This window comes from Calonectris borealis, chromosome 2 (assembly GCF_964195595.1).
Source record: "Calonectris borealis chromosome 2, bCalBor7.hap1.2, whole genome shotgun sequence".
Classification (NCBI taxonomy): domain Eukaryota; kingdom Metazoa; phylum Chordata; class Aves; order Procellariiformes; family Procellariidae; genus Calonectris; species Calonectris borealis.
Window position 1 is genome coordinate 166881171 of NC_134313.1, and position 72089 is coordinate 166953259.

Here is a 72089-nt window from a genome sequence, read left to right on the forward strand (position 1 = left end):
TCACTCCCATGGATGTTTGTCTGATTTTTTTCAAAAACCCTCCAAAGATGGAGACTCCACTTTTTCTTCTTTGATTTATGAAAGGCTTTACCAATTTTACTGCCAGAAAGATTTTTCCTGACATCCCATCCACAATTTTCCTCTAGCAGCTTTAGCCAGAATCTTTTTGTCCTATCTGACACGGGCAAAATTATTCCTGTCTCCTTTCCAAAGGTCTTTTTATAATACAAGACATGTCATGCATCCCCTTCCTCTTCTTTTCTGGCAAAACCATTGCTTTCCTTCTGACCTTTCCCCTTACGCTCCAGTTTCCTGGCCTTCCCTCAAACCTTCTGCTTGCCTCTAGATTATTTCCAGCAGATCCAAAGTTTTCTTGAAAAACACTTCAAAAATAGTCCTCATCATAGACCGGTCAAATTGCTCTGGCGATTTGACTGCTTACCATCATGAAGTATTGCTTCATGTAGGAAATAAGTAATACCCTCATTTATACGTCCAATAATTTTGCCTTTCTCCAGTACTATAACATCACTGACATCATTTACTCATCTTGTTAGCCACCTTGACTCTCAGATGCTCTCCTGGAGGCCTGCTCTGTAAAGAGCAGCTTCATAGATCGTGTCCGTGTGCTTGATTTTTTCCAGCCCCGTATTGCTTTTTGCAGCTGTTTCTGTTATACTATATCCTGAAATTATTAATGTAGGAAGTAGATTACTTTCCTTCTCTGATGTAAGGCACTGGTGGAATATGACCAGCAGATAATCATGGATGATGAATGTAAGGACCATTTTTAGATCTTGCAAGGTCTTAATGAGCAACTGCTTAAATGAGAACCAAAAGAGAGACCCATTTTGGACCACACAGCAATCATGTTTCTGTACAGCTGGGAAAAATAATCCATATATTTTGTGTTGACATAAATGTTCTTTTTGGCTAAGACAACCTTTCACTTAAAAAGGAAATAAAATTTCCTCAACTGAAAAATTTCAGAGCCCTTTATACTGATTCCAGATGACAACTAGCTTTGGAAATGAGTGTTTATTGCATTCATTTATTGATGTCAAGCCCAAATAACAGAAATCAAGAGAAACCAGTAAACAATTCCAAACAGAAGATATTTCATGGACGATACCAGAAATTAAAAAATTATCTTCTGTAGAACTCATAAGTTACATGGAGATGCTTCAACAAACATTTTTACTGACCTTTTTGATTAAAAATTAATTTTTATTAAAATTCAAATTAAACTTTTTGATTATTTTTGTGGTATGTTAGACAACCAATGGTGAACATTAAACAATAGTTAATTAATGGACAAGTCAATCAAATGATCATTCAAAACTGTTTCAGAGGAGAATGGTCTTCCCACCTCAAAATCCAAAATAAGCCTATTAAAGCTGAAAAATGTGTTAATTTTTCTTACTTATCATTACAAGAAAACCTCAAGTATTTTTTTATATTTATGCTCAGGGATTTTTTTATTTAAAAAAAATATTTTCATTTTATGTTTAACTTGGGTTTTGTTTATTTTTGTTTGGTTTGGGTTTTTGTTGCTGTTATTGTTCGTTGGTGGTTTTTTTTTCTTTCCATTTTGCTTTTTCTCTGAAATAGAAAACCACCATCCTCCAAAATTTCTGCTGGCCCTATTAAAAAATATAGAATACTTTGTCCAGCTCTGGGTGATTGCAGAAATGTCTGATATAAAAATTTTATGAAATGTGCTTGTACCAGTGAGGACTTTTGTAGACTACCTGGCAGAATAAAAAAGTTCTTGTTACGTTACTATATGTATACTAACAGCCCTACCATTTAATTGCAGCCTCAGCTTTTCGTAACAAGCAGATGGAAGGGAAACCTTTTTACCTGTAAATAAGGAAATCAAGTCAAATATCACTGATGAAACATTTCACAATACCAAAGATGAAGGCAATAAGTGTGCATGAGAATCCACTTCAACCTATAGTTTTTCAGTAATAGTTTGCCATTAAAAAAACTAAGCAGCCTATTTCGATCATTCGTACAGATCACGTGCATGAGTTTATGTTTTCCTATTTCTGCATGCAAAAAATTTCATTTTCTTCCCCCTTAAGACGAGTTTTAAATACAGCACTCAAATGACAAGATGCGTGTCTGAAAACATCACCTGATGTTCCCTAGGTAGCCGCAAGACATGGTTTCAGGTTTGTTCCAGCGGCGCCTGCCCTCTCCTAAAACTGGCCCCAGCTCCTCTACCAGGGGTTGCCTTCTCCGTTACACTGACAGCATTTACGAGACATGGTGAGGTGGACTGGGGAACTGATTCTTCTGGGGGAAAAAAAATGTTTATTTCTAGTCTGGATCAGCTCCTTGCTCCAGTTCCCTGCTATGCCCACAAATAGCTCTGGCAGGGAGTAAGCAGCCCAAAGAAAGTTGAAAGGGGAAAGGAAAGAAGTGCTGAAGCTAGCACTGTGGTCGAGTAACTGTGCCACAGCCTTACTGCCAAGCTAGAAAATTTATCCCAGTGGAAACAAAATCAATCAAGCACACTGATGCAAACCCCTAGTATACAAGTGCTTAAACAGATTTAACTTAATTTGTGATCGAGCAAAATGCTCTACATTTTGCGCTATGTTTAAACAGCTTTAATTAAAATCCATCTGCTCATTTCATACATGGTGTGAGCAAAATGATCACCCTTTTACACTGAGTTACAAAGAAAAATTAATTCCACTGCATAATTATGACTCTGCATAGTTTTGATCTTCAGTATTTAAACGATAATTCAAGGCCCCATTTATAAAACTTTTTGAAGCTCTCGATTGTCTGAAGTTTCCCTGTTTCAAACTTTTTCCTCAGAAACTAAACATTTATCTGTCACGTCTGCACAACAAAATTGCCTATTCTTGGAGCTGTGGTTAAATGACTGAGACCCAGCCTTCCTTCCCCCCTCCCCTCCCACACCTTTCCTCTAAATTTCAATAGTTTTAAAGAATTGTCATGTCAATAAGAGCCTCTGGGAGACAACGGTAGAGCCTGAAATTTCCCTTTATTTCACAGTAGATTTGCCTTCAGTATTACAAACTTCGTCATGACAGTGTGTGCCCGTGGGTTGACCTTGGTAGACCACAGAAGCCGTCCTGACTCCATTTTCACTTTTGACCCTGCTGATTGGATTAAGAAGTTCAAGTCAAAATGCTAACTGTAGCCCTTTTCTCAATGCTGAATTCTAATACCTTTTTCTGGACATGATCCTTGGGAAATATGAAGCTGTGTCAATGTCATCTCAGAAGCCTTGACTGTTTAACTCAATTTGTTTACTTTTAACTTTGGAAGCTCCCCATTTTTAAATTTTTTTTATGTTGTTGTTACTGTCTTTTTTAGGTAAATGATAAGATTGTGAAATATTCATTTATTGTATTGAGGTTTCCTCCAGCTTTCCATCATCATAAGACAACAAGATATTATTAATTGCTGTGGAAATGTTCTTCATAAATTTGGGACTATATTGGCTGATTAATGTTTCATACCATGGGTGAAATTTAGCCCTACCACCAGCACCCAGCACCTTGTGCTCTAGGAGTCAGGCAGTGTCCAGCCGTGCATGTCGGTGGAAGAGACAATTTACTCTCATCTGTTTACATGTAACTGCAGTAGCGTGGTGGGTAAGGTAAAAGGAGATATGAACCTGAGTCTTGCTTAAGGCAAATCAGGATTATGTGAGCACTGAGTTCTCAAGGCTATGAAGAGAGGACAAGGGTAGTCTAAAATAATTACACCCTTGCTCTTGTTGCCTGGGGAAATCCAACTACTCTGTTCAGTGAGACCATCTCGCTTTGGTAGTTTACTTTTATTCTTTTTGTGCTTATTCACTGTATCGTAATGTCCAGCAACCAAATCAGATTAATTGGGTCCAAACAATGCAGATTTCTGTAGACATTTTCAAAAATGGTTTAAATAAAATAAAATAGTCACACTTCAACTGTATAGGATTAATCTCTGTGTAAATGGTCTTGTAGCTACAATAATGGAGGGGATCTTGCAGAGAGAGAAAAAGTGGCAGAAAAAAAACAGTAGTTTTAGATAAGTTTTAGGATGCTGTTCTCTGTGTAGGAAGAAGAGTGCAGAAACAGGGGTGGCAGGACTGGGAGGAGGCAACAAGCTGTTGTGAAAACAGCCAGTATCTTACAAACTACGCGAGTTGGTAGCACAAGCTAAAACCATTCTGCAAAGTACAGCAAGAAAATCCTTGAGAGAGCTGTGAAAATGTCAGACTTTCACCTTTGGAGAGCCCATGGGGAGATGCACGTTTCCTCCGCTGCATATTCAATCTCTCCTCTGCAGCTCTGCTGTCCTAAAGGCAAGCTGCCACCACTAGAAACAACTTGGCAGAGGAGCTGCGTGCAATAGGGAGTGCGTGGATCATGGAGGTGATGAGTGGAGAGAAGATGTAGTAATTACTGATCTATCAAATGCTTGCCTCTGCTCAGGAGAAGTGTGGAAGCGGACTTGCAGGGGTGGTGCTATTCAAGATTGAAAAACTTGGAAAGAACTGGTAGGAAGTGATAACTTTGTCTGTGCCTGTGGAATACTGGTCCTTCAGATGTGCTTTTATGGTGAAACTAAGAAGCTCAACGTTCTGTAAGTTATTGAGGAAACTTTTTTGTTTAAATGAAAAAATAGCCATTTTTAAGGAAAAAAAAAAGACCCATAAGCCCATTACTTTCTTTTAGACATGTCCTTCTCCTTAACCACAAACAGCTGGAAATTTGCACAGAACAGCGACAGTAGGAAGGAACTCATTTTAATGGAATGTCTGTGCTGCAGATTGGCAGAATAAGGCTGAAAATACAGAAAAGCCAGGTTTTCCAAGATGACCCATGATCATCAGAGTTCCTATGTGGTGGATTTCAGCATGAGACCCCTCTATACCAATGCTCACTCTCCCTGAAAAATGAAAGCCTTTTCAAAAGTCTTAGATAGGGCTTTCTATGTGCTCTGGCACATTGAAAAGTGGTAAGCAGTGCCTTCTGCGGTTTTTATAGGCATGACTTCAACAGCACTGAATAAACACATATAATGGTTCAGATGTGGTGGCTGAAATGGAAAATTCTAATAGGCAATTACTCATAGGCGACATATTTTTCTAATACACGGACCAAAAAAGTGCATCCCCATGAAATGTGAGGTGTTACTCATTTGAAACGGGACTGTTTATGATTCTTTTTCAAACACTAGCTGAAATGGCTGTAGGGTGCATGATTTGTAGACCATTTGTGGGATAGTCTAAAGACAATTAACCTCAATAACACTGATACATTACAGGAAACCTGATGGATGCTGAGCCAAAGATTTTTCTTTAATCTGGAATCTTTTTGGGAAGTAAAGGAGAGGGAATGTGTCCAAGTGTTGTAATACAGCCTCTGCTCGCATGAACTTGTGATGACAGCACCAGCCACTATGGTTTTATAAGATTTTCAAGGAATATAACAATATTAAATATTTGTAAGACACCTAAAAATCCCTGTTGTAGTTTTACTACTGAAGGCACTTTGAGTAGTGTAAATATTCAGGTTGTCTACCCCCTCGTATGGTAATATGAGGTTGCCAGACATTATTTTGAAGGCATGCAGCATGGTGAATCAAGAATCTGTAGGTTTAAGTTCTCTTACCAGATTTTTTCATAACTTTACTAGCTGAAAAAGTAAATTTAACATTATGGGCTGAAATTTTTCCAAGCTATACCTCTGCAGGAAATCTTTCAGTTCTCGAGATTCTGTAGCTTCTGAAATGAGGTTAGGAAAAATATGAGAATTTGCCCATGATAAATATAATTATAAATGTTCATTTACAAGGTCTAGAGCTTCATTCTCTGTAATTAGATGATGAAAATTGACAGGAACAGAGCTCTAATTTTGTTTTAGACAGCCGTGTGAAAGTTTGCCTAATTTAGGCAAGCTATAAGGTTTTGGGGAAAAAAGAAATAAATCCTTAAGCACACACTGAAAGGAAAGCTTGCAAACTTCAGCTCTCCAAAGACACGTTCTTGCATTGCACATTGTCAGTTTCCTTGCAGATCCAACCTCCAACCAAGCTCTGAAGACTTCATCCCCACAGATGTTCGAGACAGCCAGCGTGGCTTCACCAAGGGCAAGTCCTGCCTGACCAACCTAGTGGCCTTCTATGATGGAGTGACTACATCACTGGACATGAGAAAGGCTACAGACGTTGTCTATATGGACCTCTGTAAGGCCTTTGACATAGTCCCCCACAACATCCCTCTATCTAAAATGGAGAGGTATGGATTTGATGGGTGGACTGTGCGGTGGGTGAGGAATTGGTTGGATGGTCACATCCAGAGAGTAGTGGTCAATGGCTCAATATCCAGATGGAGATCAGTGACAAGTGGTGTCCCGCAGGGGTCCGTACTGGGATTGGTACAGTTTAATAGCTTCATCAATGATGTAGACAGTGGGATCAAGTGCACCCTCAGCAAGTTTGCAGATAACACCAAGTTGAGTGGTGCGGTCGACACACCTGAAGGACGGGATGGCATCCAGAGGGACTTGGACAAGCTCAAGAAGTGGGCCTATGTGAACCTCATGAGGTTCAACAAGACCAAGTGCAGGGTCCTGCACCTGGGTTGGGGCAACCCTTGGTGTCAGTACAGGCTGGGGATGAAGGGATTGAGAGCAACCCTGCCGAGAAGGACTTGGGGTACTGGTGGATGAAAAGCTGGACATGAGCCGGCAATGTGCACTCGCAGCCCAGAAGGCCAACCGTATCCTGGGTCACATCAAAAGCAGTGTGGCCAGCAGGTCAAGGGAGGTGATTCTACCCCTCTCCTCTGCTCTGGTGAGACCCCACCTGCAGTACTGTGTCCAGCTCTGGGGTCCTCAGCACAAGAAAGACATGGACCTGTTGGAGCGGGTCCAGAGGAGGCTACTAAAATGATCAGGGGGATGGAACACCTCTCCTATGAAGAAAGGCTAGGAGAGTTGGGGTTGTTCAGCCTGGAGAAGAGAAGGCTTCAGGAAGACCTTATTGCAGCCTTTCAGTACTTAAAGGAAGCTAATAAGAAAGACGGTGGCAAACATTTTAGCAGGGCCTGTTGCGACAGGACAAGGGGGAATGGTTTTAAACTAAAAGAGGGGAGATTTAGACTAGCTATAAGGAAGAAATTCTTTATGATGAGGGTGATGAAACATTGGCACAGGTTGCCCAGAGAGGTGGTAGATGCTCCATCCCTGGGGACATTCAAGGTCAGGTTGGACGGGGCTCTGAGCAACCTGATCTAGTTGAAGATATCCCTGCCCATGGCAGGGGGGTTGGACTAGATGACCTTTAAAGGTCCCTTCCAACCCAAACTATTCTATGATTCTATGATTCTATGAACGTAGTCGAGCCCTGCATAAGTACAACTTTAGTTCCTCATAGCCATGGTGACTCTAGGAACTGAGAGGCTCCTTTCCAAAGTCTCAGCATTCCTCTACCCAACCTGTGCAGATATGGAGTAAGACGTCATTTGATATAACTGCAGAAAAATGAACAGGAAAGATGGACAAAAAGCAGTGTCAGAGGTGAAAACAGGGTTGTAGGATGGACCGTTGTGAGAAGATGGGAGCTGGGGTTAAGAAATTATTTTGAGGAATGGCATGACATAAGAATAGAGGAGTGGAGAACAATATTTTAAAGGTATTTCATATCTTGTGTCTCTGATTTTTCAATGTTAACATTTGCTTAATGTTGATATGGAATTTGAAGTCTTTCAAGATAGTATAAATTGATAGACAAGCTTTCATATATACACAGCGTGGCTGGAGTACACCTGACTACAACGTTTAGACATTAGACATTTAGCTCTGAGTGAAACTGAGTATTTCTGGAGTGGGATTCATCTGGCCTGTCTTAAAGCTTAGGATGAGATGAATGAGCTGAGTGTACATATTTCTATACTTTGACAAGAGAAGTTGACTAGTTCGGATTTAGACACTGAACTTTCTGAAGTCTGAAGCAAAATGAGAAGAATCCCTTGTGAATTTTGCCTTCAAATCAATGTCCAACGGGTACTCAGCAGAATTTGTGTTCACATGCTTGTGAGTAGTTTTTGATCCTGTATTTTAAAATATAGTACCATGGTCATTATACTCCATACAAACACACCCACACACAGATACACTGAAGCCACACTATGAAAAGTGTTTTATTAGAATAAATTGACATTAATATTAGCTGTTAGGAGAGGGTTTCTCTTATGCCAGCCATGTTGTTTTAATACAGGATTAGCAACATTTAGCATCCCTCCTAAAATCATTTTGTGTTACAAAGAAAGAAACAGGGGTCTTGCCAGGAGGTACGTGATTCCCATAATCTTGGGATCAGTCACTCAATTCACCCAGTCGAGTCTTTGAGCATGCAGCAAAGTCAAAAAGGTGGGAAGCAGGTTAAATACAGCTTAGAGAGTTGTTAATATTTATTTCCCACTTCACTGTATTGTTACGTCACTGCTGTGCAAAAAGATAAATGCTTCAAATCAGCAACTGACAGGAGACAGGGAAGTCAGAAAGCAGGTGAAAGATGCTAAGAAAGGCTAAAGTGAAGTCTGACTCTTGCTTTGGAACATGAACTCTAGGGCTCTATACCACTGTGCTCTGTACACCCTGAGTCTGGCAGTGCTTGTAAGTAATTGCATGAAAAAAAGCTTTTACTTCATTGTTTTTCAATAATTGTTCATTTTCTTCTTGGAGCAGATGGTCAGATACAGCTTTACTTTTTGCATGAGTCTCTTTTCTCTTTATTTGCTTTGGATTCCAGTTAAACAAGGCAAGACGCTGTGAAAAGTGTGAACAGCGGCAGAAGGGACACATGTTGTAGGATCTATATATCAATGCATTTCACTGCTTTCTTACCGCACACTCACTAAGGAGAAACAACATAATTGGCAGAACCCCTCTTTTTTTGTGTGTAGGCTTTAAAAGACTGTGACAAAGAATAAGAAACTGGAGGAGAGCTGTTACATTAGAGGAGCTGAGTTTTGGTAGAGTTTTCTTAAAATTCAGATTATGCAGTCTTATTAGTTACAATTTCATCTGCCTTATTGGTAGCATTAATGTTATTTAATATGTGAGCAGCTGAGATGCTACAGGTAATAAATGAGTCGAACAAGCAGGGATGTTTATGGCAGACTTAGAAATATCCAAATGCATTTAAAAGCCTAGAGGTCTTGCTGATATTTTGCTTTGGACAATGGTTAGTAAATCAGCATTCAGGATCACACAGATATCGGGAAACGTCTGTGAAAAGTAGGGGAAAGATATTTTCTTTGCTTTTGAGAGGAATTACATTTTCAGCATCTTCCTTTTGTGATCCTTCTGCTATATCCTTTCCTCTTCCTTGGAAATCTCTTCTCTGAAGGAGCATTTCATGAGGGGTGGCACAGCAGCTTGGTTTTTGTAGGTAAAGAGACTTTTTACCGATGTGAACCTATGGTTTCCTTTGTATTACCTGTGTGACAAACTCCGCTTCCCTGTAGTGGGAGCAGATAAGTATGATTGCTCATAAGTAGAATATCAGGATCCACTGCTAATAGTTAAAAATATCACTGAAGGTCTCTGTAAGAACCTGTCCCATTTACCCTTCTTCTATAAAGTTGGATTGGTTATAATACAATTATGCATTGATCAAAAACAAGTTTATGTGTAAGTGTATAGTAAAAACCTCCTAGTGTGTGTTGCATATTTTATTATAATAGAGGATAGGTAAACAACTCTTATTTGAGTAGAAAATGGTAGAAAAACAGCCATCTGTTTTCATTGTTGGTATAACATGATAGTATGCTTTCCCTGGAAGAGCTGAACTCAACTTTTGGAGAGGTTTTAAATGCTTAAGAGGCTGACTCTCAGCTTCCATAAACTGAGATTTTTTTGCTGTCATACAGCTACAGCAGTAGGCTGTATGGTGCCTACTGTAATGTGAAAAGAATGCAAATATTGATCCGTTCTGATGTATATGAGAGAAAACAGAGGAAAAGCATAATTCAAGCAGCCTGATGTTATGAAAACACTAAGAATAATTAAAAAAAGAGAAGTTTACTTTCTTATGTGTGCATTTCATGTCCCTCTTTAGAGCCCGATCTGGAAGAGGGTTTTCTTTTGTTGTTGTGTTTTTTTATTTTTATCACATTAACAAGACTTTCAGCAGGGGCCCTCTGACAAGGGTAAAGATTTGTTTGATTTTCAGTGGTTGTGCTAACCCACAGCTCCATTTAATACATTAATTGATGGATATAGCAACTGCAAATTCATATTCTATTTGGAACATAACAGTGTTTATTTCATTTGTAGTTTAGTTTTCCTCAAGAAGATTTTTGTATAAAGTTATTCAGGAGGACAACCTGAAATATTAGCTACGGTCCTCTCAAAAATATTTTTTATTTTGGGTCCTGTTGCACAGTTCTTTTGCCTTTCTAAAAAGAATATTGGGGAAATACTGGTTTCCTTACCTTAACTCCAAATGGGGTGTAAATATGACCACAATAAAAGCACTTATACTGTTTCTAAGCTATATTTATTCTATAAATGATAACCTGACCAGCAGGGCAGGACCTTGCCAGACAGAGCCCATTCCACCATCTCCAGTGAAGCGGCAGGGCAGACTGGGGGGCATATCAGCCTGTCAGGATCAGTGTCAGGATCAGCCCCGGTGAGGGAACACAGGGTCAGACATAGTCCAGGTTCATCGCACAGGGCCATGGGGACAAGGATGGGCTGAGGCCAGGCTGAGACATCAGCGGGGCCCATCATTGGCTGTGCAGGGCAGGGTTTTGGTGGATCTTGCAACCACCATCCTACAACATTGTTGGGGCAAAGACTGAGCTGAAAAGGGGTCCTGGACCCATGGGTAGAGTAGGGAGAGGCCCCAGGGCAGGCTTAGCAGGGCCACTAAGGCCCCTTAGAACCCTAACAGCAACTCAGTTTGGAGTTAAGCCTTTATTAATTTATTTTGTCTCATGGTAGTGGAAGCAGCTCGAAGGTGTAGCTGACTTCCACATGTCGAAGTCCTTTAAAGGTATCTAGTGTCCAGTGAGTTTGCTATCCAATTTGCTCTGCCTTAGTGAATTGTTCTGGATGTTCTGGGAATGCAAAGCTGTTGGAAAATGAGGGCCCACACGTTACTGTGTTTGTAATGCCAAAGACTAGTTATCATGGAATCAGTTAAAAGACTGATCCAAAATTTATATGTTCAGATTGGCATGGACTTGGGAAGATGCATTCTGAAATTGCCATCCATCTGCTCTTTTCTCCTTCCATTGCCTCTTCTTTGAAGTTCTGCTAACAGTTACCAATATTCATCAGGCACATCACACTTTTTACTTGAAAGTTACATGTGCAGATGCAGAATGGTTTCATGCTGCATGATTACGAACCTTCTCCCTAAACAAGCTTTATTGGGATACCGGTGCCCTCGAAAAAAGGGAAACAAAAACTTGAAACTTCTCAGGTTTGGCAGGGAATTGAATCTAGGTTTGCTGCACTCCACATGAACATTTTAACCAATAGACTCTTAAAAATGTGAGCAATTCAACTGGTAACAACACAGTTTTAAAAGGAGACAGGTATGTTCTGCTCAACTTTGTGAAATGGTTGTAGTTACTCAGCAAGGTCTACGGAACAGGCATGCCTGCAGATCTCACCTGCTATATGTTAAGTGGCTCTCAGGGAAATGGTACTTTACGTCTGTCCACCTTCATGGATGTAAATGACCATGAAAAGTGCTAGAACCTCTGCTTCATGTTTCCTTTACTAATTAGCAGAATTCAGAAAAAGAAACAAGTCAAGTTTGGATTCCTGTTTTGCCTCATCTACCCAACATAAGACACTGCCTGTGGTGGAAAAGCCCACATTCATCCATCATAATATTAAACATTTTTTTGAAGACCCTAAAGTAAGATGGCAGTTATCCAGGACTTTCCTTCTACTCCGTTGAGAGAGGGATCTCTCCTGATGACAGCTCAATTCCTAGGCAATCTGAATGGTCCCCTGGCAGTCGTATGCAATGAAAAGACAAGAGGCAATGGGTACAAACTGAAATACAGAAAATTCCATTTAAACAAAAGAAACAACTTTTTACTGTGAGGGTAGCCCAACACTGGAAGAAGCTGCCCAGAGAGGTTGTGGAGTCCCCATCCTTGTTGATATCCAAAACCCGACTGGACGCAGCCCTGAGCAACCTACTCTACTTGACCCTGTTGAGCAGGGGAAGTTGCATTAGATGATCCCCAGAGGTTCCTGCTAGACTCAACCATTCTGTGATTCTGTGATCTGTGAGCTACAGAGGGAGTTTCTGTAGGGAGGATCCTAAGACAAGTGAATTACCAAAGTGATAAACTAAAAGATTTTATGGAGCTTCATTTCTTTAGAGATCCTACAAACCAGAAACACTAGTCTTATTATCACCTGAGCTACCAAGGAAAATAGCTCTGCTGTAATGATCTATGCACAAGCCTGCATAATTTCAGTAGCTGTAGTAAGTGGTATTCATCTAACCCAGTGCTGAAGCCCAAATTTAGAAAGTAACCATGGATTTAACAGTCAGGGGAATCCTAGTGAATTCAGTCTAACCCATAGCTCATTCCATCCAAAAGCAAATGTATGAAATAATTCAACTGATCTATACATAAAAATGCTCGCTGCTCTCTGTTATCCTCATGAAAGGAACCTGAGATGACTAGATCAGATAATGATGTCTCTGTAGATGTAGACACCAAAGGGAGCTGAATCACGTACACAGACATTTATTGTTGTCTTAAAGAACTGCTCATACCTCTATCCCATTATTTGATGCTTGCAGAAGTGGGCAGAAGGGAAGGAGGTAGAAAATGAGATTAAACAAGTAAGTCTATAGATATTTTCAGAGTAGTTTGGAACCTGATTCTACATCTTGTTTGGGAATAGTATTCAGAGCTGTTAGGAAAGCATAAGGGTCTGCTAGATGTAGTCAGATGCTCTAGGGGGATGAATATATCTAGAACACAGCTTAGGAGTGGTATAAATCTTTTTAGTTTATTTTACCTGACTTTCTGTCATAGCAGATCTTGCTTGTTTATTCAAGCAGTGGTTAGTGCTGACTTGAATATAAACTGTGAGAGCACCTCTTAAGGTCAGGCTTTCTTGAAGGAAGAGGTAATAATTTAAATACCTGGCACTTGATCAGGCTCACCTTTTTATTTGAAATGCATGTGGTAAAGTGTTCTCATGAGTCTGGAGACTTAGAAAGAAAAGGAGAAAAAGTTTCCTGAACTGGTGAATAAGCCGAACAAGCTTTGTTCTTGCCATGAACATTTCAATGAGCAAAGAGAGTTTTCACAGGCAAAATCTAGTCATCTTTTTTGCCAGGAGAAATAATTTAGAACTGTGCAAATGGGTACATTTCCTGCCTACTGAGGTTTTTCTGGGCACAGTTCACTGAACCAAGTGAATGTTGTAAAATAGTTTTTCAGTAAATGGATTGACTGTTTTTTCTGCTGACTAATAAAGTTACTTTTTCCAATAGCTGCTGTACGTGATGAGTAGTAAGCTTTTCAGCATAGATGACTTTCATTGTCCAGGGTGAGTATAAGGGGGGAAGAATATAAGTTGGCGTGAGAAGAGATATCAAGTGAGCAAAGATGTTCAAGACAGATTTTCTGTCATCCTGCCTACCATTGCATACCTTAGTGAAGTGGAGTTGAGAGGCTTCCTAAACTACCTGTTTGTACTGGTGGGGGCTGACATCACTAAGGCATCTTACACATCAGATCTCCACCTCCTGGGGCTAAGGCAATGGCTGGCCTCTGCTCCATCCGTTCATAGTTACCCTCCTCTCACATACACCAGATTTCATTCAGCCTTGAGTATAGGGCCCTCCTTTTCATTGCTGCCTTAAACTGATCCATGGCACTGCTGTCTGTCAGTTTGGCAGGAAAACCACATCCTCCTAAAAGTGCAGTAAATGGGAAGCAGACTATCTCCTTGAAGGGCATACATGTGGATACATGCCATTTTCAACTGCCAGGGTCCAAACCCCAGAAGAGCAAAGGCTGTGCAATTAATCCAGTATTCTCCAGCAGTCTGAGAGCCTCAAGCTGTAGCCAATATGCAGTTTAAATGCTCTGCGGACCAACATGAGATATGGACATTACCATGGAGGGGAAACACCAGCTTATTGGAACGCATATGATCTGCCCTCTGAATGAACTGAAAGCCAGCTATTTATTTTCCAAATTCCCTGAATATTAATCTTCCCTGGGTGGAACAAAACTGAGCCATATGCCAGCCACCTGTTCACTATGCTGCTAAGTCTCATCCTGAGTTTATATTCTGTTCTGTGTATCTGTGTCTTTATATCTATATTCACACATACAGAGCACACTGGCACCAGTGGCCAGGGCGTAGAACTAAGATGAGAGTGTCTCTGATGACAACTGGCCTTCTGGGACTGGGGACAATGGCTATGGTTGGGCAAGGCACATATTGTTTTCTTCATGAAAAATAGACGTGTGTACCTCTGCACAGTGGGTACGCTCACAGCAGTCGTGGTGTGTAACAGCCTGCTGCAGACTGTGTCCTTTGGTGGCCAAGATACTCTGGATCCCTTCTAATTCTCTTGTGGTGTCCATGTAAGCACAAGTCTAAATAAGGACTAAAGCAACTAAAAGGTTCCTGCTGTTAAAACACTGGGTGTCAATTTTTTTCTTTAGACCAGCATACCAAACCAACAAGTACTTCGGTGCAGTTTTTTTCCAAAGAAAGGATTTTTGCCTCCCACCCCGTGTAAAGAAAGGCAGATGGCAGAAGGGAGAGAACAGATTAATTCCTTTTGGAGTGAAGAGCTCATTCAGAAGACAATTTTGCAGTAATTGTGTGTGGTTTCAAGATGTTGTTTCTTTGGAGGTTGGCAGGGGCATGTCTATGCTGAGGAGCAGGTGGGCCCTGCAGCATGTCCTGCAGTGCTGGGTCCTTCAATATTACAAAAAGGAGCCCATCCAAATGCACTCTGTCCCCCTGGGCCCAGATTTAGCAGGGGCTAAAGTCAGGGTGCAAATGAGTCCTGCACTCAAACCCAGGCCCTAGCGAAGAGGTCTTTCATTATGAACATAGCCAGAGAAATCCTATAAACTTTCCAGTACAGAGCTGTAGCGATCATCCTCCGACAGCTATACTGCCTAAGGATTTGCTCTGATGTAAAGTAGAACAGCTCAACTGCCTTTGACAGAGCTCAGCTGGGTTCATCTGCCCAAAGCATTGCAACTTGTGCAAGGACAGTGGCACCCTTTGACTGCTAAACCCTAAGCTAGTGCTCTATGTCCCTAACACAGCCTTGTTAGTTGCAGAAATGGGTCTGGACTTAATGGCTCATGACATCCTACCCAAACCCTTCTTACTACCCAGCTGAAACTCCTCTCCCTCTAGGTTGCTGGGAATGTCCATCCAGAATGTGATTTCATGACAGAGCTGAAGAAAAAGGAGGCTGAATGTCTGGAGGACTCAGAAGAGCGTGGGAATGCGACACCACCAGGTATCCATAGATTCACTATAGAATAAAAATTGAAGCTAAACTATTTTTATAAGATATATAAGGGGTGGAGGGTCAAAGTTTAAAAAAGCGTTTGTTTTTTTTTTTTTTTTTTTTTTTGTTTTATTTGGCTTAAATATAATTATGCTTAAAAATTCATTTCGGTTTCTGTCTGAGGTTGCAAGAGAACTTGGGACAAATTGCTGTGTTGGCCAGAGGCAGATGCTGGAGACACTCTTGCCTTACTATGCCCAAACATCCTCTTTCACTTCATGAAGGAGCCAGGTGATGTGCTATCATGGTTGTACTCCTATTGTGTTGCATGCCTGGCAAGAGCATTTCTAAAAATGGAGGGTGAAGACAGAACATTGCAAGTTCCTGCTCTCTAGCTGGATCAGAGCATTACTCCAAAGATTTCAGTAGGATCTGAGGGAACTTGACCGTTCTTCTCATATTTTAAGCATTATCCATAACTGAATATAATCCCACAGTCTGTGATGAGGTCCTGAGCCACAGAGCAAAGAACACTGAAATAGAGTGATTTCTATTGGGATCAGCTCGTTGGGTGAGTTTTCTACAGAGCTCGTATGGGAGTTGTCTAGGTCACAACTTAAGCATGGGGCTTTATGAGACTTATGCTCTGATTAGTGTGGGATGAAATGAAAGGCAGAGGAACGAATACTGTGATTGTTCTTTAAGATCAAGGTAGGAGATACAAAGCAGAATTTTGTCATTGAAGTAGCATGTGTTGGGTCGAATGCAAGACCATGCAAACCAATGCATGATCTTTGTGACTGCTTACTCTCTGGGTAAATATGGCTAAGAACAAACTGCAAGCCCATAAGGAGGAAACGATCTTCCAGGAAAGACCTAGATTCCACAGTTCCACAAGAAAAAGAAACTGCAAAGCCCAACCTCTGCCTCACCCAACACGTGCTAGTTATAAATGAGGGATAAGGGAAATCCCTTTCATCTGTGCAGATTCATTTCCTGCCCTGGGATTCTTTTACTTACCCCTCATCTGACTCATAAATCTTTTTATGGAAATGTGCTATCCTCATAGAACAAACCGCTTATTCCAGCCTCTGATCTGCAAAGAAAGAATAAGCCCCAAGGAAGGTGGGAGCGAGAAGAGATACATTAGAGGGGTGAGCGCTGAACGAGGCAGAAATGTAATGGAGCAGTGCTTCCCAATCTTCTTCAATGGACTTCCTTGTCCCCGATATGATTTCTTCCTTACTCCTTCCCACCTTTACCTTTGTCACCTCGGTTCTCTCACTTCTTCCCATTGTTTGTCTCCAGGTAAAGTGAAAAGTTTTGTATCTGACTACCTGAATGTACACATGCAAAATGTCCTATCGACTCTGTCAGATGCTAATGGAGATGATCCTCTCCTCCTGGTATAACTTTCGTACCAGCAAGGGATCTTCTCCTGGTTTTTATTTTCTGTATTATGTGGCTCTTCATCAGAATAAAATAAGTGCTTCTGTTTCAGCTGGGATAGTAAAAAGGAACTGCACAAAGAAAGGCTGGTCTGACCCATTCCCTCCCTACCATATTGCTTGTCCAGTAGAAGATGAGATTTCGCTTGAAGAAGTAAGTTTAATTAAATAAATATATGTGAGTGGTGTGCTGACGTTATAGGATTCCTTTCTATTCCTGCAGACCACTGGGGAGGGAAACTCGGCTGAAGCTGAAATTTCTTACCAAGTATGGAATGCAATTCAAATTTTCCTCTAGTCACTTATTTTGGAGAATTACTGAGGATGTTTTATTATTCAGGTATAAGAGTGTAATAAAAATAAAGCCAGCTGCAAATTCTATAGAGTCATGCAGTTCTGTTGAACTTGCTTGCAGATATAACAGCTAGAGATATATCACAAAATGTTCATAAAATATAAATTAAGACATTTCAATAATATCAGTCAGCAAGATGATTTTGTGACATCACAGCACCAGTACAGCAAATGTGCTGTTATAACACCACTATTCCAAACTCGGCAATTTCTAAGGACAAGAGGGCTTTCTGGTTTCTCATCCTGTCTAGCATAAAATATCTAATTCAACAAGGAAGGAAAAAAAGTTTCAAAATCTACATCTCTGTAATGCAGATCAGAATTTGACATATTTCTTCAGCTACATTTGCACAATTGGTGATATTTGGAGGTTATATGTACAGAGAAAATATAGTGCTTCACCTCTAATAAGGATAAAAACGTATTCTACAGATGTGTTTAGCTTCCTGCAACTCCTCTTCCAAAGAAAAGAATCACTTTAAGTGATTAAAGTTAGTTGTCTAGTCTAACGCTAGATCTCTACCCTTCCTCTCTACAGGTTAAACACTACACTTTTGTCTTTATTTGTACAAGTCAGGTGAACACTATCCCTTTTTTTTTTTACACTATAGAGAGAATAGAAATAACATTTATACTGTAGTTGATGAAGTCCATTCAACTTGCTGGAGAGAATTTTGTTTATATCATCATGGGGAGATTTCTCTTGTCTTCCCATTACTTCTTGTACTCACTACTATCACTCTGTTTAACTCAAACTTCCTTAACTCAAACAGCCTCTAAGCCACAGTACCTGCTGCTCTCCATAAATAAACACACTGAAATGCAATTCTTCTCTTTCATTCCTTCTTTTATTGGTTCCTTACATTTCTGGTGTAAAAACAGTCTTAAATGAATCTATGGATTTTTTTAGTAGTAACCTACATTTTACCTCAAGTAAACTCCTCAGCTGTAGGTTTCTCCACTTAAGGATTTGATTATTTTCTGTGTTTTTCATCTCTGATTTGTAAGCGGAGGTTGCCAACGAAGGGCAGCCTAGCACAGCTTTGGTATGTTTCTTATGGAGTGGTGCCTTCCAGACTTACTGGCTAGCTTTGTAGCTCTGAGGGACTTCTCTGGGCTCTGGCTGGAATTGTGCATAGTCAGGTACATGGGTAATCCCAGTTCATCCACCAGACAGAAAAGGCCACCATGTATGGTTTCCACATCATTTAACCTCAACAGTCTCAAAAAATTATTGTGTAAGTCTAAGCTAATCACTACACGGCCAATCTAGATTAGTGTTTTGGTCAGGATCAGGTGGGAGCTTTTCAAATCTTTTGGCTAACCCCACTTAACTGCATTTACACTGAGGGGTGCTCTCAGAAAGGATGATCTGGCTTCCTATGGATGAAAGTAACCTGGAAAACAAATGCAGGGTGCACCTAGTGTGCTCTGACCAATAATAAAAATTCAGCCCATGGGATTAGATTACAGCTAATCAGAAATGCACACAACATGGATTTGGGTCCTCAGCAGCAAAGGTTTCGCTTTACTAAACCAGACCTAACGACCTGCACTTGTTAAGGCAGGTGGAGAGGTAGATACTTTTTCTTGCTGACAGAAAGTGATAAAGTCTCATTTTACAATGAATTGAATTGACTTCTGGGGGTGCTTGTTTCTCTTCATTAACTAGAAAAGAAACAGAATAAGAAGAAACAGGATTGTGTTAACAGTTAACAGTACAGTCCTGTGGCCATGCTCTCACCCTGCTCATTTTACTATAGGCTCAGCTGCTCATACTTAGGCAGCTAATTTTTAAGCACCTAAAATAAATGAAATAAATGCTACCCAATGTCAGCCTTATAATGCCTTAAGTGATACTTAAGGCTCAAAGCAAGCGTCTGCCCTTCCCCACAGTGAACTGTAGCAATGCATTGCATAGCTGTGTAGATTTTAGGATATAAAAACATTGAAATGGGTCCCAAGAGACAGACCATGTTAGATTGAAGGGAAAGATTTGCAGCCTAGAGCTTATTCATTCTATTTTCTGCTTCCATGTGTGTTAGTTGAAGTCAGCTTATCCTCACTCAGAGATCACAGCTGATAAAAGTGCCATTTAAATTGAAATGGATTTTGATTGACATTCTGACTGAGTAATAATTGAGTTTGGAAGCAAGAAGAAAGAGGAAAAAACCAACCCAGGGAAAAAAACCAAGACAACAAAAATGGAAAAGATGGCAAAATTGTAAGTAAGGAAGCAGAACGAAGGAAAGTGGAGAAACATAAAGAAAGGCTGACAGAATTCTGTACTCATCATACAGCCAGCTGCCAGCAGGATTGTCCTACTATTGCTGTGGAGAAAACATGGTATAAAATGCAGTGCTTATGAAAATGCATAAGAGTTTTTACGATGCCTTTGTGGAAAACGGGCTTATTTTTTTATGGGTTTATGAATGAGCTGGAAACCATCCTGATCAATACCTGTTTGTTTATCAAACTGGGCTGTATCGACATAGCTACGGAATGGGTCTTCACAAAAGAAATGAGTGATTTCAGTTGAATTTTGCTGTGGGATTAAAAGAAGGAAAAAAAAGGCAGTCAGGGATGTGAACAGATTGGAAGCACCAAACAAAGCAAAACTGCCAGAATCAGTAAAACAGCTGTCATTTGGCTGCAAGTTATGTGACAAATAATTCTCTTCTTTTATAGCAATCCTACTTTTCTACTATAAAGATCATCTACACTGTAGGATACAGTGTATCTCTCACTTCTCTCATTATTGCCGTGACAGTTCTTATTGCATTCAGGTATGTAAAGTTATCCTTTCACCTCAATTCTTTGAATAGTTCTTAGTGTCTTAGACTGTATGAGATAACATTTGACATAACAAAGAAATATAGATAGAAATTCAGAAGAATAAAAATAAAAATTTCCAGCCATATTGGTTTAATAAAATTAAATTGAGGCTAGAAATGAAAAGTGATCAGAGCGAGTCAGACATAAGAAGAATCAGAACTGGGAAATAAACCCTGACTATCTGTTAGTAAAAGTCAGCAACTGACTTTGATCCTAAAGAACCAATAGATAAATTTCCTTGCTTTAGCTGGAATGAAGATATTTTTTATAAACTATGTGTGCTTGCCTTTTATGGCTTCAGTGAATTTTATATTAATAAGAAGAATATACACAAAGGACTCAATTCTGAATCAATGTTCCTGTGGCACTGTATATATTACTATTGGAACATTTACAACTAAAGACACGTTTTGAAAGTTAGGCTCTGAATTTGGCTATGTTTGGCAAGATTTATTTCCTACTGAACTACCCAGCTATTAGGCATTTTCAGGTATAATTTAGAGTATCTAGAGTAAAACTGATTGTTTGTTTTCTCATTTAATGTAGATTTGATGTTTGCTGCTATGTAGGATTTATTTTATTAAACTTTGTTTATTTTTTGTATTTGTGCAGGACAAAAAAGAGTTTTATTATCATGCTGTGAGAATCAGGTTTCTCTGGGGAAAGTTTCTTGACCTCTGTTGGTTCCTAGCTCATGTCTGGAAGTCAACAGATATGTTTATTGACATCCACTCTGACCTCAGGAAAACAAACCAGCCCAAATAAGGGAAAAGAAAGAAACAATGGACATAAAGAGGCTTAGCAACAGGGAAGAAAAAGTTATAGTTAACAATGCGGTTGGCATTTGAGTTCACTAATAAAATTCTGCACACTTTAAGTGAGCTTTAAGATTAGGTGACCCTGAGATTACTGGATCTGGATGGAATTCAGCTTTTAATGGGGCTCTGTTCTAATTAGCTAACGTTCAGCTCCAAATCAAAACATAAAGTTGAAGCTGTATAACTCCTCCAAAAGTGTGCATTTAATAACAGTCAAAAAAATTAATCTGAATTAACTGAACATGAGAATTTAAAGTAGATGTGCCAAATTGTTTTAAAGCAATTATCTGCATTCCATTAATTTATAAGAGTAACTTTGGTAAATTAAACAAGAATTCTTTAATTCTGGATAAGGCTGTCTGCACAGGGATTTAACACAATTTAACTCACTCACAGAATTTTGCTGTATAGAAAATCTTGCTAAGTAATCGTTACCCTGTTCATTGAGAAAACTGTCTAGTTGGTCCAGGAGATCTCTGCGTACTTGTTCTTGGGAGTGGTTTAGCCACAGTCAGAATTATATCAGTAAAGATCATTCCTCAAATGCAGTTTTCTCTTGGCCCAAAAATAATGCCGACCAAAAGCCTGGCTCAGGTATACTGAACACAAATTAAAACTGAGATTCCTGGAATTTGACAGACCAGAAACATCACCAGAGTACCACCTAACAAGGAAGGAGATTAAGATGTAGACTGGGGGTGAAATGCTTTACATGAGGAAGGTGTCTACCTCTGCCTGCCCGCAGAGACAGCTGAGTGGATGAAAGTGTTCTTTCTATGTGTGCCTGGAAATACCTGAGATGAAACAAGACTTATTGCATATTTGAATTACTGCCAGTACAAGTCAGTTAATTACCTCAGAAGGACTTTTTTTTTTTTCAGGAGGCTTCGTTGTCCCAGAAATTATATCCATGTACAGCTCTTTTTTACTTTTATCTTAAAAGCTATTGCCATTTTCGTTAAGGATGCTGTCCTTTTCCAAGAGGAAGACATTGATCATTGCAGTTTCTCTACAGTAAGCATTTGAAAAGCAGGATGCTGTGCTACTTGATGTTTTTGCATACCATCTATATATGGTTTCACTTCTCATTGCTCTTTTTTTACTACTTAATTTTTTTTTCTTCTAACCTGGTAGTGAAAATTATATAATTCTTTTATTCAGTACATTTTACCTTCTTAAGTGTGCACCTCAGAACTTCTACATTCTGAATGCATCAGTTTGTAGTCCTGTAGTACTTTAAATCAGATACAGACTTTGCCACAGAAAAAAGTTGTATCATTACCACTGTTACGTTTCTATAATCTGAAGCCTAAAATTGAAGACCTCCGAGTGCCTCATAACACAACTTTTAAAAGATGTTTCTTCTGGAAATGTTGGATTTCATATTCTGACTGGAAGCTCTGAATTGTAAACCACAAGATATGCAAGGTACTAGGCAATCAACTTAGCTTTGGTCCAGCCACAAATATTGGCAGCATGGCAATGGTTTTCAAACAGAGGTTTATGGGATGATTCTTTGCATTGCTCATGGCCACACAAAAATTTAAACCTGAGCCTAAGTAGGACAGTGAAATATGATGGGTCCTTGAACATACTTTTGTCTAAGGGCTATGGAGCATTTGACTCTACTTGTATAAGCTACAGTGAAGGCAGTGCATTTGTGGGAGAAATCACATGCTTGGGAGACCAAGCTATATTTCTAGCATGGAGATATATACCGAAATACAGTGGAGATTCCAAGCTATTATGATGGTTAAAGCCTTACTATTCAGAAAGCCATATTACATTTGAAGCTTTCCCTTTAAACATGCATGTAATTGTGAGATCTTCTTTGTAGATCTTAGCCAGAATTTGCTTCTGCAAATCAAACACATGTATGCACAAGTAATGCCAAAACTATGACTTTCCTGTTCCCTAGACTGAATGCAAGATCTCAGTTGTTTTCTGTCACTACTTCATGATGACAAACTTCATGTGGCTGCTAGTAGAGGCTCTTTACCTAAACTGTCTACTACTCTCATCTCTTTCTCATGGACGAAGATATTTTTGGTGGCTTGTTCTCTTTGGCTGGGGTAAGTAAGGCTTTCATATGAAATTAATAAAAAGCAAGATGTTACAAAAGGCTTTATCCATCCCATTAAAAATACGGGATGTGGAATCTAGTTTGCCTAATTGAAGTGCCCAACTTGGGCATTGGTTTGATTTTATTTTTATATGCATACTAGTGAGGAGCAATCAAGTTTTTGAAATATGGCATTAAAGTCCCTATAAAAGAAAAGGAAAATTAAGTACATTTGGGAACCCACAGAGAGACATCCAGTCCACTTAACCTTCTTTTCCCCATTGAAAACACAGATTCCTCTAAGGAGCTATCCCAGTCATGTAAGTAAGGTGTACCTTGCTTCAGTTCATGCAAGAATATAGTTACATAGTCGTCTTCTGAGAATGGGTCCATCTGGAGACATAGCAGGCATTTTTGTAGTCCTGATATTGCTACAGCCCATCTTTTGCATTGGGCAATTTTGTGACTAACAGAGCTCTATTCGCTAAATAACAGTGCAGGCACGAGACAGCAACATCCCCACTCCTTTTTCTTGTAGTTTGCAATAAATCTAATTGTTCCGACCTTTGTGGCGAAATCAGAAATTAAGTGGTTTCCCACATAAAGCTGCTGTGTAAAGGAAAAAACAGAGAACTCCCTCCTGAGGATATATGGCGGGTGAATGCACTTGCCCAGGGGAATTTCTGGTCAGTTCAGGAAGGCAATCCATGCACGTTGCCACCAAAGGTTAAGGTAGGCTTGACAACTAGGCAGACTGAATAATTTTTTGTGTTTTAGGGAGACTTCAAGTGCCTTTTTAGGAAGGTGTGAGGTAGGCTGCATCACATTCTGTGTTTGTAAAGTGGTAGTATTATTATTATTTTAAGATTTGGTAAATTCTATTCCCCGATATTTTGTCATGCTAAAAGCACGCTTACTACAGAAAACTGGGTTTTAATGTGCTATCTGTATGCAGGTGCTAACTTCTCACTGCAGGTGAGATCACAAGTGTGAATTGTGTTCATGCTAGTAAGAGGTTGCAAATTCAGTTCTCTGTGGCAGAACTGTATGATGTGCAAAGTGTGTCCCTTTATCTCTTCGCAATGATGCATGATCACCAAACAGTCAATGCCTTAACTTGTTTCATTCCATCATGGGTATTAGGAGATTTCTTTTTAGGTTTCTACCACGAGTCTAAAGTAATTCCTGTTACATGAACAGGCCACAAAGGGTAATTCCAGTTCTGAAAATGAGTGATCTGTATCATCACAGCAGAGTTTCAGTGGACAAGATTTGGATTAATTGATGAAATTAGACAACCACAGTTTTTGTTTAACTGTCTAACAGGTTTTCCAACGCTTTTCACCCTTATATGGATATTAGCAAAATTCTACTTTGAAGACACAGCGTAAGTAATTGTTTCCTACATTATTCTATATTCCTGGGTTATACTTTTAAAATAATGATAGTGATGAAGGCTTATGTAATTTCAATTGTCTGGGAAAATAATATCAGTATATTACCCACCTTTCTCTACATCACCAGTTAGATTAGTGCCTATGGTGGAGTTCTGCATTTCCATTCTGCTATGGATATAGTGAATGGGGATTACAATCTCCATTAGAGTATATTATGGCAATGATACTCTAATTGCGCAGGGGATCCTTCCCAGGAACTTGAAATATTTATTTGTGCTGCAAGACAAAAAGAGATTCTAATCAAATAAACAAAGTAAGGAAGCAAAATTTTAGGAATTTCTGATACAAAATACCTTTTGATATTTCTGAAGCCTGGTGTGCTCACTATTTTACGCAGACAAAATGTTTCATGCCTTAAATAAGTGTCTTTGAAGAAAAAAGCTATATCTTTGTATCAGTCATGGCATCATCTGTTTAAGCCTTTTGTCAGAGTTGTTGCATCCATGGCTGTCACTTAACACATCGAGATCATTATTTCTTTTTGAAAAGAGCAGGATAATCTGTAACTTGTGCTGTACCTGCACTTCCACAAAAATCTCTCTCTCCAGATTTTCACTGACACTGCTAGGTGGTGTCTTAATTGAAGTGGTTACATACACATCTTTTCTAAAGTTACTGTTATTTTCTCAGATGCTGGGATATTAATCAAGGCTCTCCATACTGGTGGCTAATCAAAGGACCTATTATAATTTCTGTTGGGGTAAGTACTTCTAAGTTTGCCAACATTAATTAGAAGAAAAAAGACTTTTAAATTAAAATCTGGTTACTGTTTGCTGAAATGTTGTTTGAAATAAGGAAGAGGAATGGTAGAATTTCTACCGCAAACTAAAAAGAGACAGAGAACTGCCTCCCTCCTCCCAAGCAAACATCCTTCAAAGAAAGGAAAGATTTCATAAAATTGGAAGTTTGGTTGAAATTAATGGCAGGTGAGAGGTTAAGCCACCCTTACAATATTTGAAAACACAAGTTTTAGCCTAAGAGTCCAGAATCATCCATAAATTTTAGTACAAACTTTCAAGGGCAATAGGTTTCTGTTCATAGGTGATAACAATGATAATAGCTCTTGAGCCTGACGTTTATTGAATAAACTGATGGGCTTTAAATGATTATCGTGTACGATAACTCCCACATGTCATTAAACCCAAGCATGTTTGAGAAAGCAGCCAATGGATGACCTTAAGGCCATCTATTAAAAGCTTAATTTAATTGGAGGACAGATGCATACAAATAAGTCATATATAGGCAAACAATGTGGATGAAAAATCTCAAGTTGATTCTGGTCATAGTTTGCAATGTTTCAATAAAATATTACTTTTCCTTCTACCTCCATTATTTTTCCCCCTACTAGTGCTCATCTGACATCCACATTTGAAGTCAAGATATTCAGGGGTTTGCAGTGATGATTTTTCTGCTGGAATGTACTTAAGGCATCACTGATGGGTAAAATGAGATTGGACTTTCTGGTAAAATGCGGACATTCTTAGGCAAATTTAAGCATTCAGCCTCACCTAAAGAAGAGCTGGTGTGTATGGACACACAAAAATGCATAGGGAGAAACTCTCTGATTGTGGAAAACTGACCAGCTTCACAGACTTTGGAAAAGCTGTGCCAAATTGTAATTGTAGAAAATTTGATTTGCAAGTTAGGATTGACCCTAGCTAGCTTTGGAGCTGATCTAATGGTCCTCAGTTCTCTTCAGAGTCAACAAAGAGAAATATGTACTTTTGGTATGTGATTCATCTGACTTATAATAGACGTCTACATTTGGAGGAGATGACTTGTCCCCAACTTCACCTGAGGCTCTATTGACTGCAAGGGAGAACAGGGTGATCAGTTCAGATGCAGACATGTCATTGTAGTTACCTATATTTAGTCAGATGAATTCTACTAATAATATCTAAAGATATTAGCCAGAATTTAATGCAACAACCATCTCAAGAGAGAATCAAAATTATATGATCTACAAAAAAATAAAAAGAATCACACAAGCTATTAACAAAAATATTTTACTTAACAAAGTCAAATTCTCGAGTTTTCATCTTCAGCTATTTCTTTAAGAAGGAATGCAACCTGTTGAGATGCTTGAATGCTGCCAACAAGAATGACATTAATAATCTTACACTGGTCTCATTGAAGCTGCACAAATTACATAATAACTGAAGTAAAAAAACAGATTTTCATTGCAAAGTTTTACATGCAAAAGTAACCTTTTCTTTTTTCCCCCCAAAAATATTGTGAACAGGTCAATTTTGTCCTATTTATCAACATCATCAGAATTTTGCTGAAAAAACTAGACCCTAGACAAATCAACTTCAATAACTCTTCTCAGTACAGGTAGTGTATGGAATAATAAAAAAAAAAATCAATTATTTTAATCATAAAAAGTTGTGTCATCTTTTCTAAAATGAGAAGCACATGTCCAGTGTCATAGACAGGCTCAGTTTGACTGGTATTAAATTTTAGAAATTCCCAACTTTATCCTGTTCCCAAGGAAACTAGTCAAAGGACGAGACTTGTCTCACCTAATAATGACCATCTAAATATGATGTATTCAGACCAATTCAGATGTCTACCTTCCAATTACAATCAATGGAGAGACTAGGAAACCATTAATTGAATCCACATTAGATTTAGGGTAGGATTAGATTTAGGATAGGATAAATTACTCTCCATAGATGCCTTTTCCTGTACATGAACTATAAAAGGGAGCCTGCATATTGCTTCCTCTCTATTTACGTACAAATACATGTCAAATTTTCAATGGCGTCGATGGGGCAAAATATATTCTAGTCCTTTGAGTTTTCCTGAACTGCAAGCTCATTCAGAAAGACAGAATGTCAAAATACCATAAGAAAAACCATGAACATGGTATTGCCAATACGGCAATAAGCCTCAGAAATCTATTTCCAGCTAGTTTCTCGTTATGGTTTCTGCCCAGCACTGAAGTCCCAAGAGATATGAACTTCACATGTAGATATTTAGATCCTCTTTTTAACTTCTGTTCATTACTGTGGCATACTGCATGCATTAGTCTTTACTCAGGAAAATAATATTAGCTTACTTCTTCTCATGTCCTATGCTAGACGCCTCTCAAGGTCAACTCTGCTTCTAATTCCGTTATTTGGAACCCATTATATTGTCTTCAACTTTCTTCCGGAATATACCAGCCTAGGGGTTCGGCTTTACTTAGAGCTCTGCATTGGATCTTTTCAGGTAAAATCTCCGCAGAGGCTTCAGCTCCTTCTTAGTAGATTTTGTAATTTAATCTAATGTCCACATGACAACTAGTATTGCACAAAAAATCCCTGGAAGCTAGTGTCTCCTCATGGAGTTAACAGTTCTTTGCTGAGATACGGTATCTGAAGATGTGACCTACATCCTATCGGGCTGTAGGCTAGACTGTATATTTGTAAATATTGCAAATACAAGGCCAAGTCTTTCAGACGCATGTGTAAGTTGGATAGTGGGTCAAAGTCAAGGAAAACCTCTTTGCTACCAGTGGTAATCTGCATACCTTCCCTGACTTCACTGGCACAATCAAGCTTGATTTGGGCTGAAGTTAAATTATCCAGGGGCGATCAAAGCTGTAAGTCTAGCCCCCTTTCAAATTCTTTAGCAAAGAATAAATTGATAAGCAAGCAGATAAACACAGAATAGTAACTAATGCACGTATCAGCCCCATACAGACTGCTGCCCTGTGGAATGCTACATGCTTTTCCCTCCTGGGTAAGCAAAATGTTTGATGTACTTTGGATGCCCCCAACTGCTCTGAATTGACACAAAGGATATGGACAGCTTGAGGAGCGTGGTGCCAACTAGAACAGCTACTGGCGCTGCTCTGACGTACCCTCCAGGTGGCTTTGCTACCTCAGTTATGAGCAAGGCAGCACCGAGCTGCTCTTTGCTTTCCTCCGTTTCCCTGTGCTGCACCTCAGAGTCTACAAGAAGCAGCTATGGGCAGTCCTACCAAGCTTTACAAGGGAGCGTATCTCCCTCTGAATGGTTGCATGGCATCATTTGTCAGTGAACAACACTGAAAATCCAGCAGTTGTGCTGGTTTAGTCCATTTGTGTCAGTCCTGTCCAATATACCCTGCACACCTTAATCCTGACCCTCTGTACTTAGAGCTGGCCTTCATTGAGTTAATTAACAATGTAAGGAATAAGTAAACTGAATAAAAGGGTGAGGTGTTTAGCTGGTATCTGATCACATAGGTCCATTGACCTCCTAGGATTTTCCTGGGTTTATCTCAGTTCAGAATCTTAACAAAAGTATTCAATAAGCCAGAATTTGATCTCATCTGATATAATGCAAAGACACAGAAGTTGACTGGAAAGCTGTATAAGCTCCATGCATGGATCTCCTTACAAAGTCTATGTTTCCTTACTGATTTACACTGTGTAAAGAATTAGCTGACAGTGTGTTTGGCTGTAGAATGGACCATACTTTTGTGAGCATAATGTGGGAGAACTTCGGTTGCCATATCATCTGTTCTTGTGAATTCATATCGCCTTACTGAACTTACTTTGGTGAAATGCCACTAACTGGTTGATTATCTGGCTGATCATAAGGATCATACATAAGGAGATACATAAGGAATTTTCTAATTTATAGCAATACTTCAACTTACAATGATACTCATTAATTCACATACACAGTACCATCATGAAGTCAGATAGTGCAAGTGGCTTTTTCAAACTGTGCTAACATTCAACATTTTTTTACTTTTCTTTTCCCAGGGATTTATTGTAGCAGTTCTCTACTGTTTCCTGAACCAAGAGGTAAGGGACCGATACTCTTTACCATATTGCTTTCACTGGCAGATATATAAAGTTAATAATCAGTTTCATACAAGCAGATAATCAAATCTTTTAGTTTCTTAGGATTGTCTGTTAACATGGGAATCAATGAAGTTGAATTTCATTTCAATTATCTTCATGGGAATGAAGCCATCTAGTGGAGAAATGAACTTTTACTACTTTGCTATTCCATCAAGCGTTTTTTATTCTTTCTGCACATTTTTGTACTATAGCAGGGCTTGGGAAACCCATGCTAGGTCTGGACCTGAAAGTACAAGCTGCTGAAGTGATGCAAAGAGATCCCCAGTTACTAAAAGTCTGTGATTAAATTGGAAAGAATTTAAATTTATGCTGATTTTTCCTGTACCAAAATTTTATTTTCTAGTATTTTTAGTATACTCGCGAAGCTTCCCAGTATTTCTTCATGTGGATAAATCTCTTTTTCCATTTAGAATATGTAAGTCAGAATTTTACTCTCGATGGGACAGGAATCATTCCACTTAGCTTAGTAGCCAGGTCCCTTTGTATAGTCTAGATGTTGTGATAAGGATGCATCTTAAATGAATTATATAGGCAACATAACAGTTCACCCTCTTTTCTGACTTCAGGGTAGCTAAGATGGCAAGAGTATGACTGGGATTTGTTTTCAAACTACACTAAGAGTCTACTGGTTTCTACCTGCAGCTCCTAAAAAGGGAGAGCCTCCTGATTCATGTATCCTACCCCACAGGGCATCCCCTCGGGTGTCAAAGGTGTGTTTAGGAGGTGAATCCTGTCCCTAATCACCACGGTCAGTAAAACTTCGAGAGATATTGAAATGACCAAGTACAGTTGTCTGTGTGAGAGACAGCTGATGCACTGTAGATTCCCTGGGCTGTATTGACTAAATCTCCATTTTCCAAGTTTAAAGTCTAGGGCTGATTAAGCTTGCAAACAGTGTGTAAGTGTCTGCATATGCCATGGTCCACACTTACTTGACAATTTTGTCAGAAATTTCTGAAATATTAAAACAAGTGTCTTCAAATATGTTGACATTTCTTAGCCTTTCATTTGAGTTTACGGCTATGAATTGCTGACTGCTCTAATGATGCTTGTGCTCAGTTAACACTCCTGTTCACTAGTCTATTAATAATTCTAATGTCTTTTGATAGTAGACCATAGCTTTACATCCAGCTTGACATCCCAGACATACAACATGCAACACTTCAATTTGGAAATTTCCTTCCTTTTAAACATCTGGGAAGGCACATTTCTAATGAGAATCAGATGTGAAAGCAGGTTTTAGTGGCTGGTATGGACCCACTGTATGTTTCTGTGAACATGCCAATGCATGGTATACATGGCTGTCAACAACAGAAAGCAAATGTCTCCTGATTGCTGGTGGCCTTCACCTCATGGTCTTAAATAGCAAAGTAGTATTATTTCTCAGCCACAAATTGGTGAGTGTTGATTAAGAAATTTGCTGCAGATTTTACTTTTCTAGAAACAGATGGAAACAAGACAACATCCCTTAACAACTGAGGAAAAGTAAACAGTGTGGAGAGAATGTGTTTAATTGTGTAGGCAATGTTGGTGAGACCATTACTGGAATAATCTTCAAAGGGATATTTAAAAAAAAAAATGGGAGAAGATAAAAAAAAAAGCTGATAAAATATGCTAGTGGTGAAGAAAATGTTTTACAGTGCTAGAGTTAGAGACCTCAAGCTCTTTTATTTCTCAGAAGAAGATTGAGGTAACTTGACTATGCATAAAGCTATCAAAGTATAACTACTTTGATGGGAGAAAGTTACTTAGTGCTGACAGACTTTTCAGTTCAGTAAAGGAAGGTGGACTGGGGATCACCAGGTAGAAATAGAAATCAGGAAAGTTAAAAATGAAAGTGGGACTTTTTTCATTTATTTAACTGTGTGACAGCTCTAATGATAAATGTTGATTGTTGGGCCCATAGTCATTAAATAGGAACACAGGACTGGGCAGACTCACATAAAGCATGTCCTTACTTCTTGAAAGGAAGAATGGGAGTCATTTACTCTTTTCAACATGGGAGGCCAACTCTGAGATAGCCACACTGGACATTTTCATCAATGCAGAGGGATGAGCATGCTGAGACAGGCTAGATGAAACATTCTCCGGAGGATCCTACTTTTGTCTATCAGCTAGAAAGGGAGCCCAGAGGACCTAACTTGGACTGAGATGTCTAAATTTTATCCTTCTCTAGCCACCATTTCTGTCCTTACTCTTTCCCACCGGTCTACTCCCAAGCAGTATTTGACCACAAAATAGCATTCTCCTTTCCTTTTGAGGTACAAACGGAAATTGGCCGGAGGTGGCACGGTAAGAGATACGGACTTATGCCAGTGTGGAGGAGGACAAGATGGACTGTGCCGTCTAGTTCTGGAGTAAAAATGACCACATCTGTGTGCTAAAGATGGCCTCAGGATCTGGAGTAATCACATATAAAAGCCTGATCAGGGAAAAAAACCCAAACAATAAACAAACCAAAAGACCCACCAAATGTAATGATTGCAGTTTATATTGGGCAAATTGGAGGAGGATCCGCTTCTGCAGTAGTTCTGCCCATCGGCCTTCTTTTGCAGGACAAGCTGATCAAAATAGCCCTCTCATTGATATACTTTGCACACAGCAAACACAAAAATCACCTATTCTTGGTTCACTACTTGTGCATTTTCACTGATGAATCATATAGCATAATGTGTCTAGGGAGTGGACACCAGTAATACCCTTCAGTGACACCATAGATGACCAGCTCTGGAAACTGGTATTCCATCCTTACGCAGTGGGAAATGGAGTCTATCCAGCTTGTTCAAGCTTTGTTCCTTGTTTTGATGCAGTAGACATGCAAATAAGAAGCCAAATATCTTGTTAAACTGCAACACAATGACTAAAAAGTCCTCTTCTATTGCCTTTTTATATTGTCTCTTTAGAAGCAAAAAAATTCAAAGTTCACAATAAAATCCAATACATTCATGTTCTGGTGTTATTCCAGTACCTACAGGTTAGAAAATTTCTGATCGCCAAGTAGCTGAAAGTGGAGGTGTCAGGAAGGATGAGGCTCTGTAAGATAATCATTAAGGAATAACTGCTCTTTGCAAGTAAATTGGAAAGAAAAGGAAACTTTTGCACAGAAAGAGAGTGAGACCCACGGGAGATGGACTAGCAGACTGCTAGGAATACTGCTAAGTATTTTCTCATGTGTGACTGTTTTCGCTCTCCAGTGTTGTAAAATATTCAGAAGCTTGAAAATAAACTTGCATTCCCAGTGTTTGTACTTGAGGAGTTTTGTTTGTTTGTTTTGGGTTTTTTTTGTTTGTCTGTTTGTTTTTCCCCAATGGTTGTTTTAACCTGGAGAGTTATGAGAATGATTAACCTTTTTGATGGGGAATATGAGGGCTTGGAAAGCAGTGAAGAAAGCTAAACGGTACCAAACAGCGAGAACTATCAGACCGACACATTCCAGTGACCTGCCAATTCTGCTTAAACAACAGAAATGATAACAGAGAAAAGTGGACTTGCCTTCCTTTTTCCTTTGCTGTATCCAGGTAATTACAGCTGACTTGAAGAAGTGGAATGTTATGCCATCTAGTTTTTATATAAAAGTTGACTGCCAAGGAGGTGTCTTCCTCCTTCCATTAAACCAAGTGTTTTTCTCCATGTTTTTTCTTCCATGTGTGAAAAATACAGCAATGGCTGAATTCAGATCTGAGGGTGGGAGAAGAATCTGAGGGAGCAGTGGGAGGAAGGTGTTTATTTCCATTTCTGCAGTGACTCTTTGGAGTACATATTACAATGTGGGGCCCAAGATATTGTTTATATTGGTTTCCTTCCTTTATCCAGAAGGATTCAAGGTGAGCTGGATGGAAGCATGTGTCAAATGGTTGGTGATCTGTTAAAAGAGACTAACAGAGGGATGAGTTTGCGTGGCTTCCAGTGTTATAAACCATCCAGCTAATTTGAAGAAGTAGCATAACCTGTAAGCATGAGTGTTGAGGTAGTTGAATGAGTGTTCTTCCCTGGACATGGATGTTTTTCAGCCTCAAAAAGATCATGGTCTCTTATCAAAGTAATAGCTCTGGAGCTCAGAGTAATAGCTCAACTAAGAAGTCTAAATTTTACCTATCTCTTACCCATACATGCTTAGATAGAAAATTTCATACAGCTGCTTCATTTCTGTTGTTGTATAATTAACTGTGAAGTGGCAAATTTACTCTGAAGACCACCATGCTCCATAGTTGGAAGATAAAAGAAGGGGCGATAAAAACCAAATAAAATTCTTTCTTCTCCTGAACAGATCAACCATTGTCTAGCTCAGCTGATTTCTGAAAGTGTGATGGCATTTTCTTATCTTCATGTCTCAACCAGTGATATAACGTGTGACGTTAAAACTTGCAAGTCTAGACTGTATCAGTTGGATTTTCTGGCTTGTAATTAAGTCCTACAACACAGAAGTGGTGTTACCATGATGACTTTGACATTAACTGGACACATTAGTAACAGATGTGAAGGCATATGAATACATGGATTTCTCAGGGATCTTGTTCTCTGCTTTTATAGAAGCCTGCATTAAGGGCTTGGCCCCAAATCCCTCTGAATCAAGAATACCAGCAGTCTGTCCAAGTAATTTCCATTGGCTTTGTATCATATATAGTATAGACAATTATTCGGCTGCATTCAAGTACCTGTGGCACCCATTCTCGCTTAAATAGGGCTATCAAAAACTAGTCTTTGTCCTTTTCTAGTCATCTCAGCTTTTTCTAACATGAACAGAGGCAGGAGTCTTCAGAGAGCATTTCATTCCTTCCTGAAATAAATAGCCACTCTAGGGGGAATGCTTTCCTGTGGGATAGCTGAAACTGGAAACGCAAGTGGCTAAAATCAGAAGACATGACTCTAACTATTTAATTAGAATATTAGTATAAGTTATGACTAAGCATGGCATAGATATTAAGGTTACATTATATTTTTAGCAAATTCAATCTTGATTATAAACTGTTAAACAGAATTTATAAACTTAAGATATTTTCAGTTTTTCAGGAAGGGAATTGCGTTGAATGTAGATAATTTTTACTGAGCTTAACACTAGCTTAGGAGCATGTGCACACTTATTGCATACGATTATGTTTCTGCAAGTTCTTGTCTGTCACATGCAAAGTTTGATAAAACAGGTATGAAAAGTGTGAGTAACAGAAACTCCTTAACCTTTAAAGAATAAATTCTGCTAAGTATGATTTACTTTCACTTGGAGTAGGGCCAGAGCAATGGAAAACTGACCTGAAGATAGAGAATCATTTCCAGGCTGTGCAAATTGCCACAGGGTTTACACAGCAATGAGTAAAGCCAGAAGTAAAAAAGAGCTTCCAGGCACGATGGCTGTGCTGGTCTCATTGCAGGCTGCAGCCGAAAAAAAGATCAGCACTTTTAGGTGCATCTGCCAGGTTTCTGCCAGCCTAGGTGCAACTTAAGTCATTTGGACTTGGCTTTTATGTTGTATCATAACCAATTGTATGACATTGATTAACTTTTCTCCTTCTACCCTCAAAGACACCTGCCAGATTCCTAAAAATAAGTAATATTTTTGACAGCATGGCATCACTAAAGACCCCATCTTCAATTAATTTTTTTGAATGGAAATATCTCATTGTAAAGTATTTGATTAGTTTCTTCTACACTACGCATTCAGGTAGCATTTTCTGTTAGGCTCTTGTCCATCGGTTTTGTCCTAATTTTTTTTATCTTTTCTTAGTCAGGCAATCACCACTTTACGATGTTATTTTTCTGTCTAGCTTAGTGCTTTACGTTGCTTCCCCACCCAGTATAACTGTTAATAACTTCAATGGCAATCAAGAGCAATGGCAAAGTCCTCCTACTAACAGTATATATTTTATATTAACAAAATTAAATGGTACATCATATAATGACTAACAGTGAACAGTTGTGGTTCTTCTGTCTTTATCTAACATCGAGGTAAGGTTACTATTATTCTTTTTACATCATGAAATAATTTCAGATTTGAGTGAAGAAAGGGCAGCTTTTCAGTGTTTTGCTTTATTTGAATTATGATTCGGTCTGTAGCACAGTAAATACTTGGCACCTCTACCAAGGGGTGTCCTACAGGAATAAGGACATTGGCCTTATTGTAGGACACTGTAGAGAAGAGAAAACATAAAAATATTAGAAGTCACCCAAAGTGTTTACTGAGCTGTAGATTGATTATTCTAATAAAAACTCTAGTAGCAATGTTTGTTATCTAAACCAATTTGTACCTGAAACCCTTCCATGTATTAAGATCCAAGATCTTTTACGTTGTCTGTATGTATCTGTAAGAAAAGGGAGATGTCCCCATCTACATATAATAGACTAGGAACAAGGATGAAACATCTTTTAATTATAATGTTACAGTTCCCTGATGATCAGAGAGAGGTCTGGAAATTGAAACTGAGATCAGACACACGTAATCCATATCAGCTTTGATTGCAAGAGAGAATTACATCTACACAATCAGTGTCTAGCTTGAATTGTGCTCTCATATTACCAAATTAAGATATTAATATGATATCCTTAAGGTGAGTGTCTTGCAATTATCCATAAAGAATAAAGCTTTTAATCAGCTCTTGCCTACTGCAAAATATGTCCAAACAGAATGATGGTGAGTTTTTTCGTTAGTGAAAATGATTTTATAACATACTATGAAAATCTTATAACGAAAGAGCTTAAAAAGAGAATTTCAGTTTGTATGAATATTTCATTATTTTTATGCTTGCAGAACATCATGTTGTTTAGTCACAAATAAAAACACATCATGTTCATATTTCATGTCATAATATTAAATGACTGGAAATGTTTATTTCTACTACATTTTGGTTCAAATGCTATCAATTTTTAATATATATTAATATTTTACAATATGAGAAAAGAAAGTTAAAAGATTATTTGTAATTTTATGTATCAATAGGATTTTCCTGCCATTTTGTATGTGATTGAAAAAACCTGCTGTATCAAAGTGGACAATAAATACCTTTCTTAAAGCGACAGGAGCACATACAATAAATCCTTAATATGGCAGTGTACACTCTACACACAAATGTCTGTAATAAATCTGTGTTTCTTTATTTTCCCTATTACGCTCACTTAACTTGACAGACCATTTTATCTGTACCATAGTCAGTCAGGCAGAGCTGTCTAGATGATGATGACATTCCTTGCTCCAAGCTTAGCTTATATAGTTCTTTCTTCTGGTCAAACCACTTCCAAATTTGAGGGTTATATGTATCCATTTCCTTTTCCCAAATTCAACTTGGGTCAGACTGATCTCTCACCATTTTTTTGCATGTTGAAAATATCAGCAAAATTATTCCTTTCTTATAGGAGCTACCTGTTACACCACAGATGGAAAATATTCACTGAGGCAAATTTCACCTTGAAATTTGTTAGAGCTGTGTAGGGAGGTGGGAAGAAGCAATACATTACAGGTTAGTTCTCTCTTATTCCCATATGTACTAGTTATATATTTATTTTAGTCTAAAGAAACGTCACGACTCCACTAGATGGCAGCCGGGACCTTCACAGATCTCATCCCGCTGAAACCGGATTATACTTTTGACGATTCCCTTGACACATACCAATTAAGATATTCCATTCAATGGATGAATTATTTCACTGTCTTTCCAGTGAGACTCTCAGCATTCAGTACAGCACCAATGGACTCCACTCTCCATCCTACAGCCGGGACTTTACATCTTTCTTGCTCTTTCTGCTTGCCTGGGATTGCTGAAATGATCATAAAAGTACCTGGAGGCCTCTCTGCAGGGTAGTGGTGCCATGTGTTTATACTGGATGTCCCGTAGTAGAGCAAGTCCAAGGCGCCCTTGAGGCCAGCCTGTCAAGCCTTGTACAGGTTGTGAGACTGCAAGTGTGAATTCAGGCATGGCTGAGGCTCATACTCATCCCTGAGCATAGTCTACAGGCTCCTGGGCCACCAAACACGACTGGAGAACAGCCTGCAAGCTGTTTGCAAGGCCACTGTTGACTGACAGCTAAGTGGAATACATATCACTTCACTTTTGCAGCCACACTGGAGACCACTCAGGGTCATAATGACTTTCCATGGCAGCCTATAGACATCTCCAAGCACCAAGGGAATACATTGCAGTCCCACTGGGGTCTGCCAAGGCTCTTTGCATTGCTGATGGGAGCGTCTGGGAAGAGATGGACTTCTGTGGGTCTATCCCCTCCCATTTGGACAGATGACAGAGAAGCAGGCAGATGGCAAAGTTGACAAAGCAAAGGCTGAATCATTTGGATGTGTTAATCAGTGCCTCAGAGCTAGTGTTTGAGTGAAAACAACTCCTGCCAGAAGCAGGGCTCTCTTAGGCTATACCCCATCAAGCAGCAAAAGAGAATTCGGTGCAAAACCCTGCACCTCAGGTACGGGCAGCAGTGTTGCCGTGGTGGTACAGAGCTCAATTCAAGCTTTAAAATCCACCTGAGATGCCAAGAAAAAAAATGAATTAACAGCTGACCGGGCCTTAGTGCCACAGCTGCTTGGCTATTCACAGTTGTAAGAAACTCGTTCACGGATGTCCCCATGGTGGCTTGGTCACTTGGTTGTGACAGTAGCGGATGCATTTGTGAAGTCAGCTCTAAAAATCACATAGTGCCCCTCTTTCTAGTGTTGTGACAAAAACTCAGCAGTTCCCTGTGTTTATTTTGTTTTACTAGTGCATTTATGGTGTTTTAATACTTTTTAATGGATGTAGGCTTCCAGTAACCTCTGTGAGAATCAGTTTTGGTAAAAGAGCTTGATCTGAAAGGCAGATGGGTACTGATTCTGGTAGATGGTTGTATAGCTGTAGAATTAATTTAAAAAAAAAAAGTTTTTTGAGTGTTTGTGGATAGGTAAAAGAGAAAGAATGAATAAAAAGAAAATTTTATGGCTAGACGAATGTTAATAGAATTCTTTTCCATGTGCCACCATCACAGATTACAGAGCTGTCATATTTTATGCAGGGGATTAAAAAATACCATTCCAGTTCTGACTGAAAACAGCTTTTTCACTTTCCTTCTGATAAAGAAAAGGCTGCAACAATGAAGGTATTGGAGACATTAACTTACTATCCATTTCATAACCAGGGTTAGAAGGAATATTTTGGAAATGTCAATGTTTTATTGAAAAATGAACATTTTTCTACTGATTTTAGAGCCTCTGTAATGTTTCTGAAGAGTTGTTGCACCCTTGGAAAACAGTCCACACCAGCTGTGGAAACCAACTCGACCTACTCACATGGTTAATGCTGCAAACATACTTAAGTCTCTTCCTGGAACAGGGACTATATTAATCCAAAGCATGTTTTTGTTGTATCTTTGTTAATGTAAAATTTGCTCTAGTATCTTTGAGCAGGAAATGCAGACAACTACCACTATTAAAAATCAAAATATCCTACTTATCAACCTAAGAAATGTATCATGGGGTTCCCTTTTGTTGACCAACTTTTTTTTTTCCTGCTGAAGATATGTCTGCCATGGGAACTGCGTGTCTTATGGTCTTCATAATGTGAGACCACTACGAAGAAAGAAAGTTTTCACTGTTAGAGATGCAGTCCCAGTGGGATCATCTGGTCAGGTGCAAAGAGGTGGGATTCATCTGACATTGTTTTCTCATCTAAGAGGTAGGTGCCTAAATTCAGGCCAGGTAGCCCAGGCTCTCTTTAGTCGAAAGAGAGGAATAGATTATTTTGAGATGTGATTTACCTGATTCGTTTTAGATACTTTGTTTTAAGCTGAGATGAATTGCACTGCAGACTCCCCTCTCTAGCTCTCCTTGGCTTATAAAGGAAGCCCACCTAGATCAGCTGTAGATGTACTGATGTTTAGCCAGATGATCCCTCCCAGCATGCTCTTCTACATACAGACAAGTGGCAGAACGTTGTGAGCATTGCCTGCACTCACTGTGCTGACACTGTACAAAATTACAGTGGTTAAGACCACCCTGGAGACTCCTCAAATCTGGTTCTCATCAGGCATGACCAGTTTTACTGTTGTCTTACCAGTCAGCTGTTTTGTTTGGCATCCATGGGGTCCCTCATGCATTCACAAGTCCTTTTGCTGTCCTGCTCTAGGATGTGACAGGACCTCGCAGGATGTTTTAGGGCTTGCGTCCAGGAGACTCCCAGAGACCTGCATGGATGTGCAGACCTCTGGACACATGCTAATCTATCTGCCCTGGTGCAATTCCTCTGGCTTTTCCAACAGATATACCTGCGTCTGCTGGATCCATTGCTGCTCAAGAATCATTGCTAGCGGCAGCCAATTTTCTCACAGATCAGCAAAGTGATAGCCCAGATCTCTCTGTATTCTGCTCCTGGGGTTGGAGAAGGTTTCCTGGCCATGTTAAAAATGAAATTATAGCCCAGCCCTGGTCCCCAGTGCAGTTGTAGGCTTATTAGCAGAGTAAATACAACCGATGCCTTTTCATATCCTGATTTCTCTCACTGAACTACCCAGAAAATCGCAAAGTTTTTTTCAGTACTTAAGTTAAGCAGGTGCTTACCTAATTTTCTGGCATGTGGCACTTGCTTTGCTGTTTCTGGCATTTGCATGGGCATAGGACAAAATACACTGAAGCAATGAGGTGCAAGTGCTGTGTACCCTCATCCCTCAGCTTTTAATGCATCTGTTTTCCTGAGTGCCCTTTCAGAAGCTCAGTAACAAAAGGAAAGTAGCTTTTAAACACTGGTTGGATTTTAATCTCAGTCTGTCTCTGCTTTAAAGCTTTGGAAAAAAAATAAAGTAGCTTTTAATAAAGTAGCAACTATTGGAACACCAGTAATTTTCTTTCCTCCCAGAAAGAATATAATTTAATTTGATTAGTTCACAGCTCACATTTAAAATCTTGGGTTCTTTTTGTTTCTCTCTCTCTTTATTTTTTTTTCCTTTTTCTTTTTCCCATACTTTCCTTTTGGCACTTGCAGATGGAACAGGCATTTGCTTAATATTGCTTTTGCTTATGACACAATGACAATTCACAAAGGCAGGCTATTCTTAAACTATTGAAACTATTTGAAAAAATTGACCTACAGCGTAATTTCATGGAGAAAACTTTTGGAGAAATGTTAAATTTTAATTTCCTTTTCCTCAAGGGAAAAAATGGGGCTTTTTTTTTTTAGCAGTATGTAAAAATATTCCAGAATGCACACAGACACACACACAGACACAGACACGTACAGACACACAAACACACAGACACACAGACACACTTTTCCCAGAATTGCCTTGCCCTATATAGAGATGGTTTTTTTCCTGTATATTCATATAGCTCCATCTCTTCCAAATTACTGTTTCCCTGTATGTCTGTTTACCTGAGCACTTATAGAATAGCTCCAGGAAGTTTAACCACTGGAAATATCTCAATAAAAAGGTTGTAACCAGGGTCTGTGCCAGTGTGTGGCATGAGCAAGAGGGGGTACAGGCAACACTGGAATATCGTCTGATAAAAGACTCATTAAAAAAGTGTCCCCTCTAATAGGCTTTTGGGATTTGGAGTGCTGAAAATCTTTTTTGATGAGAAAATCAAGGCTTTTAACAGCAAAATTGGACAAACACCAAGTAGCTGATTTCACATTGGATAAGCACGTGCAGAGGAAAAGGCAGCAGGGGAGTACATGGATCCTTTGTGGCTGGTCTGCGTTTACCCTGTAAGTGAAGGAGTTGCAGGAATTGACACGTGCTGGGCAAAAACAAAATGTGAGAGCCTATTGCTAGGGGTGTGTGCAATAGGGCAGCCCAAATAACCAAGCATGGTGAGTAGTCACCAACTGCCTTGCTGTAAATGCTCAGCTGGAGAGCAGGTATCAGGCTCCTGCAGCAGTGGAGCAAGAGGGATTTTGGCAGGGGAGGCACATGGGCTAGACTCGGCCAAAGGGAGATGGTTAGTGCTCATGAGGAGCTCCCTTCTGCAAGAGGTGCTTATATCAAGCTAAATTCTGTCTGAGATATAAGTCACCAAAACTTCTAGGAAAAAATCCAAGTGTGAAGAAAACTGCCTTCACATTTTCGGGACAGGTGCATCGGAAATTACACAAATTAAGCTCTGAGATTCAGGTCTGAGCTTTGAGCCAATGTATGAAATATAAATGAGATCAAGCCTAAGAAGCAGAATGAAGCCTCCATAATCCAAGGGGAAATGGTTAGTGACCTGCTACACCACTTAGACACACACAAGTCTCTGGGGCTGGATGGGATCCACCCAAGGGTACTGAGGGAGCTGCTGGAAGTGCTCACCAAGCCACTTTCAATCATTTATCAGCAGTCCTGGCTAACCAGGAAGGACTCTGTTGACTGGAAGTTAGCAAATGTGACGTCCATCTACAAGAGGAGCCGGAAGGAGGATCCGGGAACTACAGGCCTGTCAGTCTGATCTCAGTGCCAAGGAAGGTTATAGAGCAGATTATCTTGAGTGTCATCATGCGGGCACACACAGGACAGCCAGGGGATCAGGCCCAGTCAGCATGGGTTTATGAAAGGTAGGTCCTGCTTGACTAACCTGATCTCCTTCTATGACCAGGTGACCCACTTAGTGGATGAGGGAAAGGCAGTGGATGTGGTCTACCTGGACTTTAGTAAAGCCTTTGATGCTGTTTCCCACAGCATTCTCCTGGAGAAACTGGCTGCTCATGGGTTGGACGGGCATACTCTTCACTGTGTAAAAAACTGGCTGGATGGCCAGGCCCAGAGAGTTGTCGTGAATGGAGTTAAATCCAGCTGGTGGCCAGTCATGAGCGGTGTTCCCCAGGGCTCAGTTTTGGGTCCAGTTCTGTTTAATATCTGTCAATGATCTGGATGAGGGGATCGAGTGCTCCCTCAGTAAGTTTGCAGACAACACCAAGTTGGGCGGGAGTGTTGATCTGGTCGAGGGTAGGAAGGCTCTGCAGAGGGACCTGGACAGGCTGGATCGATGGGCTGAGGCCAACTGTATGAGGTTCAACAAGGCCAAGTGCCGGGTCCTGCACTTGGGTCACAACAACCCCAGGCAACGCTACAGGCTTGGGGAAGAGTGGCTGGAAAGCTGCCCAGAGGAAAAGGACCTGGGGGTGCTGATTGACAGCCGGCTGAACATGAGCCGGCAGTGTGCCCAAGTGGCCAAGAAAGCCAATGGCATCCTGGCCTGTATCAGAAATAGTGTGGCCAGCAGGAGCAGGGAGGTGATCGTGCCCCTGTACTCGGCACTGGTGAGGCCACACCTCAAATCCTGTGTTCAGTTTTGGGCCCCTCACTACAAGAAGGACATGGAGGTGCTGGAGCGTGTCCAGAGAAGGGCAATGAAGCTGGTGAAGGGTCTGGAGACCAAGTCTTATGAGGAGCAGCTGAGGGAACTGGCGGTGTTTAGCCTGGAGAAGAGGAGGCTGAGGGGAGACCTTATCGCGCTCTACAACTACCTGAAAGGAGTTTGTAGTGAGGTGGGGGTTGGTCTCTTCTGCCAAGTAACTAGTGGTAGGACGAGAGGAAATGACCTCAAGTTGCACCAGGGGAGGTTTAGATTGGAGGTTAGGAAAAATTTCTTCACCGAAAGGGTTGTCAAGCATTGGAACAGGCTGCCCAGGGAAGTGATTGAGTCACCACCCCTGGAAGTATTTAAAAGACGTGTAGATGTGATGCTTAGGGACATGGTTTAGTGGTGGACTTGGCACTGCTTGGTTAATGGTTGGACTTGATGATCTTAAAGGTCTTTTCCAACCTAAACGATTCTATGCTTTTATGATTCTGTGATTCTAAGCAGAGTGCAACTTGACCTCTTCCTGGTAAAAGTCAGCCTGATAAGGTAGCTGAAAAATACATGCTATTCTTCTTTTTGTAGGGGTGTAAAGCTTAAAAGTTATCAACTAAGGCCTCCTGACTCATGTGTTGTTCCCTTTTCTGATTCTCTTGTCAATATTTTGGCAAAACTAAACTAAAATGGCTAAACTTTGATAACCTTTAATAATAATTGTTAAAAAAAAAATTTTCTTGCATCAGAAATACTGTTCCATGTGGTTGGTTTTCATCTGATCCAAACCAAGGTGTGTGTCACAGGCTTCCTATGCAGTCTACAGGCTACACAGGCACCTCCAGGAGGTGGTTATTTTTTCCAAAGTAAAACGTGTAAGACAGTGAGATGAACAACATTGCAGACATGATATCACTCGCCAGTGGCTTTAAAAGGGTTTTATGTCTAATTTAGAAGTTTAATTTTTGGGTATCTAACTTCAAGTATCTAAATTTCAGCATGAATCCCATTTCAGGAATCAAAGGTGAATTCTGTCTCTACTGCATGTATTTGTAAGCACGTTTTTTTTTAAACTGAATTTCAGCTGAAATTGAGCTGAGTCTTTTTCAATATCACATTGCTTTCTAAAGAAAAAAGGCATGTAGGGTATGAGAGTTAGAAGAAAAGTTAAAGGAGAAACACAGAGAGCTGCCCCTCTTGTTTGCTATGCTGCTTGCTTCACAGTCCTCTGCAGGAAACTCAGGAGACACCCCTGGATACTTTCAATGGGTAAAATGTTTAATTTATTCCTCTTGCTTCTCAGATGTTAGGACTTCGAAGAGGAGAACCCTGCTGCTGCATGTTCTGATTTTTTTCCAGAGAGCAAACTAAAAAATATCAAATAGATGTTTTTAACCTCCAACCATGCTATATAAGGCAAGGCTCTCCCAATCAAGTTGAATGGGATCTGTGAAGACTGATCATAGCATTTATCCAGTGACATTGTTGCTACCATAGCAACATGTTTTTGGTGTTGCAGTTGAGAAAAAAAATTATTTTATTTTTAATATCTGTCTGGAGGTTAGAAGCCACAGGCAAGACTTCATTCTAGTCTCTCACTGTAGTGTCTTCTCAAGAGAATGGAAAAGAAAGTGTGAAGACTTCAAACATTTCAGAGTCTCAGGAAAAACAAAGACTGAAAGAATGAGAACAGCAGAAGTTGAAGAAGCAGCATCTTCTTTTACGAAATATTTATTTTAAAATTTATGCAAAGAAAATGCAGCTTTGTAAAGGGAACTGAACATAATCCCAAACACTGATGCAGTGCTCAGACAGTGAAGGCAAGTTGTTTAATTAGGTATGCAAATTGCAGAAGAATTAATCAAAATTCATGGTCCCATAGAGCATCACTGTATTGTTTAGTTCTCTTAGATGATAGAAGACCTGAAAACAGAAGATAGCTTTTGTGTATATTACTGCATAGGTGGAGAGAGAGATTTTTCAAAGCTGTGTAACAGATTTTGATGCATAAATCTGACTATAGGGCAATTAAACCTACATGGTTAATTGCTGTGGGCAAGCTTAAAATCCTCAGTTTAGATTGCATTGTAACTTCTAGACGTTGCCTCGGGGGGGGGTTGTGGGAAATGGGGGCAGGAGGAGTATGTGCAGGAAGCCTTCATGGAGCTAAAAGAAGGCTTAGTGAGTGATGAAAATAAATTAGTCCAAACAAAATAAGTAAGCAGGTGAAGTTCTTTTACCTTTTATTAGTTATTCAGAAGTTAGAAATCAAATATAAGCTGGTTGTGTAGACTGTCTCTATAGTCAATAAAATGAAATCCAATTAAACGAAATCCAGAATTTCCTACCTCTAATTCATCTAACGTCTGTTAGTCACATCTTAAGGGAGATTGAATTGTCATTTGGAAGTGCCTGTGTGTCTCCATTGACCACCTACAAATTTAGCTTGAAAAATAGAATAGAATAGAATATTTTCCACTGGAAGGGACCTACAACAATCATGTAGTCCAACTGCCTGACCATTTCAGGGCAAAAGACACTTTGCTTTTAGATAAGAAGGATCCAGCTTCATCTGTCTGCCCAAAACAAGAAGGTGTTTTTTCCAGAAATTATTGTTCAGCCACATGTGCAGTTTGTAGTGCATGAGAGTGGCACACGCAGAGAATCTGATTCCTTCTAAGTACCAAAGAGTATGAATGCAGAGATGAAACAGACGACTTCAAGTTTATGAATTTCTTTCACCTTCAGTTGATTGACATTTTGCTTCTGAGCTTTCACAGACCTTAAATTTCTATTTCTCTTAATAAAGAAACCCTTACTCTGTATCTAGATTGAAAGTGCTTTAGAAGCCAGGAAGTTCTGCCTGCAAAGGACAACCAAAGGAAGATATATACATAATTTATTTTCCCCTGGGTAAGGGTATGAACCAGATTAATTACTTTTCATGAGCAACTGCTGGCAGATTGACCCCAGCTATTATTATAACCATTAAATATCTAGGAGGAACATAATCAATCAGTCAGTCTGTTAAACTTGCAATCTTGACATCTGAAACAATCAAGGAGCAGCAGATCTATTAATCTGCCTGCCTGTCTGTCTATTTTTCTACCTATTTGTATCTTCTATAGAACAATATCTATCTATCATCTAATAGTCACTACTTTGTAAGACATATTCTCAGCTGGTAGCAGTGTAGAACTGTTCAAACCAGTTGAGCATCAGCAGTTTCCTGTCCCTGATGGGTCAGCCCAGTATTATTTCCTCTCTGTAGAGTGAAAGTTGGATGAAAATGAAAGCAATTAGCATTCAGATGAGCTGAATCAGGGGCAGTTGAATCAAAGAAGCACAAGAAAAACCCAGCACAGGAGAGGTGCTCTCTCTCTTTCCGTCTCCAGAAGATTTTACATATTAAAGATAAGCACTTTATTTTTCATTGTGATCAGGGCTTAACTACAGATGCAGTCACTAATAAATATCATTGCCAACAGCTGTTTTTGTTAATATATTGCATAAATCATCTCTCTACCCATTAATCAAGTGGATGGAGTTCTTCTCAGAAGGGACCCTTTCCACCACCTTTCTTCTGCCATTCCTGTTAGACCTATTATCTTCAGGAATGCCTTCTGTGGAATAAGACAGTCCTCAGTGTAAGGGTGGCCAAAGAGCAGAGAGAAAAACTCAATGATTGTTCACATTCTGGAATGCCAGCAAAGCTTTTCCCTGTGCTATTAATTCATGAGAGAAAGGAGCCATTTACATGCATGTTTATCTATAGCATGTATTGCTCCTGTAAATCAAGCATTTCTCCATCAAGCATCTTCCAAGTAGTCTAAAAAGAGCCAATTTATTTATTCTGTGCTGTAAAGTAATTGAAGAGACTAACGGAGGAATAATAACATGAGTTTGGTAGCTCATATAAACATGAAATTTCAAGCTGTAATGATCCTCCAAAATTATTATTGTGCATTTTGAGTCATGTATCAATAACAAGTAATTCAGCTGGCTCTGTTTTCAAGCTCTCTGTGCAGCCTGTGTCCTGATTTTCTTCAATTTTTTCTCAATGAAATCCATGTCCTGATAGACATGCTCTCTAGTTTTTCATTGCAGCTAAGCACAAAACCAAAAGATCATTGAAAATACAACTGAAAAGGCCTCAAGAGGTTGCCTAGCCTACATTCTTTCTCCAAGGGAGGCCCTGCTTACCTAAAGAATTTTTTTACATATATATAGAGTCTACTCCTAATGAAGTCCAGAAGTGAGAATATTGCAATCTGTCTGGAGATACTTCTTGCTAGAATGGTTTATAACTAATGCCTTTATAATTACCTGAAACACCCATTGCTGAGATTTAAGTCTTTTTTTGTTGTTGTTTTAGCCAGAGTGGACACAAACATGGATATACAACTTTCCTTTTGACAGACACATTTTGTTTCTGTAAAAGACTGTTATGTGGGGACTGTAATTGCAAGGAAGTAAGTATTCTTTCTTTTGTTTTATCCAGGTTTCCTACTCAGAATGTAACAGATTAAGATGTCAAATGTCAGAGAGAGAAACACAGCTGAGACACACACACACACACAGACACACACACAAAAATCCCCAAAAAAACCCTTCTGTGTTATGCTGTTCTTTTTTAATTGACTGCATAAATGATGGAAAATTAAGTTGGCAAAAACCAAGAGTTTCACATTGTAGTTTTCTTCTGTTTCTTCTCACTTTTGCTGTTAAATACAAACCACAGTTTATTATGCTTCCTCAAGATTTACACAATGATTTTGGTTGATGTGTTAATTGATCACAATTAATTTTATCATGAGAGCTCTCCATTCAGGCCACTTAAATAAGCAACGTACTTAAAGTATTTTTGCCTGAGGTCCTATTTATAAAACATGCAATTCACCTCACCTAATTATAAATATTTAAAAGTTACATCTCTCAATTTATGCTAGTCTGCCATCTTTTATAGTCACTGGAGAGAAATAGGCACCTATGGAGGTAATATTTATCTTAGAATTAGACAAATCATCCTACTGCAGTTTTTATTTCTCTCCAATGAATATAAAGGTGACTAGTTCAGGCTTTGACAGGTAACCTGCCTACCTTGCATAAATAAATCTCACCTAAGAGTAGAAAGAGAAATATGGACACAAAGTAAATTAAATTCAATGAGACTTTTCAACTAACCAAGATGGAATCAAAAGGGGATTTACTCAAAAATACGCCACATTTTAATGTCAGAGGTGAGAATCAAATCCAGTTCTCCAGAGAGTCATCCTGTTGTAATACAGAGACATAACAAATTGTAAATCCCTGGCAGTATGATTTTAGTTGTTTCTCCAGAATAAAAAAGTGAGGCAGGATGAAGTGAGATGAGAATTAGATGTTAATGCTAAGTATAAGATTTCAGGAGCAGTTGCCAAAAAAAACCCCACCAAAACCAGAAAGTGAAAAACAGAAAGTGACTGGGACAGTAGCATCTTATTTGTCTCAAATATTTTTTCATTTATTATGTTGCCTTCCTTCCTTCACTACTCATTAGAGAAGAGAAATCCTGTAGCCCTCACTGTTGTAGATTCTCAGAATAATGTACCACCTGAAAGTTATGGTCTGGAATACACAAAGCAAGTCCTTCAATGCTCACATCCTATCCCTCTTGTAGATAACAGCAGGCATTATCTCAAAATCAGAGTGACCTTTTCTTTGTGTTTTGTTGGAGAAGGAAATTGTTCATTTCATCTCCAAAGAGGCTAATGGTCTGCAAATATTTTCCCAGCTGAAAGCAGACAGGCTGTATTTCTGAACTCTCTGTACATAAAGAGCATCTTGTCTACATGTGCACGCTGTGTCCAGGCCCCCGTTACTGTCAGTAGGGAGCTTTTATCAGTTGTGATAACACAGGTGTCAAGTGATACTGGAGATGCGCTAGGATGTCTAAATCATCCGTGCTGTGACTCATTGGTAGCCCCAAGGGACCAACAGAAAACCAAAACCAACCTGCTGTGGTAGGTGCTAGAAGGTACATCTTAATGTACTGTCCTCCATCTGGTGAGTGGAACAGCTCTTTAGGCTCCACAGTGTTGATCAGATCTTCATTGTCCATAATGAATACTTAGATACTTTGCACACATGTAGGTATCAATATTTAGACAATTAAATTGGTGTGTTTTAATCTACAAAATGAGGTCCATCTCTAAGGAGGAATAACTCAACTCATAAGTACACAGAAAGTGCCTAGGATGCCTAGCACGCAGAGGACCAACGAGCACACCTTTGTTACAAGAACGTTCCCAATTGCTTGAAAGAACGAGACAGCTCTCTAATTGCCCAAGAAAAGTTTTTTAAAACAAGGCTCACTTTGAATGGCATTCACATAATCTTTTGGCAGCTGGATTACAGTCAATCACTGACCAGATTATTTAACTGCCACCCAGACTCAGATCATTCCCCTGTGAAGCAGTTTATCAAATATCTAAGAGGTTGCTGACATAATCCACACTGATTTTCCACCAACATTCCTCACTTCAGTAGAAAAAGGGATATAAGGAAAGGCACACATAAATTTTACTCTTAAAATTTCTTTACTGTTCCTTCTGGCAATGGATCCATTTGCTTTTTGTCTAAGTGAGCATGCCGGGATCTAATATTTTAATTTATAAAAGAACAGGGGTATTTATTGAAATTATTTGGGGATTTAATCCTGTGGATAGAGAGAATTCTGGCAAGTTTCCTCTTACTAGTTAATGATTCTTTGAGAGCTGGAGATCTTAAGATAAATATACATAATTGTAAGTAACTTAGACTTCCATCACAGGCAGCTTTTACTTTAAATTAGTTAAGGCTCACTCTAATTTCATTTTTGAACTTCCGCATACACACTAAATTCAAGGAAATATGATCAGGAAGTTACTTAAGATGATTAATTGATGATATCACTCATTGTATCATTTAATATACAAGTTGGTGAATGGTGTCCATATGCATAAAACTAGAACCTCAGCAAGAGTTTCAGATTTGTGACTGTCATGACCATACCACAGTCCTGGAGGAGTGAGGGGAACAAGGAACTCTCATATGTGGGATGGCTCATTGGGATGGATCACTGTACCCAATGGCATCACTGCAACATGTATTTCTGCCTTATCAGACCCTAAAAAGAGTTGACTCTTCTTTTTTTCTTTTTTTTTTTTTTTTTTTTTTAATATTCACATTGGCAAATTTCTTTCTGCCTTTCTACAGGTAAAGACCTGTAGACTATAATTGTTATTAGTGTGAGGACTGCATAAAGGAAACTGAGAGCCTGCCTGCTGTTCTTCTTAAAATAGATACCGAATCACTGTCATTGGCATCCCTTTTGTTTGTGCAGTAGCTACAAGACTGTAATATTCTCTTTGTATTTGCAGCAGTACATAAGAAAGCAAGATCCCAGCTTACACAAAAAATGGCATAAACCTCTGCTGACGATCTGATAGGGGGAATAATGGAGACAAAGGAAGGATTTAGCTTGCTCTAAGAACGGCAAAGACTGATTTTATCAGGGCACATTAGGAATTCAGCCGTTGCTTTTTGCATATTGAGTAAGGAAGAGAGTTGTTCAATTAAACAACTCCTTCAAATTTACCCCCAGGCTGTTTTTTATTCTAAAATAAATGTTTATATTTTCTTGCAGATATTTCTGTTGAGTCAGGTTTGCATTGGTGTTTAGATTTCTTGAGATGGAAATTGCACCTATTCGGATTTATGAAAGTGATTATGTGTGGTCCTAAGGAGGTGTTAGTGCAGGAAAGCCTAGCATTGGCCAACAGTAGGAAAACAAAGATAAATTCAAATAAAGTTAAGTTTTAATAATGAGGGCAAATAATCTGAGAGATAACTATTCTCTTCCTTCACCCCAGCTTCCCTCTGAACACGGCAGTGGTTTGTCCAAGTTTTGAAAAGAGACTCTTCAAAGCAGAGCCCATTCCAAGATACAAAGACTTCTTTGGCCCCTTGGAAAAGTCATTGAATGAAATTATGGGGCTAAGTGGAAGTGGACAAATAAGACCAACTTACGATCTTTCCTATCCTTAAGCCTTTGTAAATCACGTTTTTGGATTTAGGTGTAAACAGACTCTCCTTCTGCAAGTCCTTCATTTTTTATTGGCAGCCGCATGACTGAGTTAATTTTCCAGGGGCTTTCTGTAAATACCAGCCTGAGCCCCTGCCCAGAAATCTGGAAGCTAAATCCAACTCCCTGAGTATTTAAAGAGCTCCACTCCCAAATTATGAATCAACTGTCTTGACGAAACAACAGTTCTTTAAGGGAGATGGGACAAAAGAAGGAGAAGGGAGAAAAAAGAGCATACAGGAAGGAACTACCCCTTTCCCAGAATACAGCAGCAGTAACTTAAAACTTTCTTTAATTTTCTGATGACTGACTAGAAGAGGAACTGACTAACCTGTACCTCCTTCATTACACCTTTTACAGATTGTTGTGCCAAATTCTGGAGGTCTCTCACTGGTCTGCAGATGAGCAGGACCTTACTGAGCTGCATCTGACTCTGTAGGTAGGGCTGCCTGCTAACCCACCGCAGCTAGCCATTCCTCTTTGTGAGCTTTGTCAGTAGCTACCGATTGCCATCATCTGCCTCTCTATCATCTTTGATGTTTAGCAGAAATACAACAGTCTATGTACCTTAGAACACCATCTCCCTTTCCCCTGCCTCTGATTTAGGGGTTTGGTACCTTAAGGTTACGAGCTATGTAATTCAGTTAATTTGACTACGTCCATGCAGAACTAGTTGGTTTGTTCAGACTTATAATGATAATCATACTCTTTTGTTAAGTGTTGAGTGTCCCTGACTTTTGAGGACTAATCTCTTCCACATATAATAAAATATGGCCTCAGGTTGCACCAAGGAAGGTTTATACTGGACATTAGGAAAAATTTCTTTACTGAAAGGGTGGTCAGGCCTCGGAACAGGCTGCCCAGGGAAGTGGTTGAGTTACCCCATCCCTGGAGGTATTTAAAAGAGGTGTAGATGAGGCGCTTAGGGACGTGGTTTAGTGGGCATGGTGGTGTTGGGTTGACAGTCGGACTCAATGATTTTAAAGGTCTTTTCCAACCTTAATGATTCTATGATTCTATGATTCTATATAAAATGCAAATAAACTATTTTTTTAGTCATTCCAAATAGTCCTGCTCAGCTACCTTTATTTCCATTTGGGGCCAGTAAGCACTACTGCTATTCAAACTTACTTTCTCTCCAGCCTTGTGGGAGGTATTGCGTTTCTCTTTCAAGCCTCAGTAACCAGAATGACACTTCCCTTGCATGTTATGTTTAAAAAAACAAGAAAAAGAAGGGGAAAAAAAGGAAAGAAATAATTCCATTTTATTGCATATGAAAAATGTTTTAGGAAAATAATAATCTTTTCAAGTCAAAATAGGAAAGAAACCATCAATACATCAAACAGGACAGTTAAGTTACATTTCACATTACAAAATGCCTACCCATGAAGCATAAAATGAAAAATAATTGTCTTTGTTCCCACAAATCAGAATTTGCCCTGGGCAATATGTGCATGACTGAATCCTGAGACATTAAAATGTAACTGAAGAGCATCTGGCTGTCAAGATTTTCAGGAGTTAAACCTTCAGAGAAAGGATAATCAAGTAGATAAGGTATTACATTAAGATTCAGGAGACAAGTTCAACCCTGCTGTCCTCTGCACACCTCTTGTGTGAGACTTAATAAATCACTTTGGGTCAGATCTGTGAAGGTGGATAATGTGACACAGTGCTACTTGTCACAGTGCCTTCAGGTGCCAAGCTGCTGAGCAGAATTCACAGGCATCCAAGCTGGAGCTGCAGAAGGAGGAGAGCTGAAACAGCCAGTTCTGTCCATGGGAAACCGTGCAGGCTGGGCAATGCAAAAGAGGGCGTTGTGTCTTGAATTCTGCAACTGTGGAAGATTTCAGTATTTTATTTGGAACTGCAGCGAGCTGCCTTTTCTTCATAGGGAATTCACAGGTGTATGCACACTCCTGGAATTAAATAACTTAGCCTCTTGTTTACATTAAAAACCAGCAAACAAACAAAACCCCCCAAAATACACAGGAATCTTTTCTTCCATGGAGGAAGTGCTGCCACCCTTTACCTGGAAGGATGCTCAGCAGAACCTCCCCCTCGACGGTGAGAAACCTTGATGTACTTCCAGAAATTAAACCCACCTGTGTGCACAGGATACTCCAACCAAAAGGCTATCAGCTGCTGTGGACTTGTCTAGTGTAGGGGAAGCAGATGTTTTCACTCTCTCCTTAAGCTACTCCACTTTGCATAAAATAATTCAGTATGAATTGGACCACTGAGAGAGAGATTAGTAAATGTAATTTTGAACCCCAGAGGCTAGCAGTCACTTACTGGAGGGAAGGGAGTTAGACTTCAGTCCCACTTCCAATTAATGTAAGTAATGTATGCGTTCATCAGAGCATGGTGTAAATGCAGCTCCCTGTCTCCTGGGTGCATCAGCTAACCACAAACCCTATTGCTTTCTCGAGCTCAGGTAACTGATAATTAGCATGCATAACAGAGAAAAAAAATGGCAGGAGGATTATAGAACCCCACAGACTGCAGCCTAATGGTTAGGACAGGTTTAGCTTTCCTTGGATGAGAGACAGACTTAAAATCTCTGACCATGAGTTACTAGATAAAAAGAAAAAAACCAAAATGCTTCAATTTGCTGAGCCTGCAATTGGTGCAAAAGCTTTCTCTATGTCTCTTAACTGGATTCGGAGAAATGATTGGTTTTTAAATCCTGATAGCGCATAAATATGAATTACACGCTTAGCTGCTCAGTGCCATCAAAATGTACATGGTTCTGGGCATGCCCCAAAGGAAACATTTATCTGCTCATGGAAGCTGACTGGTGGAAGTGCAATCACTTAAGGAACCGTTTCTGTTAATGTGAAGGCTGCCGTTGATCGCTGCCTGCTGCTTTCTTCCTGCTGTAAAGCCTGGCTGTTTTTGAATGTGAAGTGTAGGTTTTATATGACAAAGTGTAGATGTTTATAGCATAGAGATATATATATATGACCCAGTATCTTTGACTCCCTCTGTAGACGTTGGAGATTTAGTCAATATAGTCAGTGGATTATATGACCAACTCACTCCTTGCTAAAAAAACATCTAAAATAGATTAAATAAAACATGTCCTAAAATAACTGTCTCTCTCCATTAACTATTAAAGAAGCCAAATAGATTTTTTAAAAAAGAAAACATAATTTTCACATGAGTTCTGGCCACCAGTTCCCAGCAAGTCCTGCTCAATATTTTGACATGTGGTGCTGTCATTCACATCTCAGCACAGAAGTTGCATAACATTGTGTTTCGAATTTGTCAATATATTATAGAATCAGCAGGTGGTTGCCACTAACAAGTTTGGATATTATGAAGAATTACCACCAACTGGCACGGAGCTGCTGCTTCTCAGGGGAAAACTGCAAGGGACTCTGAAACTTTAACTCATCTGTTTCACTTCACACCACAACTGATAAGTAGCTCATGCATGGTCAACCACCACTTCTTGGCTAAATGGCAATACCATACGCTTACTCACCTTCATGTTGCAGTCAGGAAAAAAAAGCTTCAAAAAGGATGAGGGGAACAGAATTTAGACTTCCATCCTAGAAATTAGGAACATTAATTTAGTTAAGTCTATTTCTTCTTTGTTATGCAGTCCTGTAGCATATCAAAGGTGGTTTAGAAGAGAGTCTAATGAGTATTAAGTCATCATGTGATGGTCCAATGCTTTCAGGTGTCAGGAAAATTAATATGGCCTTGTGGTTACTGTCAGACAGCTCTTTAAAATAGCCCAGCTACTACTGCCAAAGAGCTATTACATGTTATTCATTTTAAGAGTGATGGAGCTCAACTAAAGACCTTGATATATTCCGGCTCCTTTTCACACAGTCTGTCACCAGCATGTTCCTCCACATCCATTTGCCTAATTTTTTAAAAAAGAGAGACCTTACCCTTCTGATTCTGAGTGCATATTAAAATGTTCTGCTGTCTGGTTTCAAGCAATCTTCACAGACAAAAACTTAGTGGAAGATGTTGTGTGGCTAAAAAAAACACAGCATTTTATTAAATGGACACAGTTTGGAGTGTAGGTTTGACCATTTGTTTACAGCAACTGTTCATTTAAATTATTATCCTTCAGATGTTATCGAATGTAGTAAAGTTTTGAAGGAAATCCCCAATCGATAATTTTATCTTTCTTCCTTTAGGCTTTAAAAGCTATGATTGAATTGTCCAGACTCTAAAATTTTAAGACCTTTAACCGAGACTGAAAGGAAATGTCTTCCTGGAAAAAGAGGGACAGATCACTAATCGCAGGAGCTATGGTGTCTATTTTTAGGTATGCAATTCCTGTTCTTTAACTTAAAGCTCCAGACCCAGACATCTAAATTTAGGTGTTGCAGTCTAGACCTCCATATGTGAGTTAGGTGCCTGAGCTCCTCTCCAGGTACCTATAGACACCTATTGCAATATAAGTTTTCACAGGGTATTCAAAACACCTATATGGAGTTGGCAGATATAACAGAGAACCTGTATGCAACCTGTTGTCTTCTGGAAGGCCAGGAAAGAGCCTTTAGGGTATCATCTCAGATGGCACTAGACAGTTCTGTGTGAGCAACTGAGATATTTAGGGAAGTGATCATCCCCTCAAACTCGGCACTGGTGGGGCCGCACCTCGAATCCTGTGTTCAGTTTTGGGCCCCTCACTACAAGAAGGACCTTGAGGTGCTGGAGCGTGTCCAGAGAAGGGCAACGAAGCTGGTGAAGGGTCTGGAGAATAAGTCTTCTGAGAAGCAGCTGAGGGAACTGGGGTTGTTTAGTCTGGAGAAAAGGAGGCTGAGGGGAGACCTCATCGCGCTCTACAACTACCTGAAAGGAGGTTGTAGTGAGGTGGGTGTTGGTCTCTTCTCCCAGGTAAGAAGTGATAGAAGTAAGAGGAAATGGCCTCAAGTTGCACCAGGGTAGGTTTAGGTTGGACATTAGGAAAAGTTTCTTCACCAAAAGGGTTATCAAACATTGGAACAGGCTGCCTAGGAAAGTGGTTGAGTCATCATCCCTGGAGGTATTTAAAAGACGTGTAGATGTGGTGTTTAGGGACATGTTTTAGTCATGGACTTGGCAGTGTTAGGCTTATGGTTGGACTCGATGATCTTAAAGGTCTTTTCCAACCTAAACAATTCTGTGATTCTACCCCCAAAATCCCCTAAAGTGGGTGGGATGAGCCATCCTCTGGAGATCCCCTTCCCTTTGCCGTTACTGTTACTGAGACAGCTTAGACTGGCTACATGTTATGAGTAGATAACATGAATCTCACAATAAATTTCCATAATCCCATATCTCAGATGGTTCACATCTACTGTGCAAAGAAGCAAAGCTGAAAAATTTATGTATAGAGAATTCGGGTACCTAGATTTTTTTGAGATCAAGAAGAGTTTCTATACTGGAGATTCATTAACACTTTCTAAGATCCTATTTTCAATTTCTCACAAGATTGAGTATTCCAGAAACTCTCTGCTCTGTTCTTTAGAAATCTTCTTCTAATTTTCAGATTAAATTTCTTATGACAAATTAAATTCACGTGGGAAACTATGAAAGAGACTGTATCTATAAATAATTCCTTGACATGGAGTTTTAGAGACTGCAGAAGAAACCTGCAGTGCTGCCCCTTTTTAGGATACGGTTTTGTCTTCAGAGACCTAATTGTTTTAAAACATTCAGAATTTTCACCTAAAGTAAATTAGCATAGCTAGCTCTATGTCCTCAGTACAAAAAAGGTAGTGATGTCCATCTAAGGATCTGTCCCTCCCATAAAATTAATTCAATATAAATATATAAGTATTTTAAAGATCTCCTTGAAAAAAAAGCCAAGCAAAGTCAGACTTATTAATAGTCACCATTTCAGTAGAACACTGAAGAAGCACTATATTCTCATTTCATTAAACAACAAAGTAGTATATAGTTAAATAATTTTGTTTTTATCAGCCAACACTACTTTATGGGTAACTGAATACCACTTGGATTTTAAAAGACACGATAAAATGCTGCTAGGTAATCTAATTAATTTCCTTATTAAAACTACTGCTCCTAAATTATGCATATTTATTAACCTCCCTTGAGTATTAAACTATGTTCATGAAATCTTAATTCCATTTCTCACATTACACAAACAGAGTAATGATCCTCAGTATCCAAAGCAACTATCAAGGGGTAATAGCTAGCATACAGCTTATTTTTAACTCACTGTACTGCATACACTAAACGTCCTTTTCCTTTCCTCTCAGCTGAAGGATATAGTATGGATGTTTACTGTCTCTATCCCTCTCTTTTTTTGTTTCTCCAACAGGATTATTCAGTTTACTAAGGAATTTACAGTTACCATGTAAAACTAATGAAAATTAAAGGAACAGCTCTTCTGAGTGTTCTTAGGAATTTGTTTCTGCACCTGATCAGTTCACATTTAATGCAATTATATTGAAAAATTTATGTCCATGCTTTTGGAAGAACATCTTCCAAAATTCAACTAAAGGAACATTTTTCATCAGCTTTTCTTAGCTTTGGATTGTGCCTTCATGTACAAAACTATCTGATATTTTGCTGTTGATTTAAGAGAGCATATGAAATCCTGGTGAAAGTAACTCTTTCTTTTGGAAGAGGTATGGAACAGACATTAAACTCCTTCCTCTGTGTTTTCTCTGTCAAAGATGTAGAGTCCAAAGGACTAACGTCTGCCTCCGAGACAGCTGGGCACGCTCTGCTCTCCTCTGTCACTGGAAGCAGCTTCCTCCAGAGCTTGCTCATATGATGAATTTTTGTATGGTTCCCTGGAAGTGTTTATTTCCCTTCCATGGACATCAAAGACAGCAATTTTCTTAAAATTAGACATCTACCTTTTAAAGGATTAAATTAGAACACATGCATCATATCCTGAACCATTTTTCTCTCTTGCGTTATGAGTTAAAGGGAGCATAACCCTTCCCAGAACATCTATTAAGCTGCATAGTTTCATTGTGCCTTTGCACATGCAAACCAATGCTCTTTTACCTTTTTTTAATGGTATGCTTGGTGTTAAAAAAAACCCAAATACCCCCCCAAAAAAAACAAAACAAAAACTTGGTTAAATATAGAGATCCTATTTTCCCCACTTGCTAAACAAAGGCTTGATTTTACCTCATCTCTTTGTCTCCTTAAGTGTTTGGGCCTTATCCATATCAATGGTAGAATCCTGTAGTCCTATAGTATAGCATTTGGTACATTATAATCTTATAGAATCATAGAATCATAGAATCATTAAGGTTGGAAAATACCTCTAAGATAATCGAGTCCAACCATCAACCCAACACACCATGCCCACTACACCATGTCCCTAAGCACCTCATCTACACGTCTTTTAAATACCTCCAGGGATGGTGACTCCACCACTTCCCTGGGCAGCCTGTTCCAAGGCCTGACCACTCTTTCTGTAAAGAAATTTCTCCTAATGTCCAGCCTAAACCTCCTTTGGTGCAACTTGAGGCCATTTCCTCTCGTCCTATCGCTAGTTACTTGGAAGAAGAGACTTGGTGTTGGAGGTTCTCACTGCAACCTCCTTTCAGGTAGTTGTAGAGCACGATAAGGTCTCCCCTCAGCCTCCTCTTCTCCAGGCTAAACAGTCCCAGTTCCCTCAGCTGCTCCTCATAAGACTTGTGCTCCAGGCCCTTCACCAGCTTTGTTGCCCTTCTCTGGACATGCTCCAGCACCTCCATGTCTTTCTTGTAGTGAGGGGCCCAAAACTGAACACAGGATTTGAGGTGCGGCCTCACCAGTGCCGAGTACAGGGGCACGATCACCTCCTTACTCCTGCTGGCCACACTATTTCTGATGCAGGCCAGGATGCCATTGCCCTTCTTGGCCACTGGGCACACAGCACAGGGTGGCAACAGATACTGGTCCATCATAACTGTCTTGTATATCAGCTTCAGAGTGGGCTAAAGTGATGTCTATAGGCATGTACCTTATTTTGTTTGCTATAACCACAACCCAAGCATCTAGATTATACAGCTAGAGGTCATCAAAACTCAGTTTTTGAGTAACCTCCTTAATCCATTGGCACTGGGCAATCTGAAAACTGGGGAAAATAGTGAGGAGGTCTATTTTCTGGATCCAGTATGTTAGCAGCTCTGATCTTCTTCTCCATGACATGAGGCCTTTACATCTATAGGAGTTTGCGAGAGGGTGTTGCCATTTTGTCTGGTGGAGTATCAGTTTATATATTGCTCAGCACGAAGTTATATGACCTCTGCACTTTCATGTAGACGCTGTTATTTCTCTCCTTGTTTTTCACTTGATCTCTTATGAGTTCATTCAAAAAGTACAAACTGTGGCCATTAGTATGGAAATCATAACAAAAATCACCCTTGAAAGTGTGGAAAAGAAAACTAAAAAAGAAAATAAAAGAAAAAAGCCACATCAATCCCACACATTGTTTTGATCATTGAACAGATGCAGTGCATTCAAATCAGTTTACTCAAATTGTATGTGATTTCTGCTTTCTTGACTCTTTTGATGTCAGCCATTATAGGCTGTAAAAAAAAAAATTCATGTGTTTGGTTTTGAGCATTCTATTATCAAGTGTATAATGAGTTTTGAGGAGGTGGATACTGCGAATGAATTACACTAGAGAGTAAGTGACAGAGTTTCTGCTTTATAATTTTTGCTGTGTGCATATTATGCTGCTTTAAGGGTAACTGAATAGCACTTCGGTTTCAGCAGACATAATAACACCTCTAGGCAAGTGAGTCCTTTTTTTCTATCAAAAATACTTTCTTCTCAAGTAAAATATAACTCATTTCCTGCTTTACATTCCCAGAATAACAGTATCTCACATTATATTCAAGTGAAAAATAACATATAAAATGTCTTTCTGATTCAAGAAGTCTGAATAGTACAGATTCACCAAAAGAGATTTGAGCTTTAGTGGAGAAAAAATGGTCTCTGTGCTTTAAAATGAGGCTGGAAGTGGCTGTATTTCAACCAAGATCTTTGTAGATGTGAAAAGTGAATTTTGCCTAAAAATGGGTGTAAGCAGGAAATAATAAAAGATGCATTCACTTGACAGTCTGAAGATGTGTAGCATCTGCAACCTGGTACACAAAACAACTAGCAGAAAGACCTGCCTTATTTTATTTTGATTATTTTCTCTGCAATTTCCACTAGCTTTAATGAGAACCAGCTCATTGCATGGTTAGAATTCCCCTCGCAGAGTTAAACTGGGTCCACAGATTGCCAAAACCCATTATGCCACCATGCCAGTCCCTTTGAGCGGCTAAGTCAAGAACCTGTCTATGCTGCTTCTGCAGTTCTGCTACGGGCTCTCAAAAGAAATATATATGTAAAGGAAAAGAGGGAGGAATTAGTCTCTGGGCATTTCTCTGGGTGTCTGTAACTACAGGAGGCATTTGGACCTAGAGAAATCAGTGTCAAGTTTGACAGCAATGGAAACTTGGACTGAAACAAGATTTGCCATTGCTGTCCTCCTTGGTAAATATAGATTAGGTGCGAGGCATTCAGGGTGTTCAAATTAGCCAGCACAACCCGATCTCTCAATCCTTTTGAAAGCACAGGAGAGTAAATATTCAAATGGAATTTGTTCTATATAAAGTTAAAAATAGAGCAAAGGATATGGCAAAAACTTGGTAAATCCACCTCTGTTAACCCCAAATCATTGCATAGTAATAGCAATGAGAAAATGTCTGGATCCTTGTATGTGGAATTTGAAGAGAAAACAAATTTAAATGGCACCTTGAATTTTAGAGCTATTGGTGTTTCAACAAATACAAGACAAAATAAAACAAAATACAGAACAGTGGATCGAAGGCATTGATGTTGGGAAAGGAGTGACTCCTCTGAAGACCTGATATATCAGGAAATACTGAAGTACTGAGTTTTTTGGAAAGTTCCATACTCAGAGTGGCAAAACTAAAATGAATAAAAGCCAAAAGAAAGCAGAAAGAGTTTGGTTTTTCTTCCATCAGGTCTTGCTGAGGATGAAAAATAAAATGGCTTCATTTTTGTATAGCAACACCAGAGAACTGAATGTTCCTTCCTGGACAATTTTTTAAGTAGAAAGATTCATATCTTACTGAAAATTTCACCGATTTGCTTTTTCCTCTGATTCTCAGACTGCAATCAAGCAAATTAGAGAGCCGTATGTTGTTACTATAGTAATAAATGTTGCAGTGCATAAAAAAGAAATTGGGCAGTCTAAGATACATCTCTCCCAGGGAAAACGGAATACAATTTTTCATAATTTTGACTACTCAGTGCTTTTGTAGCTGTGGGTTCTAAGAAATGAATGTCCCTATGTCAGTGCAAATGTTTTCCTACTCATTTGTCATTTTCAAAATGAACAGACATTTGAGTCAAAACTAAGAATATATTCCAAGTTGGTGGTGTAAGCAAGGAGACAGGGCTTACAGTACAATTTACATTGACATGTAGCTAGGCATAACTCATTCTATTTGATGTCTTCTATACCAGCTTAATTTTCAAGCTTTGAATTGAATAAATTCATAAAGAAATATAAATTTACTGTTTAGCTGTTAATCTACATTTCTTTACATATAAACAAATAGATCTTATGTATATTTATACATAAAATAGATCTGTGCTTCTGAATCTTCATGCATGGGGGTGTGTGTATTTAGATAGGTGTGTACATATATATAGCAGTTGAATTATAAGAATAAATTAGTCTGGATCTAATTAAAATTAAAAATTACTACCATGTCAAATAGAATTAAAACATAATACAACAATCCTTATTTAAACATGAAATAAATAAAGATAATTTTAAAATAAAATTTAATACACAATTCGAATGACAAGTGACTGATTAATCGCAAATAAAACACAAGAGGGCCTGGAGGTGACAGTGAATTCCAGGCTGCATATGAATTCAAAACATGACGCTTTTACTGTTTAAAAAAAAAAAAAAATCTCATTTTGGGATATATTTATAGAATCATAGAATCATAGAATCATTAAGGTTGGAAAAGACCTCTAAGATCATCAAGTCCAACTGTCAACCCAACACCACCATGCCCACTAAACCATGTCCCTAAGCGCCTCATCTACACGATGTAACTATTAGCCCACCAGTACCATGAACCCCTTTCAGTTAGTGTCTGGTTTTGAGAAATGTAGAATAGGTACTGAGAAAAGATGTTTAGCTATGTGGATGATGAAGATGGCAGTCAACTAACAGATACATTTGTCTCCATTTTAGCTGGTCATCTAGAAACATTTTCTATTCAATAGGGAGATGCAGAAAGAATATGATCAGTCTCATGGCAGAGCAGACGTCTGAAGCAAGTTAGATGAATCATGCCCTCCACATCTCTGTTCCTCTCATTGACTATAAAAAGAACCCAGAAGGACTGGCTGAGCTGTCAATGCCTATGCTATACATGTATAAAGTTATGTGAAACGAGTCTTATCCTTAACATTTGGGACAGCTACCTAGAACGATGGAGGAATGCTTATTAATGGAGACTTTTAAGAACGTGTCAGACATGCATCTGTCAAGAATAACATCAGGGTGTTTGATCCCATTTGGCATTTGGAGATGGTCTAGATGATTCTTCCACCTCCACATGTGTCTGATTATAAAACACTGGTAAAAGTCCTTGTTTGGGATGTATATGGCAGCAGAGGCATTAACCACAGGCAAAAGACATCAAGCAGATATCACTTCAGTATCCTGAAGCAAAGGATACTGAGCTTGTCTTATACATTATTAATTCATCACACTTGTGAAAAGTAGATGTTTGTTTCTGCATTGACTTTTGTTTTACTGTGCGGAGAATGACCTGACCAGTATATTGAAACCATTAATGTTAGAATCCACTCACATTAACCAACTGTTCATGATCCCCTCTCTGATCCCCTTCCCATGTTTTAGAGCAAGAGCAGAGTTCTGGCGTCCACAGCAGAGCCAATGCAGATCACAGAATAAAAATTTCCATTTGCTTAAATGACTTTTGCAATGCTCTTTTCCTAGGTTTGTTCCACAAAGCTGAAGAGACCCATGGTTTAACTCAGACCGGTATATATGTTACCACAAATTCCCCATCCATGCCAACGTCATGCCTATTACACCTCCACCCGTTCTTATTCGAAAGTTTGAGGAGCATCCTGTGGAGTCATCCCTCCAGCACTCTTTCACACTCTCTCCAGCTGGGTAGTCTCCCTTTGAACGATATATCTCCCCTGGCAGGAATCTTGTCTTTAAATCAAAAACTGAGTGTCAAAGCAAGGAGGAGATTCATAATGTTGTCTGTCTTCTGCAGCAAAGACACAAAAGGCTGTTCTACAATACTTTATCTATGGAGAGTATGGATAAGAGAATCTAGGATTTGAACAGATTCTGCAGTAAAAAAATATGCCCTAAAATATTTGTTGGGGAAGGTATTTGCACTCACCAGAGCCCCCTTTAGAAGAAGACATCTTTATACAGAAATTATATCATCTCACACCCTCTTTCTGGTAAAAGGGGCTATCTGTTTGCCAGGTTGCAGGCACGAAGCAGCATATTGCTGACAGAGAAGCTGTCAGTTACATAAAGCTGTCGGCAAAAAAATGTGCCTGCATGTGTACGAAGCTAGTGAAAACATGGCACACAACTTATGAGTGCTTACGTCGGTTGTGCCGGCTCTCCGAAATGACTGTTCACATTGAGATACTCAGCTCTGAAGTTGTGTAAAATGGGACCTTGGTGGTTTTTTCTTTAGCTAGTGGTGAAAAGTGTTCTGCACAACTTAGGCCCTGTGATATTAAAAAAAATCCTTCAGTTTTTGGTTTTTTGTTAGTTTTTTGTTTCATTTCTCTGGTGGGAGTTGGCTGGTATTTTGAAAAATGATGTTAACCTAGAAGTCAAGGGACCTTGATTAATTCTCTAATCTGCCACAGACTTCTTGGTCATGGCATAACTCTTTTTTGCCTTCCCTACTGTCCATCTTTACAGTAGGGAAAATGATATTAAAGTGGTGATTAAATTGATTAGCAGTTATAGGGGGTTCAGAAATTGAAGTAACTTTCTCCAGATCAATTACTTAGAGAGATATCTCTTCTGTTTCAGGTGCGTGGAGTTTTTTTTTTGTTTTCCATAAAAGTACTGTCTTGGTTATCCTTATTTTTTATTTTCCAGTGATTGGAGGGAGAGTATCTGTTGTCAGCATTTCATAAGTTTTCTTTCTTGTTAACTGAAGAAATTTCTGAGCTTTGCTGATGACATACTTCGGCAAAAAGTTGTTTTCCTTACCCCTTCTACTCCTTTACATATTCTGTCAGTCTGACTGCCTGTCAAGGCATCTTTATGCCAAAAGGATGACTAATGTAAAAGTTTCAGTCAAAGTACAGTCTCATCAGAAGAACAGAAAAATTATCCAGTAGCTTCTGGACTGGATTGTAAAGTCAACGGCCAAACTCCTAATCCTGATGGGCTGTTATATGAGGACTGTGTGAAATCAGTGACTGTGTCACTGAACTTCTTCCATTATGTCAGTAATTGAACATAACTAGGTCCTAGGTAATAATGTAGTTTCACATTAAAAACACATTTTCACTTAGTGACAAAGCTATCGTCTTTGTACATTAGCTGTAACACATCGTATCAGCTAATACCACTATATGGACAATAGCATCAGTCACATCTTTTTGCAGAAAATTTTAAGATGTGTACATTAAGGAATGTAAACTCCTGATGTTTCCTATTTTAAACATGGCCTGCATTAGTTTCAGCATTGTGTTGAGTCAATTTTAAACATAGGCACATACACGCCTGATGGCAAACTTGTAGGGTTTACTGAAATACTTAGCCAAGTTAGATAATAAGGGCCAGAAGAAATAAGCTGACCTCTAAGATCAGATTCCCACGGCTGAAAGCAACCATGGAACTGGTATGGAAAATAGGATTCATCCCACCTGATTTTAGCCATTGAAAATTAGGCCGGTCATGTAAACTCCCTTTGAAGTCGAAGGGAAAGAGAGATTTCTTTGGAGTCAGTCCATAACAAAATAACTGTCTAAAGGGCAATGAGTCATCTTGTAAAGATGCCTGTGTCTTTCCATTAATTATGAAGGAGCTTGATGACTAGGTTAGACTAGATGACTAACTTTTAGATGATTGAAGTTCGATAAATTAAATTCTGACCTGCTAACAGAAAAGTTCACAAAGCATCCACTCTACCCACCCCAAGCTCCACTTCTCAAATAAAACTAACATGTGCTTCAGAAAAAGAGCTTAAGTATTTAACTGACATTTAAGTGGTTTTGAAAGTCCAAGAAAGACATCTGTTTCCATATTGATTTCTAACTGTATCTCCGAAACTTTTTTGAAAACCTGAACTATACTCCTAAATCATGGAATTGCCATTAACTCTACCTGTATTTTCCATATCTTCTTTCTAATTTTGTTGACTCCCTTTCTGCCATAACGTATTCTACAAAAATATGTATGAACAGAGAAGACAACATATAATATCATGGAGCAGGCAATGATCTGGAGCCCACAGAGGAATAAGGATCATAGACTAGAGGCATTGAAAGTGAACAGAAAATGGGATTCGCCAGGGCAAAATGTGTCTGTGGGGTGGAACATGTGCATTCACGTTGTTTGGAGAGGGATTACTGTGAAAAACAATCATTAATTCCACCATCAGAACAGGTTCTTAGAGCAGAAAACTGCCAATGGCAAAGGCACAGCGTGTGGCTCAAAAGCATCCTGATCGGAGTGAAGAAAAACTCATGGGTGATCTTTCATATCGGGAAAAATGACACGGGCAGATTCTCAGCAAGACAGCTCGGGAGCAGCTGTTGCTTGGGTGAATTACAGGCAGTCGATGAGCAAAGTAAAGGGATGATTGAAATCAGTTATTCTGAAAGGACAATTAGTAAAAAGGAGTCATGCTAGTGGCGGATCAGCCTTGGAGCAGTCATTAACATTTTCACTAAATGTTTTGCCACACAAAGTAGATGTGCACTGAGGACAGTTACTGAAGATGCATTTTTCAGAGGCGTGCTCAATATGCTATAGAACTGGAGAGTCACCCTAGATGGCTTGAATACCCTGAAGAAGGGGTAATAAATAGTGGAATAACAATGATGAATATTATCAGAGACGAAGATCATGGACTTGAGGACTAGCACAAAAAATTTTCCTTTAAGTGGAAATTTGTCATATGAAAAACTACAAAGGGCAATTACAGAGAACAAACAACACCTATGTTAGCAAATTAAAGATGCCGGGGCAAGCGTCTAAGCAATGCAACCCAGGATGGACACTAGTAACTTGCTATAACTGTCTTTGGTACCCTTTTGGTCAGGGTCATTTGGGACTCCCTGGCACAGTTCAGTCATTAGGCGAGACCAGGGACTCTACCCAACATACAGTTTGTGTACAATCACTCTACCTGAAGGCCTAGAGAATGTGATAATATAGTCACGGTGAGAGCATGTCATTTACCTTGAGGTCAGGCAATGATTAATGGCACTGTTTAATGTAGTACAGACATAGCTGATAACTACTGGCTAAGTTAATATGAACACAGAATATACAAAAAAGGTCCTTCCAGTAAATATATACCATATATTAATTTGGTGACAACCCCCACACCCTAGAAACGACGTGCTTTTTCCCGGCTTGTCACAGACAACACTTAGTGGCCAAAATGAGTGTGTTTTGAAGGAGGTCCAATACTGTGACAGACAATTTTATGTCTCCATGTGCCCTACTTGTTGATGCAAAAGACCCTGTTTTTTCAGAAAGCAGACTACCTCGGCATAGCTCCAGCAGTCTCATCCCTTATACTTCAAGATCTGTGTGCTGACAAAGCTTTTTCACTATTGAGCAATGCCTGAAAATAGTAAAAAGCAGATGGTACTTCCTCACTCTCCATTAGAAAAAAACGGCAACAGAGGAGCATTCTGGCAGTTTTCACTTTTCACTTAAGCACTGGCATGACTGCGAAAATCTGACTGAGCCGCCTTAGTGATTTAATATGAGTAAACTTGAAATTAAATCAGATTTCAGACAAGCTCACTCATCTCACTGAGAGGGAAGGCATCTAGTTAAACACACACACACACAACCCCTCCAGTTTGTTTTCTTTTCCATTTTTTTCTAGAGATACTGAGACTATGTTGATTTTATTGCAAGAGCGTGTAAGGCTAGATCCAAAGATTAATTAAGTGGAGAAGGTCTGCTTCACTTTAAATGTGTCCCTTACAGTGGGTGCAACTCTGTTCATGTCACATTCTGCTTCCCCTCCACACAGCTCCCTCCTGGGTAGCGGATACAAAGCCAGTGTTCGTGGCAATACACCCGTGCCCTGAGCAATCCCATGTCCCATCATATGTCCGTACTTTGATTCATGCTCCAGCACAACATGGAAGTCTCTCCAAGTCTATTCCCTGCTGAGGAGCCAGGAGCAGGTGAAATCTTCACCATCAGGAGCTGCAAGGCTGAAATGAAATAGTGACATAAGTCGTCAGATATACAGCTGTCCTGTAAAGATGAAGAAAAAATAACTTTTTGTCATTTTAATAGAGACTGAAACAACATTTATTTCTAATAAAACTGTTTTTGTGCATTACAAATATTGTCCATCATTCCTCCAAATGTCATCAATTATCCATCCCTATTACCCTTTTTTTCTTTTTTTTCATTTAATGCCCCTCAGACATTGTCATTACTCTTTTATTTATTTAAAAGGATTATTTCTGGCTTTTATGAGACAGTTTTATGAGGCATGACCAGAATTATGGAACAGTTCTCAAAAATGCTACATTATCCCTGATGTGCTGAAATTAGATGACAACAAATGCAGCCTTTTATATGCGTTAGCTAGCTTGTGAAAGAAAAACCAATAGCCTATTTATAAAAATTTTTATAGTTTTTTCCTGAAGCAAAACTAATACATAGCTTGAAACCCTTTGATTTATTTCAGTAGGCTTCAGACCAACATAAAAATCCTCAAAACAACAGACATATTTCCATTTAACAAACGATGACATTGTGTACTTCCAGTAACTCATTTGCCATGTATTTAAATCTACACACCAACAAACAAAAGGTAAATCAAGCCTTGCCTAGCTGAGACCTATATGAATAAGTCTTGCAAACAGTGCATTACCAGCTCAGGATTTAGCCTTTGTTTGGGGAAATATATATTTAAAAATCTGGTGGTGTCCGGTTTATGAACAAGAGCTGGTAATATAGGTTACCTTTAAAAATACAAAATTACCTACGATGACTTATTTTTTTCTTTTTGACTTTGGAAAAAAAGAAGTAGTGAGAAATGGTAGAAGACATCTGTTTACAGTAAGACAAGAGGATACACGCAGTTTTGGAGCAAAACTAAAAAAAAAACAAACAAACAAACAAAAGTTTTTTCTAATTAAATCTTTCTGGCTTGGGAGAATTGTTCCCTGGCAAAAAAAAAAAAAAAAAAAAAAAAAAATTCTTAATTCTTAATCAGTAGTGACTTTTGTCAGTAGTGACATTTGCCTGTGAAGTTAAGCATGAGTGTGTTGGTTCCAGGCATGAAGAAATGGTCGGAGTATGATGCCCAGGCTGTGCGGCTCCTGGAAAAGGGGCAGCGGTGAGGACCTTGATCAAAGAGTGGCTGTGCTTTCAACAGTTGTCTTAGTACAGTCTTGAGATTCCTTCATTTTCTTTTCCCATGGAAAGAGAACTCCAGAGTAATAAGAAAAGTTTAAGAAAGTGCTGAAGCTGAGGCTGTGAACTGAGGAATGTTTGTCTTCTCTTTGGGCTGAAAGTTCTTCACTGCCTTTTCTATGACTAATGACTTTTCATAGCTTTAAGCAATTCCCACTACGATCCATGGGTATTTTGCAACACCCTCCATGTTATGTCTCATGGTTGGTGTAGAAGCTTAGAGTGATCCCCTCAGTCCACCTGCACTGACAAGCTTTTTTTTCAGCCCTTGCTTGCCATTATGGCTTGATTGCAAATTTTGGAGGGGCTCAGAAGTCAGGCTACCTTCGTACAGTTCTGCTGCCTCCAGTTCTTGAGTGAGGTCAGTTTGTTCATCTCCTTGACACGTTCAGTTTTAAATTGGTATCTGATCATTAAGGGTAGGATTTAGCTCATTTCACTTTATTCCTCCATCACAGAATCACAGAATGATTGAAGTTGGAAGGGCCCTCTGGATATCATCTGTTCCAACCCCACTGCTCAAGCAGGGCCATCTAGAGCCAGTTGCCCAGGACCATGTCCAGCCGGCTTTTGACTACCTCAAAGAGTGAGACTTCATAACCTCCCTTGGCAACGTGTTCCAGTGCTCAGTCACCCTCACAGCGAAAAAGTGTTTCCTGAGGTTCAGATGGAACTTCCTGTGTCTCAGTTTGTGCGGATTACCTCTGGTCCTGTCACTGGGCACCACTGAAAAGAGCCCGGCTCCATCCTCATTGTACCCTCCCTTTAGGTATTTATATACATTAATAAATCTCCCCCTGAGCCTTCTCTTCTTTTGGCTAAACAGTCCCAGCTCTCATTCTTTCCTCATAGGAGAGAGACTCCAGTCCCTTCATCCCTTCCTGAGCCTTCACTGGACTCTCTCCAGTATGTCCATGTGTCTCTTGTTCTCAGGAGCCCAGAACATAACTGAACATAAGACTCCAGAGGTGGCTTCACCAGTTCTGAGTAGAGGGGAAGGATCATGTCCCTTGACCTCCTGGCAATGCTTTACCTAATGCAGCCTAGGATAACATTTACCTTCTTTACGGCAAGGGCACATTGCTGGCTCATGTTCAACTTGTTGCTCACATACTGAAGGAACAAAGCATTACAGTAACTGGTTCTTTCAATGTCGATTCCTCATAAATAACTGGAAAGAAGTTCTTTATGGAGTTAGGGAGAGAATTTCCAAAGCACAAGGATGAATGAATATTCAGCAAATAATCCTTAGCTGACAATCACATTCTAAACCCTTAGGATGGATAGTTGATTTAACTATACATGTCAACATCTGAGTTATTCAACACCAGCTCCCTTTGCAGACCTCATCAACAGAGTCACTGAAACTTATGGCCTGATTCATCTCATGTGAAGGTAGATATTTAAATATGCTGGATGAATCATAAGTTAGGGTACATATTTCTATGTATGACAGTCTAGACTCTGTTGCAGGTCCCTAAAGTTAGGGGAATTGAATTCTACTATACACAGAGAAGGCTTAATTCATTTAGAAGGTGATATAAATATTCAGGGCTTCATTAAGAGGTAGTAATTTTGTCCTAATGCTAACTCTGACCAAGCTATACCCCACCTTCATCTCTTGATTTTTCCTGTTGAAAGCTGTTCATAATGAATTATTCTCTTTCTAAGTGTTTTGATTCAATCAGAGATTCTGAGGAATAAACTGACACCATCACCCCACCACCCCCCAAATAAAACAAACCCTACTTGAAGGTCGTATGGAACTACCTGAGTTTGAGCCTTTGTATTCTTCAGTTTGAATATCCTATTATTATTACTGCCACTGTTCCAGGTAAAAAAATGCAACTTACTTTCTCTACATATTTAAGACAGTGAGATTTTGGGTTTGATTTTCCTCCAGATAATTTGTCTCACGGAAGAATAAGAAGCAGGAGAAAGGGCAGTGCTTTTTTGGTTATGAATCCAGGTTTTAATAGCTTAGTGTCTCTTATATTTAAAAACAAACAAACAAACAAACAAATTCATATTACTTTCAACTTTGTGTGCCTAATTCTCTCTTTCCTCTAAGGGCACTTATACTCCCAAGCCTATATCCATTACTCCAGGAAGTGCATATATTTATTTTCAAGATGTCCTTGTCTTTTTTCATGCTGTTTGTGATGCATGAAAACCAATTTGCTGCTTTTCTCTTTGGTGCTAACACATCCTTCCCATCTGCCCCTATAAGTGGTGATAAGAAAAAGAGTATTACCTCCCCAGCATTACCTCTCCACTCAGCCACCCATGAACAATGACACTCTCAGAAGACATGATCAGGGTGTGTTGTGTCTTACAGGCTTCTAGGTCATGAAACCTAGATTGGCCAAATGAAATCATCTTGTGGGAATATCAGCACTGACTATGCTATTTGGGAGAAGAGTGCAGGCTCTCACTTTGCTCTTCTAAATTTTCATATTGTTTGAGGAAGATATATTTTTAGGATCAGAAATACCTGTTTTGAGATTAAGGATTTCTTAGGAGTTTCTCAGAGGCTGCCATTCCTGCCCTTTTTATTGGGACATGAATCAACAGCTCGAGAGTACTCACAGGGGAATCCTCTAAAAGAAAGATTTTGATACTGGGCCTATTTAAAGATTTCTTTCCCCTTTTCACTATGAGAAGCTACATGTTCGAGGGTAAAATACCCTCGATTTCCTAACCAGATCTGGTAGTCAGCCGAAAATAAAAGAGGGATTTCAGGTCAATATTACTACCAGGTGGGAAGTAGGGAGTGACTCAGAATTCACTACATTTCACAAAAAGACTCTTTGACTGACAGTATTTTGGAAATAAGTACATTTTTACAGCATGGAATTAGAACTGCTTTTTGTTATAGTCAAATATTTTACATTTGTTATTTGTCCAGGTATGTTTAGAAGAATAGCTAATTTATATCTTTTCTCCTGTTATTGTTACCTTCTCTGAAAGCTTATATTGCCCCTGGGAACAAAGCAAGAAGTTTTCCTGTTTTGCAGATGTGAATAGTTTCAATAAATAAACCTGCTTTTTTTATTTGGCTTTAAATTCATGCATAGCAATGATATTTAGGATGAACAGCTCATAAAAGCTAAGATTAAAATAAACAGCAGCAAAGAGGAATTTCAAGAAAAAAAATGAAATTTAGAGAGTAAAACCATACTGCTGAAAACTTCAATATGACAAAAGATAAAGCATTTAAAGGACTGTCTCTGTGAAATATCTGCAGGATAGGCAGTCAACAGCAATGCCACTGTCATTGTGCAGATTGACAAAAGTGATGGTTCACCATCTGGTGACCACAAATTAATGGGAAATGAAACTTATGTGTTCCAGAGCTAATATTTGCAATACACTGACACAGAGCTTCCTCTGGCCCCTTGCTGCTGCTAGCAGGGTGTGCATTATTTGTGTAGCACAGACTTGCATTGAATAATAAAACAGCCAGCTTTGCACAGGCAAGAGGCTCATGTCAAAACACATTTTGTGCCACCAGGGAGAAATAGGTAGTAGCAATGCAGCATGACTGCCTGCCAACAGCGCATTAGACATGATGACCTGAAGGTTTTTTTCATGCAGCACTGATATTCTGTAACTGGGTAGATTCCTAATAATTATTGCTACTTGGAAGTAATTGAGTAAAGAAAATTAGCTTCTATTCTTGCATCATCTGACTCACAGTACCAGATCCAGTTTTATTCAGCATCTATACATGTTTGCCTCTAACATCTATA

At 39.3% G+C, this 72089-nt stretch overlaps 1 protein-coding gene across 1 annotated transcript; it reads left to right on the top strand.

Moving 5' to 3' along the window:
* The first annotated feature begins 8597 nt into the window (after positions 1-8597).
* Positions 8598-31781, top strand: GHRHR (growth hormone releasing hormone receptor). Its single transcript, XM_075140816.1, has 13 exons — positions 8598-8654; positions 15426-15531; positions 15706-15813; positions 17024-17124; positions 20013-20110; positions 21859-21991; positions 22896-23049; positions 24366-24426; positions 25127-25196; positions 26739-26830; positions 27580-27709; positions 29236-29277; positions 31599-31781. Exons 1-13 carry the CDS (start codon positions 8598-8600, stop codon positions 31719-31721), a joined length of 1275 nt encoding a protein of 424 aa, XP_074996917.1. The 3' UTR covers positions 31722-31781.
* The last annotated feature ends 40308 nt before the right edge of the window (positions 31782-72089 follow it).

What these genes read in the sequence shown, in the direction of transcription:
- GHRHR (XM_075140816.1), top strand. Translation starts at nt 8,598, where the DNA reads ATGAACTCTAGGGCTCTATACCACTGTGCTCTGTACACCCTGAGTCTG. An exon ending in TCACTTCATGAAGGAGCCAG is followed by an intron (nt 15,814 to 17,023) that starts GTGATGTGCTAT and finishes CTTCTGTTTCAG; the next exon opens with CTGGGATAGTAAAAAGGAAC. An exon ending in GCTTGTTCTCTTTGGCTGGG is followed by an intron (nt 23,050 to 24,365) that starts GTAAGTAAGGCT and finishes ACTGTCTAACAG; the next exon opens with GTTTTCCAACGCTTTTCACC.